The sequence below is a fragment of the Lampetra planeri genome, chromosome 26 (assembly GCF_965212315.1).
Source record: "Lampetra planeri chromosome 26, kcLamPlan1.2.h2, whole genome shotgun sequence".
Taxonomy (NCBI): Eukaryota; Metazoa; Chordata; class Hyperoartia; order Petromyzontiformes; family Petromyzontidae; genus Lampetra; species Lampetra planeri.
In genome coordinates, this window is record NC_136132.1 from 725,053 (window position 1) to 797,141 (window position 72,089).

A 72,089-nucleotide genomic window follows, 5' to 3' on the forward strand; every position below is an offset into this window, starting at 1 on the left:
GTTGTGAACCCTTTTTGTCACCACGAATCTCACGATGACGTCGCCCTGGAGTGTTTGTTCATGCCCAGATAATGAACGGCGGGGCCGTAATTTGTGCGTCTTTTTGGCCATTGTAAAAAGGAGGCACGACTGCTCCTCCGTTGCATTCAATGCCTTTCTAAATCCTCTTTCGCCACCTAGCGCCGGGTGCCGGGATGTTTTCTGCGACTTTTTGATTAAAAAAAACCGGCCGAGCGTGTCGACACTTGATCCGAGACGTCAACCTTGCAACCTCCTGGCTTTGACATGCCTCCTCGTAGACACCGGTCGTGTGACCGTCAAACGCACCACAACATCAACATGCCGATGCGCACGTCTCCTTCGCAAGCTAGACTCTAAAGACAAGCCACAGCCGCGTGGTTGTGGCCATGACACCCTATGGGCCATACAGGTACCCACTGTCGCCTGCGCTCCGGTGCTATTCTCATAGGATCAGCAGGAATAGCAAGGGAATGGCAACCGTGCACGAACTCTCTCCTGAAGCCATCTCGTCGTGGCTAGCAGATTCTTATTTATATAGTACCGTAGATGGATTATCGTATAATTTATTCATTTCAATGCATTTATGTATTATTTTACTATACTTGATTTTTTTACGCTATAAATCGTTATATTAAAACTTCTGAACAGCCCTTTGTAAGTCCATTGCTGAATTCACCCCCACCACCTCACCCCCGTGCGTTTCGACAAAGCGGAGTTGTTTGACCATACTTCACCGCGCTGGCCAACGTGGGTTGGTGAAGCGAAATGCCAGGGACTGTTTCAAACATCACTTGCCACATTGATGTTTGCCTTGACAGTGGTGAACAGGCACAAATAAAGACACATCTCAAACACGCCCAGCCGTTAATGCCTGGCCTAACTTCAGGGAAAAAAAAATCTACATAATATTGTGAAAATGTTACTCGCATTTCAACATCCCAACGGTTTACAGGGTAAAATGTGGCACATTTGCCCACGTGACAAGTTGATTTTATTAACTGTTTTCGGTGGTAGAGGGGAGAGTTGAAAATTGACATCATACCTACACGATTTAATCAAAAAGTAAATGAATCAAATCTTATTCTATTGAAATGAGAATTGAACCCTGTAATGCATCACTAAGTAGATTATGTAAATCAGTTAGGGAACATTTGTCTAGCATAATTCTTATCAGGGCCCGTTATATAAGCGCTGTCTCCAACTCATATCCACTCCAACAAATAATTCGGTGACTGCGTTGGCAGTGGTACACAAACACATCCCAAAAACACTCAACACACTCGTCAATAAACACTGCCCTAAAAGGAAAAAAAAACTGATCCAAGGCGATGTCTGGCCATTGTCTGACACGTCACATTATATATCTATTTATGTAGCCACTCTGGCCTCACTATATGCTGTGAAGAGGGCAATTGCCCAAAATGTCACCCGTTAAATTCAGGCTGGTATAGATCTCATGTGACCCCCACAAAATTGACCCATCCTCGAAGCACTCTCGAGGTTCAATCCCGCTGCAGCCTTGCGGTGTCCGATGGGCACGGCCTCATTCCGGGTGCGTTGAGTCATCGGCTTATACTGTACCCGTAAAGTCCAATTAGTCTGTTGGCAAATGTGGAAATAGAAAAGACGTGTGATGGTGTCTCTATTAGCGACGGTGGTGTGGCAGATTGCCAAGGTGGTGTATTCTTGGCCGTGTTTATCGAGACATGAATCCATATATCTTAGAGTTGAACACAAACCCATATGTTAGGCAGTGATGTATTTATATACGGAATATATTCCGTGTACAATACCAGAATGTGTGCGTGTAAAACTAATCAACTTACAACATTTCTGCAATATACACCTTTATAATCGATAACAATAGTTAAGTTCATTAAAAACAAACATACAAGATCACTGATTTTAAGACATGTTTAATTTGTGTTTATGCAAGTCAGCAACGTTTCACTTCAGCTGTATAACGCGTGTGAGGTTGTAAATGAGGTATATCATTGTAGCCCTGGCTAATTTGATAAACATTCCAAAACTATTTCATGAATCTCAAAAAAACCACAGGTGTAATTAATGAGTACATATCAACACATATTAACACACCAAAATCACAAAATATGGTAAATTCCCAGATATTTTCCCTGATATGCGCAGCTATACCACAATGTACTTATAACCGTGTCATTAATATGCCGTCTGGTCAAAATACATTGTGAGACGATCTCTATGTACTATAAAGCAATGCTATCGACAAATGGCAACAGATTTATAGCAGCCCATTGCTGGAGACACATTGGCACCTGAAAGCGTTGTGGAGACTCAACATCGTTGTCACGCATACAAATGTACACAGTGAGTCTTATGAAGACCCCATTGCGTTGACATGAGATTGATGGTAATAACCGTCTGATTTAAAATGGATCACTTGTAGGGGAATGAAAGTTACACTTTTAATCAAAATAAGCACGACCATTATTTGGCTTGGTCAGGACTGAGGTATAGGCAGATACGTGATAAGGTCGGATATGTTGGACATGGATAGAAGAAGACTGTTGCACCATTCACCTTGGTGTGGGCAGCCAGTTGTGCAGCGCGATTGCACACGTGTTCACTGTTGACACGCACGTTGAAAATGTTCACTTACATTTGGACAAAACAGTACATTGATAACATCACGGTGATATCATCTTCGGTAATAGCTCAATGTTGTTTCCCGCTGGTCATATACATGTACGTGTATTACATTGTATAGTTAAGCATTGCTACAGACGAGATGTGAGCACGTGACCTAAGGCGGTGGGGGGTGGTGGCGCAGTGGTTAGCGCACTTTGCTATTAACACGAGCCGACCTGAGTTCGATTCCTGGCCACGGCGGCGAATGATATCCGACGCGGTCTTGGCCCCCAACTCCCTAACTTATTCATCACAAGACCTCACTGCCCATCGCGGTGAAAGTATTGGCGTCACACAACCTCCAATTGGCGTCACACAACCTCCAATTGGCGTCACACAACCTCCAATTGGCGTCACACAACCTCCAATTGGCGTCACACAACCTCCAATTGAATTTCGATTTAAAGCTTTCGTGACTGCAGGGATTCATCTTCTTGGTTCTTTCGGTAAAGTCACGTAGAAGGGAAGTAATAAAATAATAAAAATAAAACATAATAAAATGAAATAATTCACACAACCCCCATTGAGTGAGACGGGGCGTCACACAACCTCCAATTGAATTTCGATTTAAAGCTTTCGTGACTGCAGGGATTCATCTTCTTGGTTCTTTCGGTAAAGTCACGTAGAAGGGAAGTAATAAAATAATAAAAATAAAACATAATAAAATGAAATAATTCACACAACCCCCATTGAGAGAGACGGGGCCTTCTACGTGACTTTACCGAAAGAACAAAGAAGAAGAGAAAAACCTCCAATTGGCGTCACACAACCTCCAATTGGCGTCACACAACCTCCAATTGGCGTCACACAACCCCCATTGAGTGAGACGGGGCCAGGGAACCCGTCGTCCAGCAAGGAGATTGACTCGCTGCTGTAAAACGAGGCACAGGGCAGCCAACGCTGAACGACGACTTTAAATGTTCGTGTAACGGCTGTCATTCTTCGAGAAGTATTGGCTAATCGGCCTGCTTCACGCTCAGTGCTCTCACACCGCGGCGTTTATTTATTTCTTACCAATCATTAGGTGTGTGTAATGTGCAGTGACCCGATTTGCATTTGAATGGAGAGAAGGAAAATGCAATACGTGGACGGCGGTGATGGGAGTGAGTGTGAAGCCTGCTTTGGAATTTGTGAAGTTCTGCTTTGAAGGATACAGAACACAAAACAATCATTCGCGTCCTTGTGGACAACTCTTAATGAACAAACGAGTGCGCGTCTCTTCGCACGAGAACACAGCAGTCACCCACACGCCTTCTGGGAGGGCGTCATTTCAGCAGCATTCATTCAGCACATGCAAAGTCTGGATCGGTTTCGGCACACAGTCTCTCATCAGCAGATACTGAAATACTCCCAAAAGGCCGTGGGAGGGGGGGGGGGGTTCGATAGGTTTGCACACAAAAAAAAGTTTACAAAAATCCGAATAGGAAGTAGATTACTCATTAAGCGATGCAGCTCTTTTTTAAGTCAAGTGTGTGTGGAGAGACACACGCAGTGAATGACAGAGACATATCGTCTGTTTATCTAGCAGTTCTAAAGATGGTTACTGGGTTTCGATTTAACTTTTTATTTGAATGTGCCATTTAATTTGATTAAAAGTTGTTTGAAAGTCAGTAGCAGGATGGAGTATAAACACATCTATTTGTGAAGAGGATAAAACATGCATATGCCCTTTATATTTTGTCAAATAAATCCATTTGGGATACAGTGAATACGTATTAACTTAAAATAAGACATATGATGAATTGTATACAATCAAAGCTATAATAAGCAATGCATAAATCACGGTACACGAGGCCAGTGTCGGCCGTTAAAGTGAAACAATTAACATTTTGGAAAATTAGTCAACTTACATGATTAAGTTTGATTTGAATAAGCCGAGTTCCCTCTCTAACTTCGTAATGACACTCAGTGAACAGCATGCATACTCCGGCCGGCTTGTTGTTACTGCGGTTGCATTAGCCGTACACATTAGCGCTGTCTGCTGCACAGTGGAAGTTAAAGATTTCGTGTGTCGACTCCATGGGCCAAGTTTGCCAAATTTGAAATATTACTCGATTGGGATTATACGTAAAACTTAAACTAAATTACTTTATTTTCCAGGTAAAGCCCACTGAGCTGTTTGCTCGTTTTCATCGGCGACCTTGCCACACGTACTAGCTCGTTTCGTCACACGTGGGAATTATAGTCGTCAAATAAAGTTGGGGGCAAAACTAGAGGACCTGGAGAAAAATCCACGCGGCCACGCGGAGAGAGAGAGAGACCACGCCAACTCCAAATATACAGCAGCAGGCATCGTACGGGACCGAGATGAAACCCACGATCCTCTCAATGCGGCCCCTCCTACACATAGCAATCATCTCCCGCTACTGCGCAAACTTGGCAGGACCCTCCTGGATATGAGTCGTAAGACTTGGCGAAGCTTTTTGTGCATAATATTTGGCACGTTTTGTAAACAGTAAAGATACAAAAGGGGTGATCTGGATAAACGTGAATCAATGAAACCAGTGTGTAATATTGACATTGTATATGATTTTCAGAGTGGGAAGGGAAATAATGACGTATTCAGTGGTGTGATGGCCTTGCACTTGTCAAAATTTTCTTCACAAAAGAAGATACATTTTTATTAGATTGGCTTGGAATTTAATTTGGCGAAATGTAAGCTCTGAGAAATAAGTGTAAAAGTTTGACTTGCATGTGAAAGAAATATCTTAGTAGAGTGTGCATACTCGACTGTTTAAAAGACAATGCATCTGCTTAAATACATATTTGAGAAAGGCCCTGGGAAGTGATTTTTCCGCAGACTGTTATCAGACAGACTGATGCACCGCGGTGAGATTTCTAATTAGATGTCTGAATAGTCAGAAAGATCACAGAGCACTACATTAGTGAGATTTTTGAATAATCTATTTAGGAGCATTCAGAAATCTCACAGTCTGATCAGACATCTGAATATTCAGAAATCTCAGAGCAGTCCACGAGCAAGATTTGTGAATAGATAATTCGTCTCATCACATGTCTGCGATAGCACAGATGTCAAACATTGCGGGAAATAGCTTTGTATTTTCAAATGTGATACCTCAATGATTTAAGTGTAACACGTTATTGCAAATGTGTTCCTCTTGGGGGCAGTGCAGCCTTCATGTCTGTCACGAGTCTGGAAAGCAATCGATTGTATATGGTTTTAAAGGAATATTAAATATTAACTGGTGCCACTTTCATGCACATTTCAGCAAAGTAATTTTTTTCTCACACGGTTTCGATTGAGCACGTGACCGCAAATAAACGTGTCACAATTGCAAAGGAGACTCATGCTGACATCTTTGAGTTCTCACGTGGTTCAACAAAATCAACTTGAACTTGGGAGCAACTGCCGTGGACAGCGCTGTAAGTGCATGGTGCGTGGAGTATTGTCGGATGCTTCTAATAACGTAGGCATAAAATGTTAAAATCCCGTGCGGTAAAACGTGTTAAAAATGTTAATGGTTTAGAAAAAGAACCCTGCATAAATAATGATACCAACCATAGCAATAAAAAAAATCACAATCTGACAAAGAATGGAAAATAAATTGCTTGCAATTTTTCCACAAACACACAATAGAAAGGTTAGTTGAACACACAATAGAAAGGTTAATTGAACATAAGAGAGAGCTCTTGGCTGTGTTTTCTGGTTGTTGTGCGTATTGTTCGGCACGAAGTCCGAAGTTTGCATTCGTAATCGCGCCAAAGCAACACGCAGTGCAACCCTTAAAATCCATCGCAAAGCTATAGAACACAACCACGAAAACACTGTGCAGTGGTGTTACCAAGAGCTTCATTCTAGACTCTATATGTTCTGGAAAGCTGCTAGTCCTATTAGGAGGTAGACCTTATTGAAATAAAGGTTCACCACTAGTGTGCAAGGTACGCCTATCCATAATCATGTACCTCTATTGTACCATACATAATCCAATGAAAATGTTTAAAACGAAAAATAATAGCCCAAAAATAATCATTCCAAACTAATTCCTGGGACAGGCTCCAGGCAGTTTTTGGCTGAAATTGAACACTGCGTGTCAGTGCGAGTGACTCGAGTGATGCTATCACGTCACGTGGCTTCAAAGTGGACCTGCCCTGGTTCAGGTGCATCACAGCCACTCAGTGGTGAATGGCGGGTGACGTTGTTGTTGCTATCACCAGGGCGCTATGGCTGCGTGCCGATGTAGTTCTTCGCGCAGAAATCTTGGATGCGCATGCACGCCTCCTCCAGCATCTCGCGGGGCACGGTCAGCACCACGCGGAAATAGTTGGGGTACTCGAAGCACTGAAACGTCAAACATTGGCGAAGAAGAAAAATCACTTTAAACGGTGCTCCTTCACCAGCGCCGTAGCAACGGCAGGGCGGGTGGAGCGGCCACCCCTGCTGCCCATCCCGAGGGAAGCTGCTGCCTGCATTTGGAGCCGAATTGTTGGAGAAGGAGCAACGAAGCATCACAGTGGTGGCTCAAGTGTTTTGGTGGGGCGGTGCCTCGCGAAGATGGCACCTTGCCCCGGCAGCCAAAATGCCCAGCTATGGCTTTGTTCACAACATACTCCAGACTGTTAAGTAATTGAAATCATCAGCGTAGAGGGACCGAACTATATATATACAGAGTGATTTATGACGTGGGTGAGGCGTAGGAGAGGGAATGATGATAAAACGTACACATTCGCCATCCTTTCACCGCCCAAGCTCCACGGGTTCCTGCTAGTTAGAATTTAATAGCGCAATTCTGCTCATCTGCTCTGACGTATTAGACGTACCGCAGTACAATGCTCCAAGAAGCTGCAACAAAGTGGCACGGGGCCCTGGTGCTGGGAATGAAATGGGAGGCCCCTGTCCAATTCCCTCCACCGCCGATCTCCGTAGCCCAGAACCTGCGGCCCATGGGCCCCCGTGCTGCGGCATCGCCTGGACATTCGATAGCCACGGCGTTGCCTCGAGCATCAATGTGCAATGGAGTTGATTTTTGTTCCGTGAGAAATGACTTAAATAATAGCAACGCTGCTCTTTTCCTCACAGCGGAATGGAGAAACCATCCCATGCCCAGATTTGTGCTGTGTTTGTTTTTTTGTCACGGATGGTTCTGAAGGCACGGAGACCACTACAAGTGCAGACTGTGTGCTGTATCAGCATAGATCATGATCTGTGTGGCAGGGAGAGTAAGTGTGTCTGAGCAGTGCCGTCTATGTAAAACTCCGCCGGAACAACGCGTTTCTCTAACGAGGAAGAGCGCAGAGAGAAACATGGCTGAGATGCGCACACACGCAGCAACTCAATGTGCAAGTCACTTAATCGCCAAAAATGCTAAACATCTTGAAAACATATACTTCAACACGAAACAATATCAAAGATAGAAAACATTTCAATCAAAATTTCCTTTCCGTGTTTGTGAACAAAATAACCGAGTAATGTTTTTTTATGTTTCGTCACAGCCGCCAAGCACACATTAATGTATGTTCGCAAGCAATGTTATCACAACCAATTTCTGCCTGAATAGAATTAGAAATGTCTTTCAATTCGTTTTAGACAATATGGAACTTTCCACATTAAATTATATTTTGTATTAAAATATCTTAGTACAAGCGCCCATTTATTATATCATGCTTTACACGTAGCAAAGATCACAATCCAGTGGACAACAAAAGATATTGATGGCTTAATTATGTGACATTGGAATTCGATATGGTGCTGGCACATTGTAAGTAAGTACACTGCCTTGTGATAGGAGGAGTGGATTGAACCCCAGTAAATTATAGTGGCCATGAAATTATCTTTTCATAAGCTATCGCAAGGATTGGCAACAATTTAACGTGATTCATTTTTTGTCCATCTTCCTCATAATCAATATCGTGCTGAGTTAAGTGTTCAGTAAGAGTGAGTCATGCGTGACGGTTACACTCACCTTGGCCGGGAGGCAGAAGACCGATTGGTCCGTTACGAGTCTCTGGGTAAACTGCACGTCGTCCTTACATTCGGGAAACTTATCCATCTGTATTCCAACCTGAGCGATTAAGCAGAGAGCCACACTGAAAAATCAGAATTAACAAGAACACGTAACTCTCTGAAACGAAATATTTTGTGCAGATGAAGCCTGGAACAGACGCAAGGACGACCCTTGGCACCTCTCCGAGCAGGTCCATGTCACTGTATTCACAACTTTGTGTCAATCCACTGCTAGATGAAGCCCTCCCCACGCCATGTTGGTCATGGGCAGGGGTCTGAAACCTAATTGACAAGAAGAGCCTTTTTTTTCGAAATTGGTAAAAAAAACCCTCAATATTTCCAGACCTGCAATGCATGTGAATATGAGATGGTGGTCCTTGATAAATAACATCACGAAGAGTCCTGAAAGAGCCGCATGGCGCGAGCCATGGCCAGGAATCAAACTCAGGCGGCTGGGCTCATCGGCCAATGTGTGACCGTTGTGAGCAAACCGGTGAGTGCGTGTTGAGGAAGGTGGGGGGATGCTGATAACCGTTTCAGAAATCACTCACCGCTGATGTTTACCTGTGGCCAGGAATCAAACTAAGGTGACAAGAGTTCATAGCGCAACAACTGCGCCACAACGTTGTGAAACCGGAAGCCCTTGTCTGGATGTTTAATTGATATTTAAAATAAATAATGATAATTGTGGGCTCGCCAAATGAATGTATTCAAGTAGGAAAAGATAGCACCACCGTGTGTTATGTCGAATAACATGCTTTGTTTCATGATGATTCATTGTTTGCACTGTGTTACTGACCATCATGTACATTGCTCCACACGGCATGACTGGCTTGAGACCAGGGACTGCGGTTAGGGTGTTGTAGCAATACTCGGCATTGTCCTGTGGGAAGAGCGAAGTGTCTTGACGTCAGGTTGAAGTGCGGATGCCACGCCAGTTCCCTGTGTCAGCCGCCAAAGGGTTTGAGCGAAACGCAGCGCGACCCCTCGAGAGGTACGACCATGTGGGCACAGGATCTGTCGCGCGTCTCACCGTCTTCTATTTAAATCTCCCGAGTTGACAAAAATACCCAGGTGCACCTAAACTATGAAAAGCAAGTGTTCGTTATGAACATTTAAAAAAAAGTGTCAACCCCAAGCGGAGTCACCGACAAAAGGCATGCAAAGTTCTGCGATCCAGTGGAGTTGACCAGTTTGGCCTTCCACGTGTAGAAACACTCATTGATTTAGAATTGATCAAACGTGATGATAATAAAGGACCGCAGATCCTGAAAAATTGCACGGTACAAATTCTGTAGTGTTTTGTGATGCAATTTATATGAATGACGCAATACATGATAAAATAATTTATATATTTTAAAGCCCTCCAATGGGTTTTTGTGTTGTACCGATTGATTGCATCAAGAAGCCATTGGAGAGCTATTCAGAATGAGTGCGAAAACCTTACCCGTTTAGACTTTAGCCTAAATCACAAAGTGTTGCGAAGTGTCGGACAACATGCATTCCAGCCTCGAGAAGCTGTCCCTGCAGCTACTAATTTGAAGATTTACAAAAAGTTCAAGAGGGTCAACTTCAAAAGGGAACTGTCGTGAATGCAATTTGTATTAAATATCACTTCTGCAATAAGCAAATCTGCTCAACAGAGAGTGTGTAAGGCCTGCTTGCATGACTGTTAAGTGTAGCTCAATATGGTAAAATGCTAACAGAAAAATAACGAATGACCCACAAAGATCTCCCGTAGCATGTTCCAGGCTGTTAGGGCGAGTGCCGTTAGTGAGCAACTACGAAGGTTGGCACGAGAGGAGCGGTGTGACCAGAACCACGCACGGCCACCCGTGTCTCTACCCTACTCACGTTGACAAATGACACTCTGTACTTATTTTTAGCTAAATCAGCTTAAGGGAGGCCCAGGACTAGTCTAAATATTTGCTGCTTATGTTGGCCGTGACCAGGAATCAAACTCAAGAATTCGGGTTTGTATCACAGTCCACCAACCGCTACAGCAGTGTCCCCCACAACAACGTCCACCTTTTGCCACGAAGTGCTGGTGACATCAACACCACGCTTGTGGGAGGCTCACGGTACTCTGAGGCCACTCCCCACACACACGCTCACACGCAGACACACACATTAACAACCAATGCATGGTCAGCAATCACGCAGAGTTGCTGGGTTACATTCATGCAGAGGGTGTGAACTGCCACATGGGTAAGGGCCCATGACGCACCCGGATGAACTCCACAGTTCTCTGGTAGAAGTCGCTGGGGGTGTGGTTCAGGATCCGCTTCATTGCTCCCTGGATCACTGTGGAGGGTCCCAGAATCTTCTGGCTGAGCCGCAACAGTCCGTCGCGTATCTGTGTATAAAGGACGAGGGCAAAGTTGCAGCCTCACAATTGCTTTCTCACGGCACTGCTGGCAAGATGTCAATTCTCTCGCCTGGTATACAGGAGGATCGTGGGTTGAATACTGACCCTGACGCCTGCTGTATATTTGGAGTTTGCATGTCTCTCTCCCCGTTGTCACGTGGATTCTTCTCCGGGTTCTTTGGAGTTTCTCTCCAGATTTAGAAACACGCGTTGAGAGTATTTGGCTCATTTACATTTCCACATGATAAGCTACTTCGTTGGGCTATCATTTGTGGCCAGGTCGTTTCTAATGAAGAGCCATATAGCTCAGTGGGCCTGACCTGCTAAAATAGTTGATCGTTTTTCTAAAGGTATTTTGCTCTTCCACACTGACCAGATGCACCACAAGAGGTGGGAATCCCCACGATTTACTCCATGACATGTGACCTTTCCGATCTACTGCCTGTGATTTATCATTTATACCACTGCGTGGACACAAGCTGGTGGGGTGAAGAATCTTGCACCATTATTTAAAACTGGCCCCATTGGCAGCTGGAGTCGAACCGCAGAACTCTGGATTGTACGTCCAGCTTGCTAACCATTACACACCTCCGATTAGCACGTTAACTACGCACGGTGCGAAAGAAGTTCAACATACATACGACAGCATTTGCGTACGTGTGTAAATGCCCTAATTATAATTGCCACGCTCAAGCAGTCTTAATTCTTGTTCCCACTTTTCATGTCAAGTGTTAGTTCCTAAAAAATAAAGATCTTCAATGAGTTTAAAGGATGCCTGGTAATTCACGTTAACGGGTTATAGCTTTTACTCAGATTTGTTTAGAATCTGTGCTTACGTTCTATCGTCTTTGCAGTGGGGTGTGTGTGACCCAATGCTGCTATGGCATTGAACTGCAAATGAGTAATCACACCTCGGCGGGAATACGCTAATAAAATGGATTAATCACAGAATAAAATATATACATGCAACCGATAACACTATTAATACATTTGTAAATTAGATGTGTAGCTGGGAAGAAACTGTCAGAGTCTTTGTTGGCAGTCTTTAAAGAAAGAGCACGTCATTTTGTTGATTTTTGAAAGCACACTTGCAGTAAATATGTTAAACAGGATACACTGATTATACAGTACTACATGAATGTACCGTTATTCAAGATTAGTTTGATATATTGATGAAGATATATGATGTATTGGTTCAGATAAGTGACCCATATCCCAGGTAATATATCAAACTATTATTCGAATAATGAGAAATGTATGCTCTGCATAATCCATGAATGACCCATAATCTATCCATTGGTGGATGAAGGCTTTCTCAAGCCATTGCCATATCTTAAGGTCTTGTGAGTGGATATTTAATGGCTGGTAACAACAGCAACAACAACGACGACGACGATGATATTGACTGCAGTGTGTACTGTTACATATACATAGAGAAAGATATTTTTTTCCATGACGATGATCTAATTACATTACCACACACATAATTGCGTTGGAAGTTCTGGCCTTACATTTGGTCCGAAGATCTGGTGGCGGTCGTGGATGAAGACCCAGCCCATCCGCCAGCCGGGTACGAGCCAGCGCTTTGCCAGCCCCCCGCACGCAAGGATGGGCACCTCGCTCGTCAGTGGCGCCATGGCATGGTACTGATGCCCGGGGAACACCTGTGCGGCATCACACACAGACAAAGAGCCCCCATATGGCCTTTAGAACAAACTGGTGGCGGCAAGTGCTGTTAGCGAGCAGCACCTTTGAAAGACAGCACCACGCCCGGCCGCCTTTGTCTCCCGAACGCTGATGTTTACACACCGCACCAGGTACTCGTTTTGAGCGTGATCCAAATCAGGTCGCCGGGTTTGTAGCGCGGGGCACTAACTGCTCCACCACCGCTGCGTGGCATCAGAGAAGGTGCACACACATGCACACAGAAGTATGCCGCCTTACTTGTAAATGTTGTTGTCTTTCAGAATACAAAGACAATCATCCCCCCTATAGCTATAGAGGCTGTCAGGACAAGTTCTGTTAGCGAGCACCTATTAAGGCTGCTCCCCATATTGCCATACAGGCTGCTAGAGCAAGTGTGGTTAGCAAGCACCTATTCAGGCTAGACATATATTATGGTGTAATTATGTTACATTGAGGCGAACAGTGTGAGAAAAATAACATTCAAACACGATATAAACAAGATAACAAATTAATAATGCAAACATAATCCACATTAAAAAAATTATAAGTATTGCGCTATTGTGAAAAACCAAATTGAGAAGGCCTGTCATGGAGATAGAAAGGTCTCAAATAGCAGGAAATGAGTTAATTGTAGCCTCATGATTACAATGCAATTACAATATAAAACTAAACATTACTGTAATAGCAATTCGATTGATATTTATTTTTCACTAAGAAGTACTATATGTCAATTGTTCATTCGTTTGTAAAAAAACAAAACCGATTCAGCGACGCATGCCGCAGATGTGAACGATGCACTGTGTGGCGCTAGCGCAAGCCTCGCTGGCCTTGCCGCGGCGGTTGCTGCCGAGTTTCCGTCGGCGACAGAGCAAGAGCCAGTTGAAGGTGCAGACGTTGCGTGGATGTTTATTAAGTGCTTGGAGAGTCCACGCAGGATCTGGCACTTCCTCAATGTACTTATTGTGACCTCTACTGCAATGCAATAGCACTCAGAGTCTGCGCTGAGTGAATCTCACAATGCGTGTCTGTGAGCACCCAACAAGCTATTCACTGCCATTTTGCCAATAATTGAGACAGTTTGGAGCGGCCACGATGTCACATCGTAGAGTAGTTGTCGGATTTTGCCAATACCGTTGTGACAACATTTCAGCAGCAAGCTGTCATCCTCGTCACAATGATCTCGAACAAGAAGTGCAGCTTAACCCTGAAGCGCCGTGTCACGCACGGGTCTGCTTTGAAACACGTCACGTGTCGCCTGTTGTCAATCCACTGCTGAATGGAGGCCTCCCATCCCCCACACAGCGTCGGTCAGGGCGGGTTGTTGGTCTCAGTGTGGATCGGTGAAAATCATTTGCTCGTGGCCGGTAATCGAAAATTAAAAACTATTTAAAACTAAACTATTACGTGTTTTTATTTTACCAGGTAAGGCCGACTGAGATATAATGCTCGTTTTCAGAAGCGACCTGGCCACAAATGATAGCTCAACAAAGTGGCTTATCACGTGAAAATTTACAACAGCCAAATACTCTAAACTCATGTTTCTAAATCTGGATGGAAAAACTGAAGACCTGGAGAAAAATCTACGCGACCACAGGGAGAACATGCAAACTCCAAATATACAACAGGCGTCAGGGCCGGTATCGAATTCACGACTTCCTGTATGCCAGGCGAGGTAGTTAACATCTTGCCACTGTGGCGCATTAATCGAATGAAGGTTGCTAAGTTCAGGGCGCGGTGAGAGAATTTGCTGTGCCACCTATCCACACCGAATGTAATCTCAGAATGATGCAATCGCAGCATGGCTATACAATTGTGTATTGCAAGTACTCTAACAGCAGCAACACAGATGTTAAATTACCTGACCTACTTATGCCATTATTTAAGCTTTGTGGATGAATATTTTTTCCCATTATTATTTTATGATGCCACTTTTGTGGATTACATGTCTTGTAGATTGCATCTCATACCATATCTCCATATATCTCATCTGCGAGGATAGGGACCCTGTTCTTTTCAGCAACTGAAACAAAAAAGCAAATTACAAAAGATTTGCATTATTATCTTGAATAATTAACCATGTAAATTCAGCAACGATGATGATCACTACGTAACACGATGGGTAGTAAGTGTTATTTTGTAATTGCTTATGCCTCAAAAGTATAGAAAATGGCTATTATTCCCCACAAACTTTGCGTTTGTGACCAGGACTTCATGTGAAGGAATGACACAAACGCACATCACGTTTTCTCATGGAAAATAGGTAAATTTCAAAATATCACTATCCTGGTCATTTTCTGTACATTTGAGGCATAAGCAATTGGGAAATAACACTTACTACCCAGGAACAAACAAGTATATATGTTTTAGTTACACAGTGAATTATTTAATCTGAAGCTTCTGACATGGGAATAGAGACGTGTGCATGCCAAGGATGCTAGGAATTTAATCAAAGAAAATGGCAAACAACTTGGAAGTTCTGAATATATCATGGCCATCAAGTGCCCTCTTTACATAACATAATTGATAAAATAAGCAATGTAAGGAAAATCCAGGTTCTCTAAGAAACCATCAAAGTTGTATGGAACTCAAACGCGGGGTTCACTGCACTATTGGCTTTGGTTGTGTGGGGTAGGGGAAGCCATGACTCTTTCTTTATCTATTCAATAATTCACGTGCTTTATGTAAATATTTTATTATTAACGGCATTGCCTTGATCTACAGATTATTCTTGCCCCGAGTGCAACATTCGTGTGCCATCCGGTAGCAATACAACAATTGGCTTTTATGTAAAACGCGCCCGAAGAACATGTGGACACTTTATTTTTTTATTCATATAATAGACGAGCTGCCACTTGCAGCTCATCCACTATATGGTGCAGCATTTCAAAAGGCACGTCTCTGCTTTGTGTGGTTTTGTGTAGAATGTAATCATGGTTGGAGATGCCGCCACGGCTATGATTGTTAGCACGTTGTAATATCTCGGCATTCTGTAAGCTCGTTCGAGATTCTTTTCAGACGTTGTCAGTTGACTTGAAAGGTGGGAACAGGGATCGAGGCAGCTGAAGCTTGGCCACTAATGGATTAATTACTTTAAAAGACCCGGCAAAGCAATCTTTATCAATGGTATGCAGCTGCCACCGCTTGGCAGCATGTGCCACCTCCTCACCGACAAGGTTCCTCGCCAGGGAGGAGGCGCGGTGGCGGTGCGGTTGGTGAATGTCGGTGCCGAGGAGAGGTGCCCGCGGGGACTCACCGGCCAGGATGTCGAGGATGTGCTCGCGGTTGAAGACGGAGCCGCACGGGTTGGACGGGTTGTTCACCACCACACAGGCCGTGCGCGCGTCCACCAGCGACTCCATGTGCTCCAGATCGATCTCCCAGCACTGGTCCGGCTGCGGACAAATTGGTGGGGGGAGGGGTGGGCCAGGGTGGAGTGGTGGCGCAGCGGTTAGCACACTGAATCACACACCAGGTGACTTGAGTTTGATTCTCGGCCACGGCTAACGTTAGTGGTGAGTTGAATCTGAACTGGTTCTGCCTCCCCCGCCCCTCACCCACTGGTTGCTATGGAGACTTATGTAAGGTTGCTTACGTAATATTACGAGCTGAGTTCAATTCGCAGCCAAAATTTACAACATCCTCGAGTGATATCTGAACTGACCCTAGGCTAATCTATCTTCACTAACTCGCACTGAGCAGCGTGGGGAGATATGGTGAAACAACCCCCATGAATAACACAGCTTGAAACGTCCTTCATACAGCAGTGGATTGACAATGGGCTGCGATGTTTTTATTACTACTATTTTCTTATTCAGGAATAAAGCCACGTCTGAAGGTGGTTGAATAATAGACTGCACTTTATAGAACAGTTATTTGTAAAATATTTTTACTGTAAGTCATTGCTGAAATTGTATGGAGTGGTAGGGGCAACATATGCCAATCCCTGTGTGAAGTGATGTTACAGCTGTCCAAAGCATTCTGGGTATTTCTAAGATGGCAGCAAATATTAACTATTGGACGGAATGACACAATTAATTTTCTATTGCAGGAAATACATGTAAAACCAGCATTAGATGTATCGATTCAGTGTAGAGACAAGATTAGGTGATCTGTCCAGGATAAATAAAGATTCTGATTGTGAGGTAAAGAAGTGATGACTGTGTGAAATGACACCCCTTATTCCTTCATTTGGAGTATCTGTAAACATGTACACAACAGTGACATGTTTGGCGCCTGTACGCTGATTATAATTACACTCGCTAGGTGAAATATCGTATTCTTGTCGTATAAAACCCGGACGCCATTACGAAACAAGTGGCATCGTAATTAAACACGATGTTTGACAACAGGGGGAAGAGTGTGCTTTAAAAGATTTCCTGAAAAATCTGTGCCTGAAAAAAACCATGGTTGATGTACACAACATTTGACTGTTCGTGTTAAACGTTTTTGTTCCCACGCTGCTTCTTTTAAGCAAGAACATTTGATCTGTTAGCTTTTTCAGCAGCCATCTTCAGAAGCAACATCCAGAGTTTATACACCGGATTCGTTGTGTCGGGTGGTTTAGAGTCGATGTCCATCGTGAGTGGTCAGTACATTGCGGTGTAATAATCCTGCCAAGTTACCTCATTAATTTTGACTCGGACAAACTTGTGTCAGTTTTAGGTCTCGTGCAGGGGCTGATATATAGCAGGAAAAACACGACAGAGAAAACAAATGACGCTGGCGCGTGTTATGTCTGCGTTAAATCAAATGCTGGGAATGGAAATCTTTAGCCGTAAAGCGACGTTTTCCTGGTTTTATCGTAAATTTAAAATGCAGTAAAGCTGTAAAAATGCACTGGGATGAGCCAAATATTTGCTTTATACGCGCTGTCTTTGGACCATCATTCCAAATTGGGGAACAATACATGTTAAAAATAAACATTGTGTATTTTAAAATAATATTGTGGTCCCGTAAAATTAGCTTCGTTAAATATCACGGTGCCCACATTATTTATTGTTTTATTGTAACCTGCTTAGCGAAAACGTTCACCGTTGCTTGCCTGAGAACACGGAGCACAACAGGTCAGCGAACTTCATTTGTTTTCAAGTACAGGTCACGTGAGTTGCTCCCACGCATGTGTGTGTGCAAACTCGATCACTTTTGACCTCGCAATTATTTTACAATAGGATTAAAAACAACATGCGTGACGGTGCACATACATACGCCAGTCGTTAGTGGATTGGCAGGTTGCGTGTGGCAGGATCATGTGTGGGGGTATTTCCATCTCTTTAACACAATGTCAGGCGAACGTGGAAAAGTAGACCAAATACCCTCCTCTATGAGGAGGGGCTTCTCTAGAGTTCCGTCTAGTGGAGGCCCTTCCGCCAGCAGAAGCGTGGAAAGGAAGTTGCAGGGCTGCACCCTTATCTTTATTGATAACAGCATGGGGACATTTGGGTAAAATTGTTGTTTTATAATATTTGGGCAGAGGCGCCAGTTGTATTAAGACACTACTCAAAACATTTCCAGAAACGCGATACGGCATGAGCCAACATGCCATGTGTAACGTCGATACTGGGACTCTCTCCATTGGCTCCGAGCGACACACCCACCCATCCTCGCGAGCCAGTGGCTAGCGGCCACTCGCCCATTACCAGGACCTGGAAAACTGGAGAATGGGAAAGATCACGGACTCTCAAATGTCCAATCTTCAGCGCCTAGAAAACAACAACGTGCAATGTATCGCTTTTAGTTATATAATGAAGGGAGTGTGGGAGAGGCCCTTTCAACTCCACTATGCGGTTGTGAAATTTTCCCAAACATTATCCATAGGAATCGCGTGTAATAAGATCGTGTGCAATAAGAACATATAAGGGTGTGTACGTGTGTGCTGAATTGCCACTAATAATGTACAGCCCTTGTCAATAGACGATTGGATAAAGGCCTTCCCATGTCATGTTGCCCATCCAGGCTGTTTGGCCATACTTCGTCACGCTGGCCAGTGTGATTTGGTCAATGCGGGGAGGCAAGACCCGTTCAGATATCACTCGCTACTACGCTCGACTTGCCTGGGAAGCGAACTTTTGTTACCACCCAATCAACGTGGAATGTTGGGCCAACGTTTTTGTAACGGTTCCAACGTTGGCACGCTTACTGGGCAGGTTTAGAGTGCAGTGCACTAACATGTCGCTCCAAAATATTAGTCTTATTTTTTAAAATCTTAATTATTTATTCTGTCGAAATAAACTTGTGCGTTTTCCACATTTTCACCAGCTGCAGTTAACATTCACAACTCTGGAACAGCGAACTCTTTCAGTGGTGTTCGATGCTGTTTTTAAAACAATAAAAGAACACCCTAACCAAATTATTCCAGCAGTGTGGTGTGGCTGTGAATTGTGCAACTGCCTCAGGGCACTGGAGAAAAAGCGGCAGATCGGACAGGGAGTGGCCCTTTTCATTGCTCGCACTTGGGCTAATGCCGACCGGGCTACACCAATTGCCTCAAGCAAGAAAACAGGTTGTTGTTAAATCCACGTCTATCGCTTCTGAATGTGAACAAAGAAAAAACCCGCCACGACGACCCGTGCCTGGCGCTTGTTGCTATAGGCGGCAGGTTTACATTCACGGGGTCACGCAGTAAATGATTAACGCCCCCCCCCCCGACGCACGGGGTGGCCAGTGAACCCAGGGCCACTGAGTGGCCAGCGCGGGGAACCTTGATCCACGGTGTCACCGCGTTGGGGCTCAGCGCCCTTCTCAAGTAATTGTCACGATTTCTCTCCTGAAGCCCTCTCGTTGTGGCTGGCAGAGCTCCTCGACGTTGGCATTTGGCTCCCAAACGCATTGCCGTCAAATGCAAGAATGGCATTTTTACAATTATATTTGTCAATACTTGATACGTGAGAAACAGAGTAAAGGTGTATATCTCATACATTGTGTTTCCATGGTGTTTGCCTGTCATCTATGGCCATCGAGTAAAGTTACTTCCTATATTTTCTTTATGATACAAGAACCGGAGTCGCGGTACCAAGTGGAAGCAGGTGCGTCTGTGTCTGTGTGTGTGAGAGGGTGGGGGGAGGGGATCTAAACCCGTGGGTGCACACGAGGTGAAGAGAGAGACGATACCTGCTGCTGTTTTCCTCGACATTATTTTGTGATTTCCGTCGGGTTAGCGGTATGTGGGACGTGCGTGACGAACGGCCCACCCATTTATAAATCTCACGGGTCAAAAGTTTGCTTGACATTGACTGTGTCATGCCCCCCCCACCCACCGCCCCTTGTTATGCCTCCCCCTTCCCAGCCCCTCCAAGGTCATGCTGCCGGGTTGTTGATGCACACTGACCAGCAGCTCGTAGTGCTTGACGTGAATTCCGTGCGAGGTGGCCAGCGTCTTGTAGAGCGAGAAGCCGGGTCGGGGGACCAGAATGTTGTCTCCGGGATTGGCCAGCACGGTGATCGCCATCTCGATGGCCTGGCTGCAGCCACTGCCGAGGATGACGTCCTGCGCGAGACCGAAGGGACCGTCATTCGTTGTGTCGGGCGCCTCGGTGGCGAAACGTCGACTCCCACGCCTGGTATGCAGGAGGTTGCGGGTTCCATCATGACCCTAACACCTGCTGTATATGTGGAGTTTGCATGTTCTATCTCCCCGTGGCCGTGTGGATTCCTCTACAGGTCCTCTGACATTGTGTAGGCGTAAATGCCAATTTGAGCTATATCCCTCCAAATGTGCCAATTGATATAGTTTTTTTTCAGAAAACAGGTTTCGGTGAAAAGCAAGCAAAGATGTTGATGCATTGCAGACGATGTTTCTCTGGACATGACCCCCAGCATCATCTGGTGTTAATGAATCAGCAATCACATCTGATAATTATCAAACCAGGTCACCTGCACGATTGCTGTCATGATACCATGGCACCTACTTGAGGACTTTCAGATCAGGTATCAAATCACTCGCGATCTGAGCTCTTGTGAACGACTGATTATGCTGGATGTAATAAACTTCAAGTGAAATGTCGAATATATTTGTCTAATTTTCAATTGGCACATTTGCCCATGCGACCACTTGATTCGTTTGGCTCTGTCAAGCAGTGGAAGGATATATCTCAAATGGGCATTATACCTACACAATCCAACCCCAAAGAAACCGATTATGAATAATAATTTTGGTCCTGAAAGCCTATTTACGAGAATAAAATGTATCATTATGAATTTAAATTGAGTGCCAAATATTAGAAAATTTGGAATCCTATGAGCATGCTAAGTATTTTATAGTCACCATTTTATCCGAAATAGCTTTCCATTACAACGACAAATTGGAGTGCTTTTTCCATTTGGACTAAAAATTGGAAGATATAAAAAGCTTTAAATAATATAAATACGACACTAGCTTCATTGCATTCAGATACTTTGAACGTACAAAAAGAAATGAAATCTCCACGTAGTCGTCCGTGCTCACAAAGCTATAAATCAAAAACCAGTTCTGATTGTAAGAATGCCCTTTTCTATTCGCTATCCATTATCCACATGACATCACTTTATCAAGCGCTGGCTATGAAGATAGAGCATGTTGATGAAGGCAACTGGAAAATGGGGTCGGTGGACAGAGACTGGAATCATCTTTTCCCTCTTCATGATAAATGTATTTTAGCTGCGCATTAATACATTGTGAACATATGACTCAAAATTTAAATGTATTTTAAATGCTGCAAAATAACATAATTGTAATATCTCTTATATATATTTATATATTGCTTTGTAGGTTGTAATGGATTGTGCAAATTCAATTCTCCATATAGCCACAGTTTAAGTTAATAAGAATTCAAACTTTAAGTAACACCAATGGGATAGCGTGGGTGACACTGGTCCTGGTGAACGCCTGTATTATTATCATCATCATGGCACCCTCCGATCCGTGGGCCTCTGTGCTGTTGCAGTGCCTGAACACTCCGTAGCTACGCCACTGACAGAGCACACACACAATCTCGCTAAGTGATGCAGTTGAGAGACCGCACATCGTGCCATGGAAGTTCATCATTCTCCTCTTGAGCCAGTAGTCCCACCCTTGTGTGGGCTCGGCTGTTCGGATTATATTTTTCCATCAACATCGAAGTTGTCTTGTGGTTGTTGTTGTTGTTGTTTAGCTTGCATCCCACTGGGATTTTTGCACACAGCGTTGGTGTACGGTGCTTTTTTCTGAAATATTTTGCTGTCTTTTCTTGGTTTTTCTGTTTGCACTTAGTCACATATTCACTTTAAGATGTTTTCGTGTTGATGTTTTTGTTTTTTGTTTGTTGCGGTTGCACCCGATTGAAGAGCCGAATGGCTCACAGGGCTATACCTAATAAATGAACTTGAACTTGAACTATTCTGTGTAGAGAGGTTTCCTCTGCTCCTTCTGCCCTGCACTGGTGGTGTCTCCATAGCCCTTACCATCAATGGGTCTCTGTTTGAGTCTATGGGTCTATGTATGAGGGTCGATGGGTCTCTAATCTCCATAGCCATTCTCATTGCATCTTCCCTGTCTCATCTCAGCAATGCCTTAAACCAGAAAAGTCTTGCCTCCCTTTCCTTCTAAAGAATATTAGCAACCTCCGCTAAGCCCCAGAAAGTTAAATTAAGCCAAGGTTTACTGTTAATTTATGGGGACCAAATCGTATCTTTCTCGGCTTTTATGAAGTTCATTTGGGTGTACGGCTGGATCGGTTTTTCCGAGTTTATAACTTCGTACTGGTTTTAGTTGTGTGCACATATGCAACTGTAAAAGAATGTTTAAGGTGGCACTCTAAATACTTTCGTGAAGTCTATCTTCAAGAGTGGTTGTTAAGTGAAACACAACAAATGTATAGTTCCCCTTTTTCTCCATAAAACAGTAGCAGCAGCTTACAGCCACGAGGCAGCTAAGAGATGTCTGGCATTTGACCTTCATATTTACCGACGCTTTTTCAAACAACAGAGCGCGCGTATTTACATCGACGTACGCGAATGTTAATATTGTCCACAACTGCGCTTCGCCATGGTGGTGAAACAACATCGTCCGCAGTGGGCAATCCACTGCTGGATGAAAGCGCCTGCCAAACCGCCGACATCCCTCGCAATCCGTCGGCACAACAGTCCACCGGGCGCCCGCACAGGAGCTAATTCTATTGCTCCATCTCCTCGGAATTCGTCCTTTGTGACATTCATGTGCGTCTACGGCTGGACATGTTTTTTTTACGAGATCACGACATAATGCTGGCTTTTATTTTTATACGAACACATTTCAACTGTAAAATATATATATTTATTTCGGATTCCGCATACTTTGGCAAAGTGTATCCTTATGGTTAGTCGTTAAAACGAAATGGATCGCAAAATATTTACAAGCAACGCCTCTCAATGCAACAATCGACCACCATTGCAGCGTGGTTTCGGGTCGTGTCAGGCCAGCGATGTAGTTTGAGAGTCACTCTTCACGTTTCCCAACCCTTCATTCGACAACGGAGCTAACTCAATTACAGTCGCTTCGGGAAATTTCTCAATTTTTCTCAACTGCAAAACGAAGCTGCTCGTGCAGGATAACGAACCGCAATCCTGAACTTGTTTAATCGCAATTGAAGACGAGGTTGAAAGCCCACCAAACTCAAATCTTGTACAATACTTAATATATTTTAAACGCACAATGATGTCATTACACATGACATATCAGTATACCTACTACCGTATTTCCTCGTTATTCGCGAGAAATACGTTCCAGAGATGCTCATGAATAGCAAATTTCACGGATAATGATATTGGCCTACGGAAACCTATTTTGAATGAATTACCTTAAATAAATAGGTAAATAATAAAGCTCATCACTTTATCTCTTCACACATTCTCTCTCAACATTTTATCTCACATCACTTTTTTTCTCATCACTTTATCTCTCATTACTTTATCTCTCATCACTTTATCTCTCTCATCACTTTATCTCTAATCTTTATTGGTTGCCTTGGAAACTCGTGATTTTAAGTTCATGTGAACTACTGCCTATAATGACTTGCTCTACCCAAATGTGTTTCTTAATCCCGTTGGCACTTTGGGACTTGTTTAATACTTGATATCACGTGTGAGACATGATATCAAGTAATACATATAATACATTGCCTTATTTATCTAGGTAAGCCATACTCAGTCATAGGAGTTTTTTGGGGTCCTGCATTGAGTTTTCATTTTATTTTAATATGTTTTCAACCATTTAATGAGTGTTTATTATCCCAGTGGGAGGAAACTAGAGGGCTTGGACAAAAACCCATGGACGTAAGAGGGCAACACTCTATTCCCGTACAGATGTAAACAGATGTCGATCAGTGCACTTGCTATGCTGCCTTCTTCTGGGGAGCCAGGGCATGATACCTCAACACCCACGGGAGGGGAGTTTCAGAACATCTCTGTGTGATCCACCAACCTTCACTGCCTCCACAGTGCTGGACTACAGGCCACGTGCATGGCCACCACCGCCAACCGGCTAGATGACGATGGCGATGTCGGGCAATGGTCAAAGTGTATTCGTCTGTGCAGGACCAAAGAAATTCACTCCACGTTTGAACACCGTTTTCTGGCTTCCATGTCACCTACATGGGCCAACATCCCTGAGCGGCAGCGGAGCGAAAAATGTGGCTTAAAGCATCGGGATAAGCGCAGAGAAACGATCCGTGCTAAATATAGGTATTGCAGCTACCTTATGTTTAAAACATGACATGATAAACGACCTGGAATTGCAATAACTTTTAACCATGAAAGGTGATGAATGCGACTGGAGGGCAACTAACCCTGGCCTCCAAAGGGGCTTCAGCGCAGGTGTAGTAGTCCGCGATCGCCTCTCTTGCTTGTTGATAACCTGTCGAATTTAACACAATTTAAATTAAACATGAGCAAAAAAAAACATTTCACAATTGTTATACCGTACTGGGATATTTATACATTCTATTTTTAATTAAAAGCAGGCGAGTGCTCCCATCGAGGTCACAGGTGTAATTTCCAAGGGAGAGCTGAGTTACAAAGCAGCCGGTGAGAATAAAGCAACCGTCACCGGAATTGGGAGGCAAATGTAACATTTTATAGACGACAATTCTACGATTGTAATGTGGTATTCATTTATATTTCTTTGTTATATGGTAGTAATTTTAGTGCGTTTGGAAGGTTTACATTTTTTACCACTTAAGAAAGACCAATCCGCTAAGTGGCTCCCCAGTACAATGGAACATTGGCCGAGCGTCTGCCAATGTTTACTAGGTCAGCGGCAGAGCGAGTGGCTCACAGTCGGGAGGTTGCGGGTGACATTTCTTGTTGAGGGGTTGAATCTGCCCATCATCCCACTGGGGGTGGTAAGATTAAGTACCACTTGCGGGGAAAGGCCACAGTGGGTGCTCTATGAAGAGATGTTGTGCCTGTCATGGGAATGTGCAGTTTCGACCAAGGGCTCAGGGCTGTACACAGGAGAGCAGCACCGCCTCAGCAGGACGCCACTGTGACTATTAGACGTACACAATTTACTGGATCTTATTAGGAGATAGGAGATGGCATTAACAAAGATTGCATTAATTGAATTGAATAGGAAGTCGTTATTGTAACTATTACGCATCTATTGTATGTTATTGTGAGTGCTTTGAATATTATTGATAAGAAAATAAAGCAGTTATTTATAATTGAGCACATACAGTACCTCATCACCATGACCGGCAGAGCTGGCAAGGTGAGGACGAGCTGTTCTATGCACGCTGCTAATTCGGAAAAAACGGAGTCGGCTGAAATGTCTTTTGCCACGTAATGTGACTGGATCGAGTGCAGGGGATCACAGTGGCTTTGTAAAGACCTTGATTTGTTTGATTTGTTTTTTCTTCGTATGCAGTGAAATATTCACTCCATATTAAAATATAATGACAACGAATGTTGTTTATTGTGTCTGTAATTGAACAGTAATATTTCAACTCAAAGAAGAAATAATCAAAATGTATTATCGCTGTCACATTGAAGCCGACATGTCTAGCTATTTAGTTAATCCACTGCTGGATGAGGGCTTCCCAACTCCACTTGGGTCATGGGGGGGGTAGTTTGACCATACTTCACCATGCCGGCCAGTGCGGGTTTTGTGCAGGCAGTTAGCGCAGGCAGTTAGCGCAGGCAGTTAGCGCAGGCAGTTAGCGCAGGCAGTTAGCGCAGGCAGTTAGCGCAGGCAGTTAGCGCAGGCAGTTAGCGCAGGCAGTTAGCGCAGGCAGTTAGCGCAGGCAGTTAGCGCAGGGAAACAAATAAGTATAATGTCGAGTACGACAAAGCATTAAATCAACGTATCTCATCAGTAACATGCAAACACCGTTATCATTTCATGGGACCTCCTTTGCCAGTACCAAAATATGAGAATAGGTTTTCCCATTTTTTCCGGCAACAAAGCAGGTGTTGAGATGTTAAAACACCAAACTGAAACCTTTTACAAGGAATCATGTCACTGCATTAACCACAATACTTGTGGTCACAATGCAAACAAAACAGGACCAGAGGACGCCTTTTGGCGCCTCTTGGCGTCCTCTGGTCTAACACCGTTTGAGACGAGGCTCAAAAGAAAGCTGTCTCTGGTGTGGACCAACCAGTTTCTAAGACAATGCATATATTATCAGAGTATGTTTTTGTTTTGCATTCTGAACACAAGTATTGAGGTTAATTCAGACATGATTCTTTGTAAAAGGTTTCAGTTTGGTGTTTTAACATCCTAACACCTGTTTTGTTGCCAGAAAAAAGGGGAAAACCTATTCCCAACGTTATAATTGCCACGTAAAAACGTGTTCGTAATTTAACATGGGCTGCAGGCGTTACAACATTTCCTTCCTTGGGCACAAGCGCAGCTTGCGTGCCGTGGTGGTGAGTGGGGCTCGCCGTGGTGGCGAGTGGGGCTCGCCGTGGTGGTGAGTGGGGCTCGCCGTGGTGGTGAGTGGGCCTCACGTGGTGGTGAGTGGGGCTCGCCACTCACCTATGGAGGGAGCGTAGCCGTCGTAGTTGCCGGAGTCGATGGCCTCCTTGACGGCCGTGCGTACCACGTTGTCCGTGGGCAGATTACGAAACACCGTGGGGTCGCCTGGGTCGGGGAAACCAGGCGGAGGAAGGTTTACACGAAGAAAGAGGGGAAGTCTGCAGCACGCGGGTCAGACACAGCCCACGACTTAATGCTTTTCAGCCAGCAATCTTCCGATTAGCACGGTTGGCTATGTACAGTGCGAAAGAAGTTAAACACGCATACATACAAATGATATTTATCCATCACCAGATGAGGCCTACTGACTAATATAGCGACTTGGTGACAAATAATAGCTCAATGAAGTGGCTTATCGCCACTTCATTATTGCAGGTAAATACTCGAAATGCACGATTCTAAATGAGGAGGGAAACCGGAAAACCTGTATAAATATCCTCACGACCACGGGGAGAGAGACATGCAAACTCCAAATATACAGCAGGCGTCAGGGTCGGGATTGAACCTACGGCCTCCTGTGTAGCAGGTGAGGTAGTTAGCATCTCACTGCCGTGGTGCCCCTATCGAGTACTCGAAGGGTAAAAAACTGGGACCTGACAACAACACTGCGTTTCTGATGTAAACGCGCGCGGCACTCATTTCTCTCGGCGACCCCAAATTATTCTTGGATAACCTTCTCGTGCGGCTCTCTCTCTCGTGATAGGCCCTCCCGCCAGCAGTGGCATGAGCAAGCAATTGCAGGGCTGTACCTCTTCCATTAGCAATTGGAAAACGCGACGGTCGGGAAAGAGGTTCCCCGAGCTCTGCTTTACACCGTCGCCTAGAATGTACCACCGCATTATTGTCATCGTGAAATGCAGGTCCTGGCAACCGTGTTGAATTAATGTTCCGCTGCAATGCCCTATCAAGCAAGTTAACTTGATGCCCACACACGTGCAACCATAGCACCAGCTGTCTCTCTGTTACACGTAATGGGATATTGAAGCTTTTTTTGTAAGAAACATAATCTAAATGGTAATGTCACCTTTATTTGCTTCTAACTCTGGTAAAATATGTCATGAATATTTTGAGACCTTCCCTAATTAATGAAAACTTAATGACGCTGCCACCACATGTTTTTAACGAATATGAGATTTGTTTAAAATGCAGACTGCAACATGTGAAATACATTTGCAGAGAAAATGTATGTGTCATTCCACTACATTTTCAGTACATTTAAAAACAATTCAAATCAGTATCTGGAGCCCCGGGGCTGGTTGCCCCTAATGCTTGGCAACAACAAACACGCCCATATGGGAGCCTTTTTGTGTGAGACCTGGAGACATTTGCCCCTCCTCCTCCTCCTCCACCGCCCCCCCTAGGTGGAGCTGTCTCCTGGTATTGTGAAATATTCGTTTTCCCAGAATATGCCCCCGTATTTTGTGCGTCGAAGGAAGGGGGCGACCCTGGACAGGGCTCACCGATGGAGAGAGATATCATGGCCTTGTGGGGGTTGGGCTCGATGTGCATGGAGTCCACGATGGCACGGATCGGGTTGAAGGTCCGCTTGGCCATCTCGGAGGCCTGCACGTCCCAGCGCTTGGGTCCCACAGCGCCGGCCAGAGCCCGATCCCTGTGCCCGTTACCCGCGGTCACTCCGTTCATCCCGTTAATGGTCTGGTTCGCCATCATCTGACAGACAACGCAGGGCAAAGTCGTAGTACACTTGGTATCCGTGGCCATTCTTCGAGCACGCACGCTATCAAGTAAAGAGGGTGCTACGTTTCACAGACGGGGTGTGCGGGAGTTTTGAAGTACGGGGCGACATTGCTTTGTGTCATTGCCCAATTGAGTAATTATCCTTATCTTGAGTTCTCCTCAACTGGTCAAATAAAACTTAAATGAAACTTGCAACGTGTGGCTCATTTTGCCATGATGCTGGCACATGCGGGAGCCTCTGCAATTTCCGAATAACTTGACGGAATCTTTGAGGTGCACTGCGAAGCATCGACCAGGATGGCCGCAGGGTCGGAAACCACAGACCTCTGGAACAAGCGGAAAACGCACTGCCCCATTAATTTCATTTTATTGTATACACAGGGCAAATCGTTTGTATAATTCTTAAATCTAAATTGAAAAAGAAAAATTGAACTGCTTTTTGTGTTCAGTTTGTTGTCCTTCCCCGCACCTCTGATGAGCACTGTTGGCTACGTACGGTGCAAGAGAAGTTCACATACATACACAGATACTCGCTCACCTAGACAATGACCCTGGTCCCCATGCAGCGAGTGCGTGATTGGTTACAAGAGGCATGGAATAATTATGTGGCGTCCGCAATCATCTGACATAAGCCCACTCCTCTGGGCGTTACACTAAAGACTGTGTGCACTTGACAAAATCCGAGATATCAATTGTTTTTATTTTGTACACACGACAATGTGTTCAGGAACTAAATGTCAAGATCTGCTCGCCACGAGATGGCCTCTACACAACATTGATGATGTTAATTCAAATTAAGCTTTGATCAGTAAATATATCGATGACCGAGGCTTATGCCTCACCATAGAATGGTGGAGGAGGAGAGTGTCTATAGAGAGTGAATCAGGGCACTGAAACCGGTGGAAAGACATGTAGCGGCTTTGAAATAAGATGTTTTCGACATAATCTCTCCCCATTATTTTAGTGGCGGTATCTATAGCCGGCCCCGAACGTATGAACGTGGAAATTGCACCAGATGAGATGATGATCGCACCCACAACACTTTGAATGTTATGATAGAATAATCTATCCCTTTCAATTCCTCGGAGCGGATTTTGTTTGATCTCGCAATATTTATTGACTTTTTGGACCTTTAATAGGCTGCACATACACCTCTAGGTTATGGAATCACCCTTTTGTTATACTCATGAGACAATGCTGCTTCTGATTACCGAAACTAGTGGCTGCATTAATGTGCGTGGGGCGTAGTACCAATAAATCGTTATCCCATTTTGGAGATGACTTTCGAAATAATTTTTAAAACGAATCCGCGCTTGCTTTTATTTTATTGCATTATCGGTGTGTTCCTCTCAATGCAGCATGCATAATAAATTAATAACGCACTCCAGTTGATATTCACGTTGAGTAATCGAAACAACACTCCCATTGTTGCTGAGTCAACATTCTGGCAAATCGCATGGTACATTTGCCAAACAAGCGGCGGACGAATCCACGTAAACAAAACATTGTGGAAGCTGCACCACGCACCCACCGCATCGAATGATCAACGATGACAAGAGAGGAAAAAACCGTTGCCATAGACAGTGGCTCCCCGTTAACAATTCCAATATGTGGTTTGGCAAGGGCAACATGAGATTTGCAACATCTGTACTCACAGTGGGAGGGAGAGCGATAATGCAACGGCTGTAGACTTGTCGAGGAGTCCAGGGGCTGGTTATGGACGGTTTTTTTGGGTTGAACCTGTTTCGCTACTTTATCCCGAGGAATTCATCATAAATAATGGCCAGGCTCTATTAGCCACGCGACATTGAGATGCAGCGGGCCTGTGCACAGATTTCAATCTTAGACGAAGCTTGGACATTAGTGCAAGGGCCCTCTCTCTCAGTTAGGCTTTGGATAATTTAATTATTCATATGCACAACAGAAAATTATGGGTGTAATTTAACCAACATGAAGTAAAACTTTAAAGCGAAATCTCTTTTTCGTGCAAATTATCCTAAAGGTAACATTTTCATTCGACAATAAGTTACATAAGGTAATATTTAATAATTAGTACCATATAGATGTATTTTATTTCAACTAAAGCACATATTACTCGTGTTGTTCTTTATTTATGTGCTATGAAAAGGGCCGTTGCCCAAAACGTCAGCTAATTATATATATATTTCCCTTTTAATGCCGGTGTTATTGACGCAAGTGTTGCGTATATGTAATGATTGTAGATTGTTGTACCAAACCCCTCTGATTCCAACAATGTCAGGGTCAGCCCGAAGGCACTGGGGGGTTGGAGGCTTGCACGGAATGCAGCAATGATTGCATCATGCGCCTCAAATTTTCATTCTGAGTTTGTTGGGGACATGTCCCCATCATGTTTATACTGGCCCTAGGTTCAAACAATATAGGCGCAGCCCTGAAATGATTTGCTCACGGACACTGGTCGCGAGAGTTGCCTCCAGTCGTCTTTGAAGAGGTGGGAGTCCCCACACTTCACTCCACCACATGCGCGACCTTTCCGATCGTCGGACTGTGGCGCAAACTCTTCTCTGGTCGATCCAGCAACGTTGTAAGAGGTAAAGATGCAGGCCTGCGATTTGTGCTAGCTCACACAGGGAATCCTCTAGCTCGCTGTTTCTCAAACTGTTTAGGTCTGCAGACCACTCAACCGATGCAAACATTTCCTTTTGACAAAACGCATTCACTTCTCTCCAAATGCCGCTCATGCTAAATTATGAATATTGACGGAACATAACCAAAACAATGTAGATCTTAGAGTTGGGTACTTTGATCAGGGTAGTTTACCAAACTTAAATTTTATAGTTATTTCCGGATCAACCTGCGTTTGCGTCACAGCCACCGTGGCCCACGTTTGTTTGTCAGCTCATCCACCGACGCATTGGGGCATGTAATTAATACTAATAATAAACATACATGTAATAAGACTTCACATTTACTGTAATTATAGTAATTATTACATAGAGCAAACTCGGAATGAAATCTGTTATAGTTAATTCATAATGGTTAAACAATTATGCAAATGTACGTATTCTTACAGAGGTTTAGTTTCTGTGTGTACATCCCTCATTAATAATGCAGGTATTTACATAATCTATTTAAATCAATGCATTCCGATTTAAAATGCGGGTACCAACTGATTGAAATGTCTAACGCACGCGTGCAAATTGCCAAATTACCTCACTGCTAATTCTCTACGGAGGAGCTTTGAATGAATTGTTAATTTGGGCTCAGCACGCAAGCAAAGTTGCAGTAGGTCTCGGACTGATAATGAATAACCAACTCCAGTCAAAGAACCGTATGGGAATTGTTATCTTTGGTCATCGACCATATACGTAACTCAACGATAAATAGGGTTGGGTCCTTGTATAAGAATATAAAGAACAAAATAGATCAGCAGATAAATAGGTCTCCATATTTATGTTTCTCAGCATAAAAAAACCCATTTTAACAATGTTAGAGTTTTTCAAACGCTACATGAAAATAGTGTGCCTTTAAAACAGTATATCATTTCGATTTAAAGCTTTCGTGACTGCAGGGATTCATCTTCTTGGTTCTTTCGGTAAAGTCACGTAGAAGGGAAGTAATAAAATAATAAAAATAAAACATAATAAAACAATTCTCACGACGTTTCGGCCACAACGCAAGCAGCCGTCCTCCTCAGGACGGCTGCTCCTCCTCAGGACGGCTGCTTGCGTTGTGGCCGAAACGTCGTGAGAATTGTTTTATTATGTTTTATTTTTATTATTTTATTACTTCCCTTCTACGTGACTTTACCGAAAGAACCAAGAAGAAGTATATCATTCATAGTTGCCCGACAAAAACAAATATCTAAGGTATCTCCTCTATACCTGGGCAATCGTATGGTCGATACTCATCTGTATGTGCTGGGCGATCGGCGCTACACCCTGCGCTACACCCTGCGCTACACCCTGCGCTACACCCTGCGCTACACCCTGCGCTACACCCTGCGCTACACCCTGCGCTACACCCTGCGCTACACCCTGCGCTACACCCTGCGCTACACCCTGCGCTACACCCTGCGCTACACCCTGCGCTACACCCTGCGCTACACCCTGCGCTACACCCTGCGCTACACCCTGCGCTACACCCTGCGCTACACCCTGCGCTACACCCTGCGCTACACCCTGCGCTACATTCCAGTGGGGTAGGGGGGGGCAGCAAGTTTAGATGTCCGTTGTACTTTCGAGTTGTACTCTGTGTAGTTCGGCACGATGTCCGACGTTTCGCTCCACGTGCTCGCAGCTTGTTCGAAAACTGTTTTGGATCAGCTCACTTTCTGGCTCAATTTTATACGAATGTGTACGTCACGTAGCAGCTCACTTCCATTCCTAAAGACGCTCCCACAGCAAGTGCAGCAAAACGTCGGACATGCACATACGTATGTTGAACTTCTGCCGCACCGTACGCAGATAATCGCGCTAATCGGAGGTACTAATATCCTTCCGGTATTAGGAAGCCTCCTTGCAATATTAGGAAGCCACTGGAGCTATGAACTCTTTTTTCAGAACTGCTTTTTGTGTTCAGCTTATTGTCTTGCTCGCACCTCCGATTAGCACGTTTGGCTACGGACATACACACACATCGGATGACAGCATGTTCATCGACACAGTACAACCCGGTAACACGACGACGAGATAAAGTCATCGTCCCAATCCCTCCACCCACCCGCACAATGGAATGTAGAACTTGCACAAAAACCGCGAACACCTACCCAGGGGGCAGTTGCAATACAGCAGGCACCTTTGCTGGTGCGTTCTCAAAATTAACAATATTCTAGGATATTCCTTTTTCCAAAACTCCACTCGTTGTCCGTCACGCCACTCTGGCCGAAGATGGCTTTTTTTGTGCTCCCTCTTTAGTCATTCAACCGGTCAGGGCAGGTTCATTTGCATTCGAATGGGTAAAACTAATGACATGTGGAACGGTGAGCCGTGATGGGACATTGGGAGTTTAGAAAAGATTGCCTGTTAAAGTCTCCTACGAGCTGAGATTTTGCAACTACTTGAAGTTAAGTTTATATGAGCGATAAACCATTATTCTCACTTTGTCTAAGCTTTCCTACTCTGCTGGATGCATTATCAAGCATAATCATGCCTAAAATCCACAATATCTTTCTTAATATGTTTTAATTTAAACAAATCGTTTAATAGATTATTTTAAATCTATTATTTTGACATCCCAAGTGGGACACTTATGCGATGATAATACCTTTTTTTGAGCAAAGATTTAAAATATTGTACCGTAGTCTGATAACATTTACAAGTATTACATATTTTAAATATTGCATTGTGCGCATGTTTATATATATTATAATATGCACCGTATAAAAAATTGTATTTTTTCTGTGCGTTATTTTCAGAAATAGCAATATGGCACAATTTAGTCTGCAAGTAAACTTCATATTTTATCTAAAAATCATAAACTTACCGGTCGCGTAAAACGATGTCACGCACAACTCCACGAAAGGAAAAACAAATATGAAGATTATCGTTTATACTTTAGCGAAGTGGAAAAACAAAAAACAATTATGGACAAATGTCTAATAGTCAATCAATGGGGATGTGAATCACTCCAGTGTCAGAAAAGGTGAGGGTCCTCAGCTTAAATAAAACACTCTGTGGGCGGCAAACGATTTGAGTGTAGAGATTGGTGGATCCTCTGGGGGTGTGTTTGCATGCCTGTGTGGGTGTGTTTGGTCAAAAGTGGGCAGTTTTTTTTCTCTAGTTTTGAGGGCATAAACTCTCACGACTACTGTTGTTTTGAAACGCATTGAATAGCATATTGTTATTTTGAACATTGAGTACTGCAAACTCTCCTCTTGCTGTTTTGGAGTTAGCAGAGAGGTTGAGATGAGACTTTTATTGATGACAGTGTAGTAAAACAAAGACAACTACATAAATAAGGGCCCTATAATACAAAACAAATGTCACATGAAGCAGGGGTTTAAATGGATCTGGGTATTTGTTCATGAGGGCCCTAAAGCAAACAAATAACTTTCGATTTAAAGCTTTCGTGACTGCAGGGATTCATCTTCTTGGTTTTTTCGGTAAAGTCACGTAGAAGGGAAGTAATAAAATAATAAAAATAAAACATAATAAAATAAAATAATAATATAAAATAATAGAATAATATTGTATTATCTTCTTGGTTCTTTCGGTAAAGTCACGTAGAAGGGAAGTAATAAAATAATAAAAATAAAACATAATAAAACAATTCTCACGACGTTTCGGCTACAACGCAAGCAGCCGTCTTCAGGTGAAGAATGAGACACTGCCAAGCTAGGAGCTTATATATAAGCTGAGTTGGAGGTGGAAGAAGAAGAGAGCCTTAACAAAAGAATGTGCATATCAAGAGGAATTTAGCATATTCATGGGAAATGCGTAGGAGGTGGGCGGGGGGGGTTTCAAAGTCATATTATGCCCATGCATTATGCAGGATCAGCAGCACCAAAGGGAGGGGGGGGTAGCATTAACAAAGGGAGGGCATGTTAATAGTATGTAGAAGCAATGAAACATGTGAATGGGAAAACGGTGGCAGGAGATCCGCAGCGGAGCAAATAATGCATTCCCTGTGGAGAACACAAGATACACAGTAAATGCAGTCCACTCACTGTATTTCAAAACGGGTGAAATAAATGATGTTAATGCAATGCGATAGATGTAATGGGTCTGGAGGAACAAACAATAACTGTGGCAAGTCCAAAGTGTCACAATTGATGTCTGGTTCTCATTGGGAGGCCCCATTCGACAATACATGGAGGGGGGATATTTTCTCTCGTATTTTTGTATCGGTATATATAACACCTTTAGAGATGGTGTTGCAAGCAAGTTGACTTAATTTAAACATGAGTAGATTGCATTTATGTATCATACAGCACAACCAGAGCCGGAGTAATGCTGGGGACGTAGGGGCTCAAGCCTGGGGCCTGAGATTTTGAGGGACCCTCAAGATTATACACTGCTTGACAATAGTTGAAACGCAATATTATATTAAACCCTATAGCTAATTTTGTAATAAAACCATAGCGACCCGATCAGTATGACTACCAGCTATGTGCAGACATTTAAGCGTAGTTTTTGTTTCACCTTGAATTTTATTTGGCGTTACAATTTGTCGATCACATAAAAAAACAACAACAACTAGAAATGAAATAACCAAGGTGAAAAACTGTGGAGTATTTGGTATCGGGTGGTGCTGGTGGTGGTGGTGGTGGTAAAACCATCAGGGGGAGGAATCGAAACCCAAAGAGTGGCCCCCCAAAGCAATAACAAGCCTAGGCCCCCCTCCAAGTGAATCCGTCCGGAGTACAAAGTGACATATCCAACTTTCTTTGGAGTGCAGGATTGCTGCTTCATGCGCACGTCCATTCACAAGATGCAGCTTTGATCCAGTTTAACATCTGATGAGTTCATTTAGGCCTTCCCCTTTCATACCCCCCCTCCCCCCTATTCATCCAGGCCCCTAATCATACAATTATGGTGTCACTCATCTCCCTAAACTGACCGGCTGGTCAACGACGAAGCTTAAACGGATTGGAATGGACATCCACTGTGGAGATTGAGTGATTAAGTGATTTCATGTACCGGTTCTATGTGTATTGTTCATCCAGCAGTGGATTAACCATGACTGAACTTGTACAAAGTGCACAGACAAATAAATGAATGTGGGACACACTGAAAGCCTACGCTTCCATTCGTATTATGATCAGTGAGTGCATCATGGACATATTTAGATATACAGTACAAACGATGTGAATAAAATCAACCATAATAGAGTTGTTTTGGGTTAAATCGCGTAAATCTAACCCAAAAAACTATATTATGGATGATATTGGTCGCGAAAGTCTACGTGTTAAACTGAATCGAACTAATGACTTGTTGATACTGCGTTGGCAGTGGTGCCCAAGCACATATTACAAATAACTCAACACATTCACAAAAACACCACCCTTAAGTGCTTTGAAGAAGGGCATTTCCCGAAATGTCACATATTAAATACGTTGCTTATACACGTTTCCTTTTAAGGCTGTGTTATTGACAAATGTGTTGAGTATGATGTATTTAATGATAAAATCACGTGACTTCCACACCTCGAGACACGTGGCAGCAGAGTGAGGTGAGCCGAGCAGCTGGCATTGCAGAAACCTCTGCACGTGACGTTGAAGACGACACGAATTAACTGCAGCCCTTTGTCAACCCACAATTAGATGAAGGTCTACCAATGATGTGTCGGCCATTGGAGTTGTTTGACCATACTTCACCACACGTCAGACTGGATGGGTGAATGTGGGTGGATAGGGGGTAGGCCTGGTCCAGATATCACTCACCGCTGATGTTCACCGCTGCTGGGAATCGTAACGCAGTGCAATAGCCTCTGCACCACTGCCCCATTTATATTTAATGGTGTTGGTTTAAGTGCTCGTGAAGTAAACAATTCACGTCATAAAAGGTGCCAGGTAGAGCTAAAGAATGCTTTTAGGTTTCGATACATCTCCACAGCGTGTGGTTGCGATTGTCGTTGACTCTGGCTGTGGTTCATGTATCAATGCTGAGCTGGCTTGGGGGCTGTCAGTGATCTGAGATTTTATTGAACTTGGAAATGCAATCGATTGGTAAAGCTATATTTTTTTTATCTCCAGAATTTGTAACTTGATAAGGAGGTTTATCATTTAAGTAATTAATGTTTGCCAGTAATTTGCATGCATAATGGATGTTTAGCACTTTAAAACTGTAGAGCTTATGTACAGTCCTATCGCAGCACATTTAATTATTTATAAGATAGTATGCTCGTGGACCTGGGTGTCGGTCAAGCTCACAACGATAGACGTGGAGACTTCTTCAAGGTAGGTTCCATTTCATTCTCAAACTCCAACTCCAAACCCATACGCAAGAAGCGTCGCACCGTGCCTCTAGCTCCACACGACGTGTGAAGTGTGCAGGGTGGACGACACTGCGTTGCGAACATAACATACTGAGTATTAACCATCCATATAGGCGACGGATATAAGTAATTACACCCTGATGTGAATTCTTAAATGGGGATGGGGGGGGGCTTCACTCAGACTCCTACTTAACAACAACAATGACAACCGCCATTTGCCACTAAGTTGTGGTGAGGTCACCACGGGTGCTTGTGCCAGGCTATGTGCACTTTAAGGCCACGTGAAGTGTCAAACGCCCACTGACAGGAGGTCACGTAACAGACCCAGGTACCATGGGTTGACTGACCGAGATGACCAGCAGATGCACCACCATGTGCCCTTTACTGTGCCAGCTTGCCAGGTTTTAGCCACCCGGCACTCCACTCATTGTTCTGTCACTCCTCTGCCCTCCGTTGTTGCTGGGCAGCAACTGCTTAGTAGCGTCCTTCACGAGCCTCCTCTAAAGAGGCCGATCTTGCCACTGCTGGTACCAGTCATTGGCAAGTCCACTTAGCTCCATATCCTCTTGTACCACACCATTCCATATCTTCTATAGCCAGTGCCGAGCCCATTTAGCCCTCTTTATTCGGCCGAACAAAAGTGATTTGGCCATGCGGTGGCTGGGCATGCAGGCTACATGACCCAACGAATGCAGCTTTACCTGTCAGAGGAGCTCACCGATGGGAGTGTGTCCAGATCTTTCAAGAATTTGTTAGCTTCTTACACAATCCAGCCTGGTTAAACCCAAGATGGATCATAGACAGGCCAGCCTGAATATTTCTAACCAGCGAAGATGTTCCATTATGGGGGTCCACGTTTCGCATGCATCGAGAAGGGTGGGCATGACTTTGGCCGTGAAGACCCACAGCTTCAAGTGGAGTGACAGACCGGGTAGCTTCCACACAGCGTTACGCAACCAATCAAAAGATAATGCCGCTCGACTGATTCGGAGTGAGACATCTTCTGTCTAACCAGAGCTGGTCATAAGCACCCTGCCCAGGTATGGAAACCTCTCCACTCTCTCCACAACTATCCTGTCACCAATAGGGAGTTGAGGGCATTAAGTGTTTGATGACACAAAATACCCAGGCAGGTGCTTCGTTTTGGAGGGGCTGATGGTAAGGCCCCCACCCTTTAGTAGCATGCTCCAGGTCAAGCAGCAGCATCTCCAAGTCCTTCTTTGAGTGAGCAGTAATCAGCAGATAGTCAGCATACATAGCATGGCTGACCAATAGGAAGACATCCCTTGACAAGACCCGGACATCGATCAGCATCCCATTGTACAGATATGGAATGCTTCTTGAACTACGTGGTCAAACAAGATGTTAAATATTGTAGGCGCCAGAGGACATCCCTGTCGCGCCCCAAGGTGAACAGGGAATGGTTGTTACACCTGGCCACGTGCCTTTACCCAGGCCTGCCCACTGTCATAAAGGCTGTAAATGGTTGTGAGTATAGTCAAGGACTTCAAAAGCAGGAAGAACAATCCAGAGCCCTGGCCTATTGATGGTATCATAGGCCTTTACCAGGTCAATAAAGCAGAGATGTAGGTCCTGTTGGAATTACCTATACATCTGTTGTATAAGAAGGACAGAAATGGCCCTGACCTGAAATCACATTGGGGATATACACGTCTCTCTTCAGTGTTCCTAGGAAGGCAATGTTGAATAATCCTTGCCAGGATCTTTCCCGACACACTGAGGAGCGAGATGTCCCTGTTGTTGTTATAATTTTCTGTGGTGCCCGTTTTTAAACAGGGGGACCACCAGGGCATCCTTTCAATTTTACAGAACTCGTCCAGTGTCGCTTTTTCTCAGCCAGCTGGAACACCCCCTCCATCAGCTAGGGTCTCTGGGGAGGTTTGGATCACGTGCCCAAAGCAGCCATTGCAGCTACATGAGCCACAGTCCTAAACCTCACCCAATTCCCCTCGGAATCAGGAGGAGGGACTATGCAAACCCCAGCTGCAAGCGATGATGCAATTATCACTTGCAACTTTCATCAGCTAGCTGAGACCAGGCCACTAGAATGGACATTCACCACTTAAGGGGAAGAATTGCAGGCGCATCTTACAGATGACAAGCCGATGGTCAGTGGGCAGATCAGCTCCACAGTCGGTCCTGATGTCAAGGACATGGACCCGCATCTGCTGTTCCATCACTATATAGTCCAGCAGATGCTATTGCTTGGACCCGGCATGCATTCATGATGTGTGGATGCACCGATGTCAAACAGCGTGTTGGTAATTACAAGACCATGGGCTGCACAGAAGTCTAGCAGCCTCCTACCATAGTTATTGATCCACTCTGGCATGAAAGTCACCCACCAGGTTCACTCTATCCCAGGGGGCCACTGTAGCTAGCACCTGTGATAGGAGGTCCTCGAAGGCATCTGACTAATTGGACTTGCCCCCATCCCTGCACTGATGTTTATCTTAGGTGGGGTCATAAGCAACAACCACCACCCTTCCTCACCTCCCGTTAATGGAAGGCGAGCCCACAGTAGCCTGGGGCTTACAACTTCCCAAACCTAACCACCATGTTCTTTGGTTCTTTCGATTAAGTCACGTAGGTATAAAAAACAATAGATCACGATGTTTCGATCGCAATGCAAGCAATCGTCATCAGTCATCAGACGATTGCTTGCGTTACGATCGAAACGTCGTGATCTATTATTTTTTCTACCTACGTGACTTTACCGAAAGAACCAAAGAGTATGGATTCCTGCAGTCACGAAAGCTTAAAATCAAAATCTAACCACCATGCTTTCACGCCCCCTTCATTCTTTTGTTTAAAAGAATAGCCACTCACTGTAGTTTGGCAGTCTCCTGGCCCATGTAGAGAACTGTCCACTCCTCATAGTGACAGGAGCCAGAGCCAGTCCAGAGAACATCTTAAATACTGCCGAGATGCAGGTGGTACCGGTCCAGTTCCCGACAGAGATGCTTTCCGTCAGAAGATCCGGTAATCATCGGCGTGTCTAAATCCTGCATAGATGGGCGATTATTTTGCAGCGCAATTATACAATTACAAAACTGCTGTTCTTGAGGAACGCATGCCATACCTGAACAAGAACAACGTGAAAGGGAAAAGTGGCCAGTAAGTGGCTGTTACCTGTGGCGATCGCTGCGAACCAGACGCAAAGGAGGTTGGAGCCTCCGCAGAAGGAGACTGTTGTCGAGACTGTCCGACTCGCTTGCAGAGCTACCTGCAGATCTGCAAACCTACTCATTGTCGATTCTCATAGATTGTTCTATGCCCCGTGTGTCAATAAGTCGGCTCGCGAGCCCCGTGCTCTGTGACGCATTGTGAAGGGTCTGCTACACTCCAACCGCCCATCAACTAATGAAACCAGTCTGTGCACAATACTTGTGATGTTCTTCATAAATACAATAGCGATGATCAAAATGGCAGTTTATTACTTGAAGGCAATGCATTTTTTCGGTCTGCCATCTGTGGCCATCTGGAACCCTCTTCCTTCTGATATTAGGAAGCTATTGGCACTATGCACTTTTAAATCTAGATTGAAAACTCGTTTATTTGGAACAGTTTTTTTGTATTTAGCTTGTTGTCCTTCTCCTGCACCTCCGATTAGCACGGTTGGCTATGGACACCAGAAGTTCAATGTACATAGAGAGGAGTGGCAGCCTCTCCTACGCAGTGAGCGTTCGAACATTCCAGTTGCTGTTTGCCATTTCTGGAGAAACTCCGAGGGTACGGATTCAGTCTCCTGGCTGCGCGAAATGGAGTTTTTCCAGGATACATCATAAACGCCTGTCCTCCTGGGGCCTGTGGTACGAGCTTAGTTTAATATTTTTAGGTGGTTTCATTGTAATTGAATTGAAGGTGGAGGGGTTACCAGCCCCTTGCACCTGTCCAGAGCCCCAGTTGGTCGCTGTGTTGGCTACGAGCACCATGAGGAGAAATCTGATTGGAATTGGCCTTCCAATCATGGCATTGCTCACTTCCACCACAGCGTTATCGTCTGGCAACACCAAAGTGGTAGGGGGTTGTTCGCCGGAGCGATAGTGGAGCAGTTAGCGCACTGCGCGATGAATCTGGCAACCCAGGTTCGATTCCCACTCACGACCAACACCAGTGACGATTATCTGAACCGGTCCTGGGCCTCCCCTAGGTTGACTCAGCCTCAAATGAGTACCTGGTGCGGTATGCAAACATCGCCATTGGGGAGACAAAGGCGACAGGGCGTGGTGCTGGCCACCCACCCAGCCCTCGTGTGCCATGCCAGCCTTCATCGGTGCTCCTCGACAACAGCACTTGCCCCGACAGTCTGCCAAGGCTGGAACATCCTGTGCCACACATGCACACATTTTGTTTAACTCAAAATGAACACAATCGTCGCTGTAGAGAATGTAAATAACAAAATAAATAAGTAGATAATGTCTTTTTCACATATCCATCTTACAAAAAAAAACAAGCAATACATTTCTAACCATCCATCGGCTGCACAGCCTTCTATAAGTGCATATTTTCGTCGTGCATATTTTAAGCAGCATTGTATGAAGACAAGTAAACTCTCAAAGGCGGTTTCGACAAACAATGTCTCATCAACAGTCAGGCTTGCTTGAATAATGTGCTCGGCATTCACAGACGCACCGCACGAGTGGACCAAATTGCATTTTTACCTTGATCCTGGGGCTGAGCCTCATCTCAGTGCAGGTAACACGGGTACGAGGACTGGAAGGTAAATTGATGTTTCTTTCTCTTGAATTGTCAGCTCTCTCCAGGGGGCCTACAATTAGTCTAATTAAAACCTAGGAGTAAAGATTGCAATGACTGGTTTTTTAAACGCAGGTACAATTTACGGAGTGATTTATCATTCTTTGTGCTAAAAGTTTAAATAATTTACGGTGGATACCTGTGCTTCTAAAGTGAACCACTGCAATTAAAGTTGCAAAGGCGATGTATTCTATGAAATAGCAGGTGGCTTGATTACCGGGTTACTGGACGCAAAATCAAGCAAGGCCACTTTCGTCATTTCAGGTGCAATGATGAATCAATATCGATTCTTTCCACTCACGTTCCACCTCGTCACACAAGATGCGATGTTGTCATGTATTTATACGCACAATGTGAAAACGCTGTTATCTTCATGCCATCAGGGCAAATACGTGTGCACACAATATCACACAAAATGTGTCAAACAACGCAAATGAGATGAAAAAAAATGTGACAATAATGATTGATTACATATTTAACTGAATGGTGGCACTGAATCACGTAATGTACAGCAATACCTTGATGTACATGATTAACATGAGGATGCGATCCCAGCCTTCGTAACTTGCCATTTCATATTAGAAACACTTGATAACCTTCCATTCATATTGTAAACTAAGACAATTTATATTGAAAATGTATTTTTTATACTGTACAGTATTAAAATAAAAAAAGCTTACAAATAAAATAAACTGTACTGTAAAATATATAGTAGAGTACTGTATTTGTATTATTAATGTATTATTTAAGTGTATTTGTTTATTATTTAACTTTTTTCTTATTAATATAATAGTAATAAATCCAAACTTCGTTCTACTGAAACTTCATATATCGAATATTGGTATATTTAGATATGACTATGAAAGTATTGAATTGTTGGCGTGGGTTGTGAATTATTGTACGCGTAGTCTTCATGCTCAGCAGACATTCACTCCAGTTTGTGCTCAGCGACCCCCCCCCCCAAATAAAACATGCTTCAAAAGACGATGGGTCCTTGATAAAGAACGTCACGAATATGACGTCACAAAGATCTGCCCCCCCCCCCAAATAAAACATGCTTCAAATCGCTTTAAACTATTGTCATTGTAGTGCGTATTTAATGTGTCGCTACACTCGGATGTTGTAGGAGAAAACATGTATTAAAAAGTCTATTTAATTAAGTAGAACGTGTTGTCTATATTTATTTAAAGTTGCGCATTTTGATGTGACGTCACATTTCTCACCCCCCCCCCCTCGTCACACATCGTCACAATGTCTGACCCCCCCCCCCCCAAGGTGCGTGACGTCATTTATGGACGGCCCCTAACACTACCGTCCATTTCGGTTCATATGAAGTGCTATCATCTATGAGTTTTAAGGACGATTACGAAATGATTGCTAATTCATGGCTGAAGTAAACTAATTTTCTTTGAATATATGCATTAGCACAAATTTAAATGATACATACCTTAACCACCCCCACCCTCAGACCCTTACATTTTGAAAGCTGTATTCATTCTGTATGTGTCACTTCGGTAAGCAAACTGGGCATTGCAAGCATCAGCCAAAAGGCCCATGTTCATTTCGATTAGTTTGCGTTATTAATAACACCTGGTGGACTGTAAATCATCCACCAGCTCTTTGCAAAGTCGAGTGATTTCTGTCATGAATTCCATCCAGGTGATTTATACGTTCACGGCTAAAATGCGAGCCACACACCACAATGCCAAGAGCTGGGTGCAAAAACAAAGATGAGGTGAGCGCAGGCCTCATGTCCCAGGGAGAGTTCAGCTTCCCGTGTCAAACAATCAACGTGTATTTGTGTGCAGTACAGTGGCATAGTGGGCAAGTGCGCTGTGCCATTCAAGTGAGTCATTCAAAATCACCAGCACTCTCTCCCCCACACGTGGTTTTAAAGTCTCATTATGATGCCAGATTTCACTTTGCCACTGATTTACTCCATATGACTTCGATGAATCCACAATAATTAAATCTTGCACACACTGTGATATATTTAGCATGACAATAAAATTAAATGTACTTACTCATGTATGCACCACGATTCTCCTAATGTAAGGCATATATATGTGTAGTGACATAGAATGGGTCACTACGGCGCGTAGCGCTGGTTACTGGTAGAGAGCGGGATCGCAGCCCGGTCTACCAGTAGGGCACGTGACAGGCACGGATGTAGGGTAAAGGTGACAGAGGGGACACGTGAGGCAGAGCCCAGAACCTTCTGGTAGGTTCCGGAAGGAGGCGTGGCCGAGGGCGGAGCCAGGCCACGCTGGGGAGGATAAAAGGGAGGCCCCGACGCTGGGTCGGGGCTGCTGCGGTTTGGGAATGGAGCCGTCGTCCACGAAGTCTTCGTCCTCCTCGTCAGTGTTGGGTCGGGCAGTGTGCCGGCTGTCCTGACCCGTATATAGTCATCCCCTAGACTGTGGAAAGTGTAGAATAAACGTACATGCCTCCTACTATTAGTGTCTCCAAAGTGACTCACCACATATGTAAGGGACAGTTATTTTTTTTTCACCAGCGCAATACTTAATGTGTCTCCAACACCATAATAATAATCTGACTTAACAAAGCATCTAAATAATACAAGCGGTGACTATGGTAAAGGTGCAGCCCCGCAATATCTTGGACGCGCCACAACTGGCAGAAGGGCCTCCACGAGAGAGAGAGAGAGCTCTAGAATATGTCTCTCTGGAGAATAATTTGGCCTAATCTTCCACTCTGGCAAGACGTCTTGGAAGTGGTGTGAGTACACACATGCTATACCGCACCCCAGGCGACCCGCCGATCGACCTACTGTGGTGCACCCACTAATGCTCCTGGATGGACACATTTAAGGAATTGCTCTCTCCGTACTGCTGTACAACCTGGAATCTGGTTGATAGGGCAAACATTTTTTTTATAACAGCATAAAAAGATAACAAATAAAAAATAAACTCAACACATTCGCCTTAAAGAAAGTAAGATAAAATAATAGGCGATATTTGGGCACTGGTCTCTCTTCATGTCACGTAAATCAAAGACTACATGAAGACGGACTGTTGCCCGAAACGTCAATAGTTATATATGTTTCCTTTTAAGGCCACAGTGTTGTTTACAAATGTGTTGCGTTTATTGTTGTTGTTAATTGTGCCTCTGCACTACTGCCAACGCAGCAGCAGCTCCACCAGATAATTTATTTTTATATAAATGCATCATTCGAGACACTTCTTGAAATTAGCATTCTAGGAATTGCTGACGTGCATATATTCATAGGTTTATTTTCAAAACATTTTTCACCTTGTTGAGAACATAGTAATTAAAACATGAAAGCCAAAACTGGTCACGCTACATGTAAATCATGTTTTTAATGTGCTTTTCCTCATACAATTAACAAGTAATATTTTACTTGCACAAAATCGCCGGTGTTTGTAAAAAAAGAAACACTCATCTTGGCTTTTTTGCTAGCACATTCCAACACGGATAACTCTGCTGAACATCACACAAACTGTGGTTCCTTGAGTTTTTGCCTGGGATTGATTTATATGAAGGTTTTCTGATATCAAGAGCAAGGAAATAGTCACTACAGGTGAATAAACAACACAAAGTGCCACGTGAAGCAGCCAAGAGATCCACAACAACATTTTGTGACTGAATGAGTAACATGGATATCGTAGGCGTATGGGATACTCCATTAGCCCAAAGCAGATATTTAACCTATCGGTACCACTTGAGGTAGCATAACTTTTGTGGTTCCAATTGCTTTATGTGTCCATAAAGTGTGTGATAACACTGTGTAACCTTTTTTTTTCCTGGACACTAACTGAAATGTACAGAAAATGGCTATTATTCCACACAAACTTTGCTTTTGTGACCAGGACAGTGATATTTTGAAATTTACGTATTTTCCAGAACATTCCAGTTAGATTCAGTGGTGAGTAAACTTGGAGTAACTTCTAGAACATTCTAGAACTTTCCAGTAATATAAATAGTAGTATAAATACAGGGGCTTTAAGCTCACCAGTTCAGTTTAGTTCCAGCTGCCTAAGTGGATACATATCTGCATTTTTCAGAGATGGCATCAAGAGGCTGCAAGCATCTGGTAGACGCATTTTGCTATGTCTGCGGCCAATTTATCAAGACAAGAGCGAAAAAGTACTCTGTGGAAGCATCTGTTAAGATGTGTGAGGCCTACAAGGCATATTTCGGCATGCCTGTTGGGGATCAAGACAAACCCTGGGCACCTCATTTCACCTGCCAGCAATGCAGAATGTTATCTTATCAAATTTGTAATAAATAAAAATGTAATTGTAAAAGTTTTAAATTTTAAAATGTTTTACAATTTTCAATGTTATTAAAAAAATATATCATATATGGAAAATGTTGCGAGAATCTTTTATACATTAGTCATGGGTGAAATAAATGTATATTTGTAGGATGGTACAGAGAGGAAAAGAGAGCAATGAAGTTCGCTATCCCAAGAATGTGGCGGGAACCCACTGACCACTCAAGCAATTGCTACTTCTGCATGGTGGACCCTTCCAAACGTCGGACTGGCAAGAATGCACCTGCTATCACGTGTCCGGATCTTCCTTCATCCATTGCCCCGGTGCCACACTGTCATGAGCTCCTCGTACCCACTTCTCCGGAATTCCATCCACGGACGGGAGCACTAGAGTTGTGTTAATGGGGAGATTAGGGAGAGAGGGACTCGGGAGGGGGATTAGCATGAATGAGCTTCCGTCGTCGCGGATGGAATTCCTTTCCAGCTCAGACCCAGCCTGCTTGCCCATCGCCACATATATAACCTCTTGTTGTAGCTGCTCTCTCGCTGGTTCAGCAGTTCCACTGTTGGATTATATTTTTTCCGCCTGAGGACGACCGCTTGTGTTGCGATTGAAACGTCGTGATTTATTTTATTTTAGACCTACGTGACTTTACCGAAAGAACCAGAGTATGGATTCCTGCAGTCACAAAAGCTTCAAATCAAGATTGAACAGATGAATACCTAAATACGCTTTGAAACACACAAAGGTAGTGGAAATTAAATAACAAAGCAGGTAACATGGCATTCAGCACTTTTACACCCACATATGATCGATGACCTGTGCCATCGTGTTGTAAATGTACGTTTTTAAGCAGGCGAACACTCAAAACCCCTGCACACGGAACAGTCTGGCATTGACATTTTAAGAGGTACTAAAGTTTAAGCACACGTGACCTGTTTGGAAAAATGGAAGTAACCGGAAAGAGAGGAAGACCTAGCAGAGAATTGCGTGACGACATCGCAAGAGATTGGTGCCAGAACGATGTGGCCACGACTTGAGCATATTGGCACAAGACAGAGGAAAGTGGAAACAAATTAGGAAATGTGCAGTGGGTACCTACAGGCTATCTGCCTATGGATCGTGATGATGATGATGATGAACGTTTAAGCAGAATGCTGCCAAGGTGTGACGGTTGGTGCGCTGGACTTGGAATCAAAAGGTCTCTCGTGATGGCAGTTGAAACAATTGGGCAAATTCTGCAAATCCTCCCAACTCTGTTCATCCAGAAGTACGATGGGTTGGCCAGAGTTATTCGATCGGCAGGTCACCTGTAGCAGACTAAAGCGTGGGTTTACTCCCACATTTCACAAGACATCTTTACTGGCGTGGAGAATTAGGCCACAAAGCCCTCTAGATGGGCCCTCTAGAGCTCGCTTTAGTGGAGGTCCTTTCGCCAGCAGTGGCGTCAGCAAGCAGCTGCAGGACTGCTCCTAGGGCACTGCCATGGCGAGATGTTAACTGCCTCGCCTGGTACACAAGAGGTCGTGGGTTCGATCCCGACTCTGACCCATGTATATTTGGATTTTGCATCTCCTCCAGTTTTTCCCTCCACATTTAGAATCAACAAACATTTTGAGTATTTGGTTGCTTTACGTTTCCACATGATCATTTATGGCCAGGTCGTTTCTGAAAAAGAGATAACTAGCTAAGTGGGCCTTACATGGTAAATAAAAAATAGTTTCGTTGAGTTTAATAGCTTAATTAGTTTATTTCACCTCTTAATGATTCAGGATCCAAGTCTCTAAACAAAATCTTAAACGCCAGAAATGCACACAGGTAAATGCTATACCGCAGAAATGCCACTCGGTGTCAGGGTGGCCTTGACCAACGCCTATCGAATGGCCAGGACAATGCTGCCACATCCACACATCACAATGCAGCCTCGACGCCAATAAACAAATGCAAGCTAAAGGACAAACACGACAGACGTAATAACAGTAAATGTAATAACATTAATTTGCGTGCTGAATAATACACGATGTCCATTTACATGTACCACAATGATATATATAGCAGACCATTTATTATATAAATATGACAACTATAATACTGTGAAAAGGTAGTTGGCAATGGTAAGCGTATGTCAGAAGGTAATTTATTTGATCCATTGCGTGATGTGCATTTGAACTGGTAAGTGAATTAATAAAAAATTACACATTTTCTCTGCGGCACAGAGAATGATCGCATGCCATGCACTCCGTCTGCTATGGGATTGAAGCAACATCTATTTATTAATGTATGCAACAACTACAACTTCACGGAGGTGTGGGAGGGGGGGTGAAGGCCCAGCTGTCTGCCATTAAACACTTTTCAATTTGACAGGTGATATTGCAAAAGGTGGCAGAGAATGAAAATATTGCCGAGACCCGCTGACAAGCGGCGGGGTAAGATTAATCTGGTTTCCTTAATAAAACGTCAGCAGCGAATGAATGACGCTGGTAACGTGTGCTGATGGGCGATTAGCGGGGGTTATTGGAAAGCCCTCTCGGCACATCGTACATCACGCGCTCGCATGCAAAGTGGCCCGTGCCCAATAACAAAGGAGAGGTGGGAAGTGGTGGAAGAAGGCAGCGGTTTATTTTTATTTCTACTCCTACGCTTGCTAACCCAGGAAAGCCTCACTCTGACCGAGCCTCAAGACTCTTTTGCAGGAGAGTCTTGCATCGTTTTCGAAGTCGGTGGGGTGGGGGAGATTATTGTTTGTTTTCCCAATTGAGAAATTCGCAAGTCACGTTTTCAACTTTGGGAAATTTGGACCATGACGTAGGGACCTGATGGCCGACTCTTTTTAAACATCATCGTGGGATCTCGAACGTCTACTGGGAAGCAGACGGCGCGTGCTTTATGGTTAATACACTCGCAGTATTAACCAGGGTGGTCTTCCTTATTTGAACCGCGACCCGTCGCAACAGACGTGCTACCGTTGGGGCATGTCACCCCCCATAGCGGTGGGAGGTAAATGATAGAATGAAAGTAAAACCAAACCCCAATGAAATGAGGACGAAACATTGAAAATTTACTGAAAAAAATGTCTAAATAATAAATGACCACTGGAAATACAAGATGTCATATTTTTTGTCTTAGATGAAAACATTTGATGTTAATTAATTATACAGGGCAGTGACGTCGCTATCGAGTGTGCAGGCACTGGAGCCCACGGAGGGAGGGTCCCATCTAATGTCTTGCCTTACAACCCATGCCGACCATGCTACGCTACTGATACAGAGGTACCTACTAAAAAGGTGTCATTATTTACTAAATCGTCATAATTAGATGGCAGTTTTCATTGCATGGCTGCGTGTTGAGGCCATGTTCAAGATGAAGTGTTTGGCAAATAAATGAGCTGAAAAGCTCGAGAGATCTTCAGTAACAATCGAGAGAAGCATTCCAAATAATTCGAATCACACCCGAGCAGCTGACGAAAAACCTTGACGCGACGCGTGTCACCAGTGTCACCGCAGGGACGTGGAGATTTAGAGGAATTCGCTTAATAGGACAACGTTGCCCGCGTGTGTGTTGGTGGATGTGTCTCGTAAACATTGGCAGCGGTCGTGTCATGATCAAACGACTGCGCTCCGAACCCGGCGACCCAAGTTCAATTCCCACTCACGACCAATAACAGTGGCTAATATCTGAACCGGTCCTGAGCCTTCACTAGGTCCACTCGGCCCGAAAGGAGTAGCTTGTGTGGTGGGGAGACAAAGGCAGCCGTGTAGTGTTGGCCTCCCACGCCCCCGTGTGCCGTACCGGCCTTAATGGGCGCTCGCTAGCAGCACTTGCCCCAAAAGTCCGTGAAGGGCTACAGTTTGCATTTGTCTAATTATACCTCCACGCACGGCGTGTTCTTTTGTCTCCTCCCCCCCCAGCCACCGAACCTCCACCACCAACAATCTATCGTGTTCATGTTAACATTGTGTTCATGTTAACATTGTGTTCATGTTAATATTGTGTTCATGTTAATATTGTGTTCATGTTAACATTGTGTTCATGTTAACATTGTGTTCATGTTAACGTTGTGTTCATGTTAACGTCGTGTTCATGTTAACATTGTGTTCATGTTAACGTCGTGTTCATGTTAATATTGTGTTCATGTTAACATTGTGTTCATGTTAACATTGTGTTCATGTTAACGTCGTGTTCATGTTAACGTTGTGTTCATGTTAACGTCGTGTTCATGTTAACATTGTGTTCATGTTAACATTGTGTTCATGTTAACATTGTGTTCATGTTAATATTGTGTTCATGTTAACATTGTGTTCATGTTAACGTCGTGTTCATGTTCATGTCGTGCTATTTGCATGACGTCATGAGATGAAGAATCCATTTAAAACTGTTGCAGAGCTGCACAACCTCCTCCTGCGTGAGCGAAATCCGTTCCCATGTGACCTGACCCACACACTCGAGGAGGTACCACTTTTCCACCTGCCCTGCTAGAAAATTAATATTCAAAATGCACCTCTGATTAGCACGGTCGGCGACGTCCTGCGCGAAAGAAGTTCAACATACGTACATACAGTCCATGACAGTCAAACAAATATGGATTATTCTCAGAGCTGAAATATACCAGAGAAAATGCTGAACCAAGTTTAATCTCATGCTGTTTTGTGTGCAGTCATTGGTGACTTGGGCTCAGACTATGATCTTTCTATGACATGAACACGTGGTTTAATCACAGGTTGCTGCTGCTGCAGGCATTCAAACCCGGCAACCCGGTGGTTGTCAGCCCATCGCTTTGACCTCTGAGTCACTCGGCCACCTCTCGCAATTTTTGTGATTTAACAATTCACCTGACCCAAGGAAGTGGTAATAATGCATTCTACATGAGGTTGAATAGATAGCAGAAATGATCCGCTGGACATGACTCGTGTAACAAATACGCTGTGTGCTGGGGGAGGAGAATAAGCCGCATGCAAACCCTCGCCCGTTCTTTAATTTTCAGTGTGTTTATTTAAGTCGTATTTAATTTCAAGATTTTAATAAGAGAACGGCTAAAAAGTGCGGTGATCTAAATGTCTTGTTGTTGTTTTCGCAACGCTGTGCACAGCGCTTCCGAACTCTTGCCCGGGAAATGGAATCGGAGGCAGAGATCGACAAGTTGCAGTCGAGATTCATTTCTGTTGGGAGGTAAAAATGTCATTTCGCAGCCTCAGATTGTGCGGCTACTTGTGCATGTTTATTTTCGCGCTATCGTTAATTTTGAGTTGGGGGAAGAGAGGTGGAGGAATGTGCTCCCACACAGGGAAGGTGCAGAAACTATTAGAGAGCACGGCGCGTTTATGCATTCGCCATTAGTTACCTGATGGTGAGATATTGGTGCATAACCAAGACATCACTATTTATTTTGTCTTTAACCGGAAAAAAGACATGTCACTGCCACTTTGTCTCTTTATGTTGGTGCTAAAGAGGAAATGACTACATTTAGAGCGAATGTGTGCTCGCTCAGTGCTCTGTAGTAACTTAAAGAATGCACAGCTGCAACACAGTGTGTAAAGTACAACAATGAGGGATAGGTTTTGAAATAAAAAAAGTTATTATCTTGGAAAAGTGTTCAAATGTAAAAATAGACGTGCAGCCCTGTAAATGCTTTCTCCCGCCCTTGTGAAGCAAATCACCTCCACTACAGTGCACTCGATAGAGGACCTCTCTCGAGCGGTGTATCTCAGAGTGAGGACCACGGTTCTCAGAGTGAGGTCCACGGATCTCAGAGTGAGGACCACGGATTTCAGAGTGAGGGCCACGGTTCTCAGAGTGAGGTCCACGGTTCTCAGAGTGAGGTCCACGGATCTCATATTGAGGTTCATGGTTCTCAGAGTGAGGTCCACGGATCTCAGAGTGAGGACCACGGATCTCAGAGTGAGGTCCACGGATCTCAGAGTGAGGTTCACGGATCTCAGAGTGAGGTTCACGGATCTCAGAGTGAGGTCAACGGATCTCAGAGTGAGGTCCACGGTTCTCAGAGTGAGGTCCACGGATCTCAGAGTGAGGTCCACGGATCTCAGAGTGAAATCCACGGATCTCAGAGTGAGGTCCACAGTTCTCAGAGTGAGATCCCTGCTTCTCAGAGTGAGGTCCACGGATCTCAGAGTGAGGTCCACGGTTCTCAGAGTGAGGTCCACGGATCTCATATTGAGGTTCACGGTTCTCAGAGTGAGGTCCACGGATCTCAGAGTGAGGACCACGGATCTCAGAGTGAGGTCCACGGATCTCAGAGTGAGGTTCACGGATCTCAGAGTGAGGTTCACGGATCTCAGAGTGAGGTCCACGGATCTCAGAGTGAGGTCCACGGATCTCAGAGTGAGGTTCACGGATCTCAGAGTGAGGTCCACGGATCTCAGAGTGAGGTCCACGGTTCTCAGAGTGAGGTCCACGGATCTCAGAGTGAGGTCCACGGATCTCAGAGTGAGATACACGGATCTCAGAGTGAGGTCCACAGTTCTCAGAGTCAGGTCCACGGATCTCAGAGTGAGGTTCACGGATCTCAGAATGAGGTCCACGGATCTCAGAGTGAGGTTCACGGATCTCAGAGTGAGGTCCACGGATCTCAGAGTGAGATCCCCGCTTCTCAGAGTGAAGACCACGGTTTTCAGAGTGAGATCTCCGCTTCTCAGATTGAGGTCCACGGATCTCAGAGTGAGGTTCATGGTTCTCAGAGTGATGTTCACGGATCTCAGAGTGAGGACCACGGATCTCAGAGTGAGATCCACGGATCTGAGAGTGAGGTTCACGGTTCTCAGAGTGAGATCCACGGATCTCAGAGTGAGGTCCACGGTTCTCAGAGTGAGATCCTCGCACCACCACCGGTGAGTGGTTTGCGACACTACTCCAGGTGTTGCGCGAGGATGTGATCCGGAGATAATGGAAACGTTTATACCGTTTGTATCGGACGTTAATTCATATTTAACTTATGATATTTAATTTAAAAACATGAAGGTAAATTATCTTGATTAAACTACCATAACATCTAAATGCATCCACCCTCCCAGAAAACAAAAAAACCGTTATATCTGCAATAAAAATATATTATTTCAGTAATGAGAATAATGTTTTATTAGTGGTATTTAGAGAAAAGTGAAAGCGTTTTGTCACGAGGGCTGGGGGGCTGGGTGGTCCACGGAAATGTTTGCATCGGCTGAGTGAGCCGCGAGCCAAACAAGATTGAGAAACACCGCTCTAGAGGATGTGTTGGTCTCCTCTTCCACGCTAGCCAAACGTATTGAAAGAGGCAGGAGCTCCCACACTTGGGTTCACCACATGTGACCTGCCGATAGATTACTTGTGGAGTACCTGTCCTGTACTTTTGGCTGAGTGGACAGCAGTGGAGGGGTGGGACAATTGAAGAACCCTGCGCCATTGTTTCCGTTGTCATGACGAGAGACAAAAATGGTGACCTCTGGTTTTGCAAGTTCATTGTGCTCAGCATTACATCACAGCAGCAACCCTTTTGCTTGGAACTGGAAGCTTAATAGCACACGTGTCCTGCACCAGGGTGATACTGAAACACAATTTTCTCCAGTGTGTTCTCAATTACATAACAAAAGGCAGAGCCACGAAGGTGATTGGTTTATGAGAATGAAATCACGGCAAATTAGCAGCATTCCCGAGTAAGATCAAGCATGAGCTTTATAACAGTATTCTCCAAGGACACACAGTGCGGTAAGCAGTGCTAAAAATCAACTTTAGTTTGCACTTCGCTGCTGTTAATTACGACTTAGATTGGAATTCCCTTGTGATGGGTTCCTTGAAGGTGAAAGGGAAAAGTTAAACCCAGTTTGACTCCGTACGGACTCGATTGTCTCCCCCGTGCTTTTTTAAAGCCAATTTCAATTAAAGTTAAATTAAGTAAATAAAAAAACCACGCTCAATTCAAGGCTCAATAACGTACTGTTTTTTTTATTCCCCTCTCTGTTTGTATGAAACAAACTCTGCTCTTGAGTTTCTGTACATCATCTTGAGATGCGGTTTTATGTGAATGCTGTATTCATACAAAATATGTCATAAATTGTATAAAAAGTGTTCGTGCAATAATAGCAGCACCAAATTTACCGGCCAACATTCCATGAGGAAATTTCTACCTTTATTGACCAGACTCTTTCCATTCCATTCCATTAATCACCGATTTTAAGAAAAGATGAAAATTGGACCCTTTGACGCAAGCCAGAGCTGGTCATCGTCTGGCCGTGTTTTTCAGCGGCGATAAGTGAAATTTAATTTGGAATCCATTTAAAATTAATTGTGAGATAAATCTGCCATGTCCAATCTCCCTTTAATGGCCACCCGGACACGCTGAGCTCGATGAGAGCCGTTGCTTCGCAGCGAGTGCTCTGGGATTGAAGTCTCATCGTGAGAATGAACATCAGTGCATGCTGTGCTTGCACGACACAGTGGAAGCTCGTGCAGTGCGTTTTGATCCGCATTCACTGTGTGACAGGATGTCACCCTCTTCATGAAGTCGTCTGAACCGCATGCCTAAAATAAAATCATTTGAAAAACAAACGAGACCGAGTTATTCGATATTAAGTTGTTGACAAACATGCCGATTTTTCTTTTACTTTTGACAATCGAAATGATATGATATATGTAAATGCATGGGCACATATGCTGCTCCTTATTAAGGTTACCGAATGATATAATTAATATATATTGTATCATGCCGACAATATATTTATCAAATGTAATTGTAGTCTGAAGATGGCGCGGCCTGGATCCAGGTTTTTTAAATGAGTTGCCTGTGGTTAAAGCAGATTGTGGTGTCTTGGGAGTTTATGATTGCAGCCAAACCTAAAATGCATTAAATAGCTATAACCCCAAAACATTGGTTGAGCACATGATTTGCCTAAATTCCAACCTCTGAGAATTATAATTATTTATTCAACTGTCATGAGGCGAGTTACTCTGTTCCGGGGAAGATGCAAAAATGCTACCTCCCAGTTTGGACAAGAAACAAATGTAAGGGATCTCAGAAATAGTTCTGTGAAGTCCGCTCCATCGATCGTTCTTCTTTAACACGGGGGATTGCACTGCTCTCCGACAGTGCTGAATAGAGTATTTGGCTCATGACATGACGCCGACATCACAATCGGGACAACATTGGGAAAAATATAAATATATAAATATTATATCGGCCTAAGACAACGTCATTGTAATCTGAAATTTAAGGTTTGAAACGTACTTTCATTACATTACACATTAATTCTTGACATATTTATTTTTTCAGTCTCTACTTCTTCCAAGACATCGAGCCAGTGTGGAAGAGGAGACCAACATCCGCTCTGAGAAGGGCTCTCTCGCGCTGTCGTTAGTCGAGGCCCTACTACCTGCAGTGGAGTGAGCAAGAACACCGCATACATATCCAATTTGAAAGTGAACCGAGCATACGGCGAGTGAGACCTCCTAAATCACATTCTCAAATCTCTTTCGGCCACCCTTCGGATTTTGCGTAGATTTTATTCATTTCTTATTTTATTCAACTGCGGTAGGATGGTTACTCAAGTGTGCAGCTTCCTCCGGTAATGATGTCGATGGCGGCAACACGCCTTGACAGAAGCGCGCTTGTCTCTCGGATAGCCGGAAGTGCTGAGGTCAAAGAGAAAGGAAACATCGGCAACTTTCTAATCTGATCGCGGATCCAAACCAATTACGGTAACGAGCTCCAGGAGACCGGCCCTGGCAGAGGCGCAATGGACTTGGCGCCCGAGGCTGCCGATCGCCCCGTGGTGGTTGCTTTGCCTTCGATACAAATTCCCCCTGAGGCTGCATCGCAGATTGACCAAATGTCGACCTGGGATTGTGAGTTTTAATTCCGTTTTGGCAGCGCCCTGCCACGGCTCGATGGCGTTACGTGAAAAATCGACTGTGACATTTCCCCCTCCCCCCCCTCTCCCCCTGCCACCCTTCAACACTTTCAGCAGCTCTTCGCATTGTCATCCCTAATTGGACTGCAATTATGGGACCGCGATGCTTGTTGTTGAGCGATCAATTCGTTTAGCTCCCGCCGACGCGTTTTCAAGTTGTACCGCGGGCATCATTCGGCACGATATCCGATGTGTTTGCTCTACGTGCTGGGAGATTTTTCAATTCAGTGCATGAAGAAGCTCTCCCTGAATTGAAATCGAGTTCCCGACGAAGGTTCTGGGGTGTTGGAACGAAACGTGAGACATGAAGCGGCACAACAGGCGGCACAACAGGCGGCACAACGTTAACGCTCGTCACAGGGTCCTGCAGCAGCACGAAGGTGAAAACGCGTGCGATGGACTCGTCGGCGTCTCGTCGTCGTGCTGTTTGCGATTAAGCCACGATCCGAGAAAGGCACGGACCATGAAGGCGCTGTATTTATGATTGTTTCTGTTCTGTTTAACATCGCCCATTACATCGCTTCTATTGCCCCTGGAACCTGCGAGATTGTAGTCGAGTCCGAGGTGAAATGCGTCACAGACAGGTTTTTTTGTGTGTGTTTCAGACTCGCTGCTATTCCGTAGCGCGATGGATAGCCTCGACGAGAACGTGCGGGGAGCCTTTGGCAGTTGCTTGTGGCCTTATACGGGGAATAAATAATGTAGGCGCATTCCTGGGTCAACCCTTTTTAGTTTCTCCCTTCAAGGAGACATTAATGCCATTCATCCACTCGCGTGTGTGTGGGGGAGAGTGAACGACAAAGCCAAGGAGAAAAGGGAGAGAGTTTGTGGATACATACATGCACTGCACATGCTGCATATCTGCATCTTCCTTGTACATCTGTTGCAGACGTAAATAAAGACAACGCGTACCTTTTCAGAATGACGCGTTACATTGGAAGTGCGTCCCGCTGTTCGGGCAATGAACAGCTCTCTCGAGTGGCTCTGGTGATGTTGTGTTTCATGCGAAGTCGGGGGTAGCAGTGTTTACCGAAGTGGCGTACACGTGAAACTTGATGAGGCACGGCCAGGGTTGTGCGTGCTCTAATTGCGGTTTGTTTTGCAGTGGCATTAAGCAGACGCTGTGGATGTAAACTTGTTTTCTTATCCTGAGCCACACAAATGGGATAGCCCCGAGGCTAATTGTCAACAGCAATGACCTTTCACGAAGACCGCTGCAGCCGAAAATGAGGAGAGGCATTGATTACGAAGCAAACAAGCTCACGGTCGAGGGCATGTGCATCAGGGACACTTTTGTGACGATGACTCTGCAGTTTCTCCACGAGTTCTACAGAATCGCGACCTACAAACAAACGGCGGTGTTGTTTGTGGCCCGTGCTTGCATAGGGTGGGGACATTAAGTGAGATGCAGCCCTTTTGCAATCAGGTCCTCATGTCCAACGGCACTTGGAAAGTTGATCATGATGTCCGTACACTCTGACTCACTCTTAAAACAGTATAAGAGATTCAATTTATCTTCTTGGTTCTTTCGGTAAAGTCACGTAGAATGGAAATAATAAAATAAAATAAATACAAATAATAACATTATTATTTTATTATTTCCATTCTACGTGACTTTACCGAAAGAACCAAGAAGATGAATCCTTGCAGTCACGAAAGCTTTAAATCGAGATTCTATTTACTTGCACACGATGTGGGGGACAGGATATTGTTGTGTTCCGACAGCGAGCTAGCTGACTCTAACGTTCTACTGGACATTGTTGTAGGGCCCAGGCAGGATGAAAGACGAGTAGACGTTTGGACCAGAAGGCATGTGCACCTGACCTCTGCGGGTCACTAGGCTTCTCTATAAATAGCACGTGAAGCCAGGACTCCCTTCGTTGGCCAAACAGGAATATAAAGATGAGTTGTGGTGGTGGGAGGTGCTCTCTCATTCCTTCAAAGGTGCTCACTAACACTTGCCCCAACACCACTTGCCCCAGCAGCCTATTAGAGGCAATGCGGTGGATCTTTGTCTTTGTCTCATGCCAAGTGTACATATCACACGAAACCTGCCTTTATTAAGAAGAATCGGTGAATCAGGAAAATCATGAATGAAGTTGTAAAACAGTTCGGGGTGGATGTGGGCATTGTTAGCTGGTTAGAGAGCTCTTGTTCAGCTATGAACGTGTAACACGAATATATTGAGGAGTGTTGAAATTTCAACCAGTTTGAGGAAAAAAGGTGGAAGGTCTACAAATGTATTTAAAATGCAATTTATTCTGGGTCTCAACCTCGCTGTGTGCAGAGCTGCAGCCGTAATGAAATTTTTTGTCGCGTAATATAAATTAATTACATCTTGGACCTTGCGTGGCTGCCTTGGAAGTCAATATATCTTGCGCCGGCATGATTTGCCGCTGCGATTAGCTTGCGAATGCATTGCAATGAGCTGATAGCTGTTTAGCAAGCTGATTAGAATTCGAATGCCACAGTTGCGTGTGGGACATCTTCTTAACAAACCTTTTCCTGTTTAACACGTAGGCTTTCACGACCAATATTATCCAGCCAGAGTTGTGGAGAAATCTTCCTCTTTTCCGTCTTAAATAGGTCTTAAATCGACCAAAACAGGTGGATTTCCCTACAACTCTAGCTGTCGCCTGATGATGCTGATTGTAATTGCTGGCAAATCGTCATACTCGATTTGTAAATGTTGTGGGTTTACTCTCCAACACACCGGTGTGCTGAACGAGTAACTAATTGAGACGTTTTGTCCACTTGACAAACATTGCTGATTGGCTGTGTCAGGTATTGGTGGGTTCAGCGACACATTCATATTTCCGCGATCTTATCCAAACAACTCTATTATGGAAAACTTTTCCTACGCAGCATTGTAATATCGTCATAAAAAAGGCAAATACCGCACTTGTGAAATTGCATTTGTAATGTCGCTCGCTGAGTTATAATTGTTAAAGCTTCAATTGTGGTGATTACTGAGCTCTCGTTTGGTTAAATGAGTGATAAGTAGAGTGATTGAAATAGACGTACCATGAAATACATATTTTTAATGTCATTGTACTGTGCGCTGATTGAGCAGGAAAACTGCTGATCGAGAGAAACACAAATGCAATTAATTACGATATTCTACTTGAAATGGCTAAAGCATAATCTGTACTTCTATAATGAAGCAATTGTTATGAAGTATAAGTGTGGATCAGTTATCCAGCCTGCTTAATTAATAATGCTTGCTGTGTGGATTTACATGACATGGAAATGGTAAAAGACCTCCAACTGTAAGCCATTAACTTCTGCCCGAATTGCAGGATGTATTCTATGTATGTTGATCTTATTTCGCACCGTACATAGCCTACCGTGCTAATCGGAGGATCCACTGCCAAAGCAAGTGAAATATGTGGTTAATGTTTATTTGTCACACGGAAAGTCGATTGTAGAATGTTACCCAGCTAGCTTGCAAGGGAGATCCGTGGTGACATCAGCGCAGAACAAAGACAACAACAACAACCCTCAGAGTGGCCCATGCAGAAGAACAGGCAACATCGGAACAGGACGTGTCGGAGGTGCAAGTTAAAACTGTGCTCTTATCTTTATTAAATAATTTTCGCATCACGTCTTTCATGCACGATTTGCGGGCAGGCACATATAGCATAGCGTAACACATTTAGCCTGATGCGCATATAAATACAGTGCTCTTTCCAAATTGTCTTACGTGTGTTTATACGACTCGCTATGTATTCCTTTAAATCTCGATCCGCTTTATTCTCTTACATGCGTTTTTTTTTTCAACGTCTCAGTTTAAACCCATTTTAAAGATTGTGATCTCGAACTGGGTACCCTTTGTAAGGACAACACTTTTGGCCTTTTTGGCAGGATGTTGCGAGCGTTCACGACGCTCTTATGAGAGCGGCGTTATCTGCTCGCCTCGGAAGCTGAGATGCCTCGATAAAACGCACTTGATATAAAGTCCCCGAGACCCACAACGTACCTCGAGAGATGTGGCCTTTTATTCTCCCCCCCCCCCCGGAGCTATGATTTATTGCCTCAGGTGTCAGGGTGACATTCTGGCAGGAAATGAGTTTAGAGCGCACGCGGCTGTCTCGTGTACTTTGGGCTCGCGATGGAGCGGGCTTTGTTGTGACCTTTTGTGTGCCAGAAGCAGACGGAATCAGCCCGAGCCACGTATATTAACGTGACGACACCGGGCGATTATTTTGCGCGGTGCGTTGTGTATTGTATAGTTTTGCTCCCAACTAGGGACCCCATTTCATGTAGAGAGGGTCCTTCTTGTCTGTAAACATCAGTAAGTTCAGCGGCATATGTTCCAGCAAGCGCTGACTGTTGATGAGACAATGACTGTCAACCCTGGTCATGAATTTGCTTTGTATTGAACCACTGCTGCTGCTGATAAGATGCTATCCCTGAAAGCCGTGCAGCCAATGGGATCTGTAATATTGCTTTATTGTTTTTACGTGACAAATATGGGAAGGAGGCTTTGCTTATGTTGTTGAGCATCTAATTTTTCCCAAATACATGTGTACTTATTGCTCACACACTCATACACTTGTGTGGACACATACACCTTTATTCACTTTGGTTTGATATTGTTTTTGTTGGTGGTAAAATGTTTTAATCTGTGGACTTCACAGAACCGCAGGCGTAATTTGTAAGTGTTTTTTTTCTGTTCCTCAAGAGTCAGTGATTTTTCATAAAGTAGGAAGAGAAATCTGTCTTTTTCTTGACCGACAATCTTGCTTCAATATGAAGGCAGTGCCCTCAGGAGAAAGCTGTGTTGTAGATCAATCGTGTGGCCGAGCCATTTGTATTTTAATTAAAATGTGCGAATCATCGTTGACATTTTCCAAGGAGTTTTTGGTCGTGGAAGTGATGATTTTCATTAACAGCCGCAATGTTAACAAATAAATCTGCTCTTGATATGTAAAAGGTAACAACCCGGAGGATGAAAACCGAACGTACCGACACCCACTCTTGTGCAACATGCACGTATCTACCTGGTGACGTACATCCAGAAATGAATTTTCTCGCTTTCAGTCTCACAGAAGACACTTAATATTGTAATCCTTGACGTAACAAAATATGCTGCTGATTATAATCTGAGCAAAGAGCGATGCCGATTTTTGAAGGGGAATTGGGGTTGTATAAAGCGGGCATTCCACAAGGTGAAATTGTCGGAACATGTTTAGAATGTTAGTTAACCAGTATTTTACTCTTTTACTCAGTATTTTAGTTTATTTTTTAATTTTTACTAAATATCCATAAAGTGGTGGCTTGTTACACTGTGTAACCCGCAGGGCGGTCTTGGATGAAATGATCTGATTGACTCCAGAGATGGTTCATTTACAGACATTTCAGTTGGGGTTATCGAGATTGGGTGGGAAGGGGGGGGGCATCCCATCACTGCCTGTCCAAAATCTGTTGAAGTGAGAGACATACAATGACATATTTTAAGTTTATCTGGACAAGAACAATACTGTGAGACCTGCTACGTTATCTGTTTCTCTAGCATCATATAAGCAAGACCCTTTGAGTGACCACATTGCTGCGTGGCATGTGTTTGTGTGCTGTCTGGATCCAACCCCTCTCTGGATAGGTTGACCCTTCGACATATTCTGGTTTAGTATAAAAGTGCAATCCTGCAATTGCCTGCTCATGCCACCGTTTGTCAAAGGGTCTCCAACTAGAGGGAGCTCCAGAGAGCCTCTCCACAGCATACTTGGCCTACTCTTCCACTTCGCACCTCCGATCAACATGGTTGGCTACGTATGGTGCGAAAGACGTTCAACGTACATTGGCCAGACATCTTGTACGAGGTGGGGATGACCCTCATCAGTAGCCACCTGCACTTCGACTAACTGTGATTTACCCATTGACAGTGCTGGGTGGACAGAGGGAGGCGGTGAGGGTGATATTATTTCTCCATTGTCTCAATCGCTACGCGGGGAGACTTCGCCAGTGACCTTTGGATTGCAAGTCCATTGTGCTAACCGATATTCAAAATTAATGAACACTGGGAAAATTGGAACGTATAATCAAATTTCTCTAAATAAAACCACGCTCCGCTCCATCCAGTGAGGTGAAAACATGTTACCAATATAATGTCCATGGTAATGAGGTAAATGGTCAGGTAAATCGTTATTATGGTCATGAGGTAAATGCACCAAATGCTAGCAAATGCATTTTCCGGAAATACGGTGTAAGATTGTATTACAGTGCTCCACTTACGCTTATTCCCACAGAAACTGCGCGTTCACCAGATTCCCATTGCATTGCACGATGGCAGGTTTGTGATCAGTGATCTGAATCCTGATTTGAAAGAAGTGATCTGAGAGGAGTGTTTGGAGACCTCAAACGGAAACAACAATGATGGACCTTCACGGCCACCTTTGACCTGTGTTACCGTGACCCACCTCGGCACTGGAAGCTTATCTGGGACTACAAAGGACCCCTGCAGTTATTGCTTGCACGGATTGAGTCCATTGGCGTGAAGCAAACACAACGAACGGTGGTTGTCGGTCAAACAATCTGCGTGGAAGAGTAGACCAATTACCCTCAAGAGGGACTGCCTCCAGTGGCATGAGCGAGCGATTGCAGGGCCAGACTTTTGAATGATCCATCTGGGCCTCTTGATAGTGTTTGTTTTTAGAAGATACTGTATGTACCTGTTTTTTTTTTGTCAGCATTGGTTGTGTTGGCACCATCACTAAATGGGTTGCGGCCTATAGACCATGCACATATATAATGCATGTCTAGATATAACAAGTTACTGGTAATATAGTCTTTTAATTACGAGAAATCCCCATCATAACAGAAAAATAGTGCAGGCCGGAAAACCATTGGATAATCTATTTACAGAAGTGTGGATATTTTATGCAAACTCAGAGAAGTCAAAAAGTACGTGTTAGTTTATCTGCAGTCGTTTTCTCAGGAAAGCCTCACTGAGTCACAAGGCTGCGACAGGAGAGTTTCTGCCAGGTTTTCACAGTCGTGGCAAATGTTGCTATGTGCCATTTAAATGTAGTCATTTGCATATAGTGTAATTTTTCTAAATTGAGATATTTGGCCGATACCGACAACATCGTTTTTGTTTGCTTGTTGTGGAAGGAGAGCGGATAACCCAGAGGGAAGCCCTTGAGAACAGGGGGAGCACACGCAGACAGACTCCACACGGGAGGGCGACCTCGTCCATATTAATCACCAGGCGCTCCTCGTTGTCCAGCACAAGTGTTGCCACTGGCCACGCTGTGACACTCTATCATGCAGCTCTGTTTTGGTGCATTCAGTTAATTGGATTTTTTGTTGACTGGACAATACAATAACTTTATTGTAAGGGCGAAAAGCCAAATTACAACTTACAGTTTTTTATAATTGAGCACAACTGCAGAATGTTAATTTTCAATTGTGTTACATAATAGATCAAAGCATTATCAGGCTTTAATTATTCCACTGCTGGGTAAAGGCCTTCCCATGACACGTTCGTAGTCCTAGGGGTTGTTTGGCCATACTTCACCTCGTTGGTCAGTGCGGGTTGGGGAAGGAGAGGGGTTCAGGTATCACTCATCAATGATGTTGGTCGTGGCCAGGAATCAAAGTCAGGTTGCCAGGTTCAGAGTGCAGTACCCCAATCCCCACCCCACGTGGACTTTGCTTTGTCTAGTAATTCATAAAGATCAACTTTGGTTGTTGGTGTCCTTGTTTTTTCTATATATATAAGGTATTGAAGGTCACGTTACAAAACTTCAAAGAAAACAACGAGATTGATGTACACGAAAACAGTTGTATTTTTAGATCATGTTTAAACATTAATTAAAATATTAATACGTAGTATCGACGATTCTAGAAAGCCTCAATCTCAAGACTCTTAGAATAACCTTGCTAAAGTAAAGAGTTAAATGAAATATACATTATTTACTTAATTACTGAGTTATACATTATGAAGTCGTTCTTTTTTTAAGTACTCCAACCAGCGCTCGTCCAACTATATATTTCATGATCATGTTCTCAGTCGGTCTTCAATAACGGCCCGAGGTGGACACAACTCCGACGCGTGGCGAGAACGGACGAGGGAACGTGCCTCACGGAACGATGAGATCGCTTGGGCCGGAGGAGCGGGGTGGATTGTTGCGTTGTGTGGACCGTGAGAGATGACTATGACGTGCGGACAGTTTTATCCAAGAAGTGGCTCATGCTGCTGCTTCTGATGATCACCATCATGACCAATTCACCACCACTAACCGAAATAAAATATTTTGTCACGATGTATGTTTCACTTTTGTCGCACCTTATGGAGCCAACCGTGCGAATCAGAGGTGTGGGAAAGTACCGTACACCAATTGCACAAATATCTCTCCACATCCTCACTCATGTGTACATATGAATGGCATTCCATCTGTGTAGATGCCACTTCGTGCCTGCGCGGTCTTCAGTGTTGAGCAGTCTGCACAACACGTGCTGCTGTAAACACTTCATGTCACCTTTCATTCTCATTCAGCTACCTGCCCTTGCATCTCCTATCCCACCCCCACCCCCCCGTTTTTGGCTGCCCATCAGCTCCTCTCAAACGCTTCAAAACAAAATGTACATGAGCCACGGCCGAGAGGGCAGGCGTCGCCGCAGACAGAATAGAGACCACCGCCCCGTGGCACACGCGTCGGCAGCTCTCAGCGCATCGCTCCACTGCAACTCGGCGAGACGCGTAAACGCGGAGCCCATGAATGCGCGCTTTTTAATTATAATCCAAAAATGGATTTAGCGATAAAACGAGTGCATGCCAAACGTTGGGAAATTGCTCACGCGTCCTCGTGTGCGCAAGACGCGTTTTGTATGCTGCACTGTTTGTTCCTGGAAGATATCGAACTGACTTAAGACGCGAATATGTTAACATTGTCAAGAAACTGGTCCGCACTTATCAGCACATTGGTACGTAACCAACTGTGGCAAAGCAATCAGTGAGGATAATTCATATTTGGCGGAAATAGCCAAAGTTTCCGCGACTAGAGTAAAATCCTCATCTGCAAGGAGGAGGGATTATCACAACCAGGCCACTCTCAAACTGCTTTGCGCTCGCAGTTTTTTCACATTTAAATGAATGCGAACTCACAGTGATCTCAATGTTGGCTTCCCGCCCGACTGCTTGCTGGTAATGTGCTTGAACAAAAAAAAGTTTCTGTCTTGTGTTGCTGGGAGGGAAAGAAGAGAATTCACAGGCAGCGGCGTGGCGTTGCGATGAAGCACATTTAATGAGGCGGCGCGTTAGAGCAGTTAGCTATGACGAGGTGTGGTTTGACCTACAGCCCCTCGCACGTAGCCAATTTGTGATGCAATTATGTTGGTATTGTTAATGAGAAGAAAAACATTGCACTCGACGCTATGTATTCTTGCTATTGCAGATGTAGCGGGGAGCGAATTCCTTCCACCAAGTGGCGGAGAATGGTATTGGAGTCGTTGGAGACTGGCATTCGCGACCAATATTGACTCACTATTGAATTCTAGTCAGAACGCAAGAGTAAAATGACAATGTGTGTCGTATACCCTCCTCCAGCCGACACGGCGAAATAAGTAAAGTTGGACACGTGCGCAAACGCGCCGATGTTGTATTGCATCAGCACATGGGTTTGTTGGCGAGCAATGCACAACATTTCACAAGCAGCATCATCAGGCAATTGTCAGAATTGTGAAAATTTTGTCAAGTCCTGGACATGAAATAGGTGGCGTGAGGCCACCGACATGCCCCGCAGGTGAGCATGGGGGAGCAGGAAGCGATGCCTAGAGGTTCATGTGTTTGCGTAAATTATAAAAAAAAAATTCCGGGAGATTACAATTGATAGATATACTGATATGAAGGTAAGTGTATTTACGTGGTGATACATGTTAGACATGGTTAATACAATAATGTTATAATAAAGCTGGAATTTTTTATGGATTTAAATACTATTGAGGTTAACCGAGCTGTCAGCTACTTGTCAGCTAGGTTTACCTCAGCAAGGTTAACATTGTTTTTACCTTTCTCAAAATTTCAATAAATGCTCGAATCAACTTTTTTTCAAGGAGTAATTCGTTTTATATATAACATAAAAAAATCTCAAAATCAATCATATTTCCTTGCTGGCCATGTTCTGCAGTTGCTGACATCTGTGTGTGTAGTTGATGCTCCTTTGGTGATCCTCTAACCTTTTGTTCATCTTGGTTCCCTCCTGAGGGTATACGACACAAAATCGATCATCAATCATGGTGCACAGAGGGGTTCGGAGCATCGCACTGGTATCTATGGTGCCACGGTGGCGATTTGTTGGCTTGCTCACCTGGTGTGCAGGAGGTCGTGGGTTCGCTCCCGACCCTGACGCCTGCTGCTGCTGCTGTAGATTTGGAGTTCGCGTGTTCTCCCCGTAGTCACGTGGATCTTTGTCCGGGTCTTCCGGTTTTTCCCTCCGCATTGAAACACATTTCCACATGATCAGCCACTTCGCTGAGCTTTCATTTGTGGCCAGGTCGCTTCTGAAAAAGAGCTACACAGCTCAATGGACCATACCTGGTCAAATAAAAAAATAATAGTTCTTGCCGTTCGCGGCCGACACGTCCTCCTATTGGCCACCTCATCGAGAGCGGTGGTGTCAAAATCTATACCGATGCGCGTGAGACCGCATGAGACCCCGACTCTTCACCTCAGCTGATTCCACCGACGCCTCTGGGCCCGGGAGACTCTCGGAGTGCACCACTGTGGCTGAGGGGTCAGGTCGGGCTGAGAATCGAATTCAGGTGGCCCTGAGATCCGGGAGAAATCTTCGAAAAAAATTTGCAAGAATCTGGTCAGCAACAGCAGCAGTGAGGAGGCAATCGGGGAGGAAGCAGAAGAGTGGCAATAGTGTGGGGTGGGGGGTTGGCACCATTTAGTGTGGGGCACACCGGGCGGGGCTGGCTGGCCACAGGGCTGCTTCCCAGCACCGTGCCGAGGGTAATGGAGGCGTTCGTGTCGGGGTCGTGCCCCACGTGCGTCGAGGCCCAGGGAGCACGCGGTGCGATGGGGCTCATCTCCCGCTCACCCTCCCGAAGTCCCCCTCCCCCCCCCCACCAGCGGAAGGTTCTGTAAGAAGGCCGTCCTTCCGTCGTGCGTGCAGGCGCTCCTCAGGCACGTGAGCTGCTCGTGCGTTCCAGCGTGATGATAATAATCATCATCATTGTTGTTTGTAGGTTCCCTGCGCCAGTAGCGTAACGAGCGTGGGGACAGGGGGTGCCTTAACACCCCCGGTGGCCAAAGCTGCGAGTTGGGGGCCCCCTTGACCACCGCCATGGGATCTGTTGAATGTTCGAGACCATGAGCGTAACGAAGTGATGAGACAAGAGGAGCCGCGATGTATAATAATTATAATAGCCCAGGTGCGACCTGCGAGACACAAATCAAATGTTGAGGCCCCACGTGACCGGTTGCCGCACCTCCGAGACGTGTTGATCGTTGACATTTGTGACCATTATTGACATTGGTGACCATAGTTGACATTGGTGACCTTAGTTGACATTGGTGACCCTAGTTGACATTGGTGACCCTAGTTGACGTTGGTGACCATTGTTGACATTGGTGACCCTAGTTGACGTTGGTGACCATAGTTGACATTGGTGACCCTAGTTGACATTGGTGACCATAGTTGACATTGGTGACCCTAGTTGACATTGGTGACCATAGTTGACATTGGTGACCCTAGTTGACATTAGTGACCATAGTTGACATTGGTGACCCTAGTTGACATTGGTGACCCTAGTTGACGTTGGTGACCATAGTTGACATTGGTGACCCTAGTTGACATTGGTGACCCTAGTTGACATTAGTGACCATAGTTGACATTGGTGACCATAGTTGACATTGGTGACCCTAGTTGATGTTGGTGACCATAGTTGACATTGGTGACCCTAGTTGACATTGGTGACCACAGTTGACCACACTGGTCAGCATGAGTTGGTGATCTGGGCTTGGGGGGGGGGGCAGAACTGGTTCAATCATCAGTCGCCACTGCTGCTATCCATGACCGGGTATTTATCTCGAGTAAATTGTTCCCTGCGCAGTGCGGTAAACACTGCCCTGCTCCAATTTAAATAATTATTATTACGTTTATTATTCCCCATAAATGTGCTAGGATGCAAAAGCTTTCCGCTCTTGCCCATTAAAACTAATACGGCAGGGTTGTATATACGGACTTTATTTTGCAAGCACAATGTTTTGAGCCACATTTTAAAATTAATATGGACTTGCAGTGGAAAGTTATATACTGAGAACTATAAATTTGAGTTTGTTCTCGAAGGGAGTCGTGCATTACGATTGTGTGTGCCGGCCTTTTTCCTGCGATTTGAACCTGCGAAGCCACAAGCGAGCGTCTTGCTGTTACTTTTCCTCCTCCTCATCGTCATGCACTTTACACCCGAAAACGAATCGCCCTTTAATAGAGACAGACATTGCAAACCATCAAACAAATTGATAAGTGAAATCGGCGAGATTCCAAACGAGGCAGCTCACTGTTTGCTTTGTGATTTAGCCTCTCCCCAACAACACCGAGCCCCTTGGAGAAAATCTCTCAACCCATTAGAGAGGTAATTGAAACTACTATTCTCCTCGCACCCGGAGCTTTTTCCTGCTGGGCACAATGAATGGTATAGCCATTTCCCTAAAGCCCAGCATATAGGTCACGAGCCAGAGCAGAAAGTGGTACCAACTAAGGTAGCAACACTTTTTAGTACCCATTTATTGATATGGACAATACGAATGAATTATTTGATAACCCACTCATTTTAATTCGTTATCATGTAATTCACTGTTATTGGCCACATAGAGAAATTGGACTCGCTAAAGCTATGCCACCTTCGGCGTGGGACTAATCTGTGCTATGAACAAGGACCATTGCCCCAAACGTTCCCTGTTGTATGTTTTTTCATTTCAAAGCAGTGTTATTGAGAAATGTGTTTTGTGTTTTTTTTGTCATCTGGTATGTGCCCATGGATTAATACACGGGGAAAAGTGCTTCCAGCAATATGTCTCTTTCAAAATAGTAAAAAAAAAACATTACCAGGATTCCTTTTCAAGGGACACTTTGCGTGGTCACACGCTGGAAGACACAGTCTCTCTCAAAGGCAGAATGTCCCATCAAAATATGTCTCTCTGTAGAACCCAGGTCTACTCGAGGAAACGGTTCCTCTTGTTCTTTGTATCCGGTGGCTCAGCAGTGGAGCGAGCGGCGTGCAAAAATATGACAGCCGTTTGTGCACACAGCGTGCTTCTAACACGATTGCGCGTGTAGTTTGAAACTTAAAGTTTCGCGGCCTGCGCAATTTTTTGTTGTTGAGTTTTATTAGAGCAAGTGGCACACAATACAGTGGTGAGCAGTTCAAGTCTTGGTTGGGGGGGGGGGTTGACTCAGCCATTCATCCCTCTGGGGATGATGAAATGAGTACCAATTTTTTTTACGAGAAGACTCATCCCCTCGATAGGAACGTGAATTTTACACCACTGGCTCAGGACTGTAAACCAAAGATGAGCGGTGCCTCAATGCTCATTTGAGCACGAATCACATGCAGACTTTAGTTTTCGTTTCTGAAAACACGGAAACATGCAGCATACACGAGCACACAAGTTTGTCCAAAACTTGTCCCAAACTTGTTTGTCTCAAACTACATACTTTGTACCCACATGTGCACAGATGGACACTACTTGCTCCAGGCGGAGGTGTAGCCTCACACTGTGCGAACAGACAGCTGCCTGCATGCGTGCAGACCACGGCGCGAGGGGGGAAGGTTAAGTAGTAACTAAGGTGAAGGGACATTGATCTAAGAGTGTGTCTGAGGAATATTTGAAATCCCTCTTGGGCTGTAGCCCAGGAAACATCGTGCAACGTTGGCCCAAGGCTGGCGTGTGGTCGGAACCGTTGCATCTCCGTTCGTCCAACTTTGGCCCAATGTTCCCTGTTCACTGTGAAGATCTCCATTGTCTTTGCGCTTAAACTAACATACATTTGCATTGTCCCCGCATGTCCAGTGTTTCATTCATTCATTGGTCCACACCCAGTCGGCTGTACGCGAGTTAGTAGCAGATGACACGAATCTAGAGCGCCTGTGCTATTTTTGAAAGCGATGTGTTTTTTCACGAGACCCAAGCCTAGAGCCTAAATCAGCCTGGAATGCACCTTAATCTTGTCAGATCTTGGAAGCTAAGCAGGCCTGATCCTGAAAATTGCTCGAATTCATGTCAATGTAGTTTTATGTAAAGCACCCTGAGACAAGCTTTATTGAGATACCTGATATGAATAGCTATTGAGTGACCACCATACCCAACCTGTGTTATGTATGGCTCTACATAGCGGGCAGCGGAAGTCAGTGCAGGAAAATACATTATTATACTGTACTGTATTTCTTTGCGCTGTAGTATCTGGCTTCACGAACCCGCACTGACCAGCATGCTGAGGTGTGATCATTTAAGGACCTGCACTGCACAGCGTGTGCGGAGGCCACGGCATCGTGCGCTTTCAGATGCGCTTCTATGGCCGTCTGGAACGCTCTTCCTTCCGACATTAGGAAGCCATCTGGGGCTATGCACTTTAAAATCACCTAGATTGAAAACTCATTCCTTCAGAACTGCTTTCTGTGTTTAGTTTGTTGTCATTCTCCCGCACCTCCGGTTAGCACAATTGGCTGCGTGGTGATGAAGAAGTTCAGCATACATACATACAGTGGATTGACAAAGGTAATATACACATGTACGTGCCGAGGTATTTGTAAACACAGCCGCGCTAGCTGCCATATGTCTTCAGAATGTTGTTTTGGGACACCTAATTCATTCCCAACCCTAAACCACCTCCAATCGTTTTAACAATTATATATTTTTTCCTGATATACCATAGCACACTTCACCTTGAAGTAGGAGAATCATCATACTCGATCACCTTATCACCCTAAATGCACATAATCATGTCATATTTCACAACATAAGCAGGAACAAAACAATCCTGGTTAGGAACCTGGTGGTGACTTACCGGGACCAGCAGATGGCGGTGTTGAGTGTCACCTCCTCGTTGGGACCGGTTTCTTACGGGGACATCACCACACTCAGCGTTGGAATTGGTCAAGCATCATTGTGCTGGGTCCTCCTATTAGTTTTGAAGACTCACTTAGACTCTTTCGGTAAATTTTTGATTTGCAATAAGAGTTGTATCTTGTATGATGTCGTGTTGCGATGTTAATAGAGCATGCAAATAGTAAAATTCGCGTGTGGCTTAATCAATGTTTTTTAATGTTTTCCATAACCCATTCATATAATATGATTTTGTAGTTCATAGAATACATTTTTATTTGTTTGCTGATGCAATGTGGATATGATGATAATTAATAGTGTAATCAGTAAAGGTGCGGCCCTGCAATTGCTTGCTCACCCCACTGCTGGTGGAAGGGCCTCCACGGAGCTTAGCTCCATTCCGCTGCTGTAGAGGGTGTCTTTGGCCTTCTCTTCCTAGTCTCTGAGAAGGTGTGAGTAGCCACACGTTACTGCAGCACACACAATTTGCAGATCAACTATACTATATAACTATTTTTAGTTTATTTTCCGAGGTAAGGCCCACTCTTTGTTAGAAGCGACCTGGCCACAAATGAAAGGGGGGGGGGGGGGTAGAAACTTGCCCCATTGTTTTAATTCCCTGTCCAGAGGTAGAACCTGTAATCTTTGGGTTACAAGAGCAGTGGGCTAACCACGGCATCATCCCATAAAGTAATGGGCAAGGTAATATCACTACACAGGTGCTCTCTTGTGATTTGATGATCATTGCATGAGCAGCACCCAATTGATGTTCATGAAGATTGAAGTTACTAAAGGATGTGGCTCAAGGGAAATGTAGTG

At 44.4% G+C, this 72,089-nt stretch overlaps 1 protein-coding gene across 2 annotated transcripts; it reads right to left on the minus strand.

The window, feature by feature from the left end:
- Positions 1-1,921: 1,921 nt before the first annotated feature.
- TAT (tyrosine aminotransferase) lies at positions 1,922-33,991 on the minus strand. 2 transcript variants are annotated; one of them, XR_013587448.1, is made up of 13 exons: positions 33,832-33,991; positions 28,131-28,341; positions 26,671-26,775; positions 24,479-24,546; positions 20,029-20,187; positions 15,958-16,096; positions 14,672-14,724; positions 12,530-12,682; positions 10,878-11,006; positions 9,450-9,533; positions 8,610-8,708; positions 3,051-6,988; positions 1,922-2,987 (listed from the first exon to the last, which is right to left on the minus strand). XR_013587448.1 is itself a non-coding variant. In XM_078606993.1 (12 exons), exons 2-12 carry the CDS (start codon positions 28,339-28,341, stop codon positions 6,869-6,871), a joined length of 1,320 nt encoding a protein of 439 aa, XP_078463119.1. In that variant the 5' UTR covers positions 33,832-33,991; the 3' UTR covers positions 1,922-6,868. The 2 variants fall into 2 exon arrangements, 1 of the variants encoding a protein (XP_078463119.1); XM_078606993.1 differs by having other exon boundaries at positions 1,922-6,988.
- Positions 33,992-72,089: the final 38,098 nt, after the last annotated feature.

What these genes read in the sequence shown, in the direction of transcription:
- TAT (XM_078606993.1), bottom strand. Translation starts at nt 28,341, where the DNA reads ATGATGGCGAACCAGACCATTAACGGGATGAACGGAGTGACCGCGGGT. An exon ending in TCAAGCACTACGAGCTGCTG is followed by an intron (nt 16,097 to 20,028) that starts GTCAGTGTGCAT and finishes ATTTGTCCGCAG; the next exon opens with CCGGACCAGTGCTGGGAGAT. An exon ending in TCTTCTGCCTCCCGGCCAAG is followed by an intron (nt 6,989 to 8,609) that starts GTGAGTGTAACC and finishes TTGACGTTTCAG; the next exon opens with TGCTTCGAGTACCCCAACTA.